Raw genomic sequence first — 71,457 nt, forward strand, 5'->3', positions numbered from 1 at the left:
GTCAAATTGAGACAATAGCTGATGACACTGGAGTTTGATTTCGGCGACTTGAAGCCACAAATCGTCTCACTCAGCCTGTTTTCTTCACGAGCTTTTAGTTTCTTGTCTTTTTTTTGTGAGAACAAAGAAACAATTAAGACTTCAGGCTTTGCACGAGGCAGCTGCAAACCCCATGTCAGTGTAATTAGATATCACAATTACAAGGCTTCATCTTCATCCAAGCCTAAGAGCTGCAACAGCTGGGGAGTCGGCTCCTTTAGACACACTGCTGATTTTTTTTTTTTTAAATCTGTCTCTTAAGTCCACAGGCTATCCACTTTAAAATGAATTAAAAACCCTGATTGATGAATGAGAGACAGTGACAATGGGAGGCTGATTTACTTTTATGACAGGATGCCATTTGAATAGTGAGGTCACACAGAAAATTTCTGTGGCTTTAGAGGACAGAAAAATCAGGACATTTTTTAAAGATGTAGCTCAAATATCAAATGAATCGTTCATTTGTGACCCCCGTGATTAGATTTTGTTTTGTTTATTCTGCTAAAAAGATTGGTTAAAATTCTGTGATTAATAGAAAGAATGACCTTTTTTTATGCTTGCATGTAGTCATTATACCTATAAAGCATCATGGAACTAAGGATAAGATCTTAACAGTTCTTACAGTTGAAATTATATAATAATAAAATGAATACAACAGTCTGTGTGTATGTAATTAAACATGTTAAACATATTATCTATGACTGGGCAAGTGTTCACACAATGCAGAAGTCTATATTTAGAGTGTGCAGTGCACACACGTGTGCATCTTTGTTGTTGTACCAATCACTATTTTTATATCATTGTTGGGTTAAGTGAGTTAGAGAGGGCCACTCACAAGTGCAGACTCACACATGTGAGCGCACAATTCAGCATCTTTCAGCTTTTAGTCTTGCTTTTACTGCCTACAGCTTTATGTTTGATACAACCCCATTTCTCTTTTGGGGACCCAGTCTGGGCTAATGTGGGCAAAGGTCAGTTTTTCTGTGCTGTTTCTCTCTGCTGGGCACTGTTTAGAAAAGAAAAATAAGTGGAAACATAATTTGACGAAAGTTCAAGGCTATCTGGACAAATGCCATGAGCTGTTCACCTGCATGCAAGCTAAGCCTGCTCAAATCTCCTAGGTCACAGGCCAGGTCGGCTAAAATCAAGAACCCAGAAAGTTATCAAAACGTTTCCCCTTGCCAGCAATTTTTACATAACAATATCACACATGTATGTTTATTTACATCTGGTCATGATTATGCAAACTGGAACAGTGCTGCTCAGTGCTCCTGTTTTCGCTTTATATTAGGCCTACACTGTAGATTGGATGCAAGTATTTTATGTTCATTTTTATTTTTTTAAATGAAGATTTTTAAGGCTAAGCCTATTTGATACACCCGGCATCAATCATATTGGTCACCTGTGAGTCTCATGGACACCCATTAGTCTATGTAACCCCACCCTTTTTGCCTAGTGGGTCTATTCACCGCCGACCTGGCGCAGCAGATGGCGGCCCCTCCCTCAGCCTGACTCTTCCCACTGTTGCCAAGTGCTTGTTCATAGGGGGGCGTCGGATTGTCTGGGTTTTCTCTATGTTAGTGTGGGGTCTTTACCTCACATTATAAAGCACCTTGAGGTAACTGTTGTTGCAAATTAAATGGAATTTCATCTCCTCACCATCAAACTGAGAACAACGAGAACCCTGTAAGTCAGGAAGAATCTGTGTAACCTTTAAATTATTTGATTACCATTCACTGTAGAGAAATATTTCACCTTTAAAGACGATGGAAATAATGAGATGGTGAATGCAATGGGGATGTAAACTGATGTTATCCTAATTTATTAATTTATTTTGATGTGTAGAAAAACAAATCATCCATCCATCCATCCATCCATTCAATCATTAACTGTCAGATTACCAAAGAAGATATTTTAAGGACATATCTGTGGAGTCTTTGAAAAGAGTCTTTTAAACATGCCATGTTTGTGACATGACAGTTACATTTTTCTGCATCTATCATGGCTATTTTAGATTCAGTAGTCTTAGATTAAAGTGGATTCTACTGAAGCAGCTTTGCATGATCAGCATAGTTCAAAATAAATGATTTTCAACATACAGTGGGGGTTGGGGCAGACACTCGGTCAACCCTCTCTCTCTTTCCGGCACCCTCACTTTAAGCCAACCCTTTTCTTATTGGCTGCCCCATGAAAAGAGAAGGTTTGAACTGCAAGTGAGTGTAGCTATGTAGAAAGTAGAAAAAAGTAGAGCCTCAGCTCTTTTTTTTGTCTCATGGGGATAACACATCTACACTGACCTAATTTTTGAAAACTTTGACCATGTTTAATAAGAACATCCAACACTGGAACTGTTTATATGTAACAGAAAATTAGAATATAAGACAAAATTTTCTAATAATAACAAAAGCATATTTTGGCCAGTAAGTAAGTGAAATATGATGTGTGGCATCTTTTGAAAATATTCAAACATTACAGGAGAAATGAAAAATGACAAAAAACCCGGTTAATTTGGTAAACACTTTGTGAAGGAATGGAGAAACTTTGAATGTAGCCATGGGCAAAATATATAAAACATTGGAAGACTTATCTACTGGAGTCATACAGCTTCTTCAAGATTTTTTTTTTTTTTTTTTTTTGGCTTCAGGGGCTCCACAAAAAATACCAGATATTACAACAACTTCTATTAGGCAAAACTTTAAGGGGAGAGTAGCCAGTATTTTTTTCTGCCATCCTTAGATAATCATTATAATTAACGCATTTTAATTCTCAGCAAATAAACCGCGCAAAGACGTGAAAGCAGGATTTTTACTTCCCCTTCTGTGCTTTTGCTATTGGAGCATAGCGGAGCGTTTGCGTCTATGGCTCCCCCTGGAATAGGTGGATTAATGGTACGGTCCAGAGCGGCTCCGCTCAGCTCTGCTCGGAGTCTGGAGGTGCTCCGGCAGTCTGTCTGGTTTTTAGGAGAAAGAGGAGGCAAAGTCGGCTCAGCCACAGCATCACCCGTTTTGTTTCTACGCTCGTCATGACCATGTACAAAGGCAGGCGTCGCAATCAGAGATGTGAGTATGAGGAGGTCATTACTGGCACTTTAAACATCTGGTGCAGAACGTATAGGAAGATTGTGGTTTTTGTTTTAGTCGTGTAAATGATTAAAAAGTTGTTCAACTGGAAGTGAGAAACTAAGTAACTGGAAATGTGTTTATTTGAGGCACTTTTCGGATTAAAGTTTGTAACCACTGCTTTTCCATCCTCAGTATTTTAATGAGTGGATGCACCTTTTCGAACAACTCGCTTGATCTCACAGCGTGGGCTGTCGCACTGTAACTAAATCGCGCAGAATCAACACCTCCGAGTCATTTAAGCACTTCATACAGCAAAAGATCCTCTTCCTGTTTCTTTGCTTTTCAGAGGGCTTGGAGATTTCTGAGGATGCGGGATCTGATTTAATTTTACTGTCGCTGGAGACAAATTAAGAGTGCGGTTGTACGAGTAAGACGTCTTCTCTGGAGCTGCTCAGTGGCTCGCAGCTCCAGGTGTGCGCGCACCTGTGCGCGTACGAGGCTGAGTGCTGCGGGTCCATCTTTGCAAATTTGTGGGTGCATGAATAATTTTTAATAAACCTCATGTACCAAGCTCTATATGTACTAACTGATAATCGTCATCAATTATTTATAAAAGGCTGCAGTTTGCGTTTCTAACTCTCCTATTAATATTTTATTGAAATTAATTAAACGTGGCCCGCAACTGAGCGTTATTTTTGTCAGCAGCAGGGATTTCTCAGCAGACATGCTCATTCACACACGCACAGCCCCGAGTTTGTAACGTCACGTAAGGCTCTGGTGCATCAGGACTCTGAAATTGAAGCGGCTAAATGGCACCGCATCATTAACTTTAGTATTATTATTGTGATGTTCCCTATTTTAAAGAAATCTAAGTCACTACTATTACATAAAATCAACCCATGCAGTAAATTTGAATGTGAATTTTTGTATTTCTATTTTGGCTTAAATGTGATTAAGCCAGTGGTTTTCAACCTTTTATTAGCTTGCGAAGGAGGAAAATGTCACAAAAATTGTTCTCCTTTCAAATACAAATAACCTCCACATCGCTTGTCTGATTAAACTTTGTCCTTTTATTGGAGGATGAGTACCAACATGTTGGGACCTACTGGTTTGAACAATGAATTATCAAAGTAGCTCATCACAGAGTTGGTGACAATTCATGTATGCTAAAGATGTCTCACGGGAGGTTTGTGTGCTTGTATTAGTTTAGGCAGGTGGTTTTGTCTACAGTCCACCTTTGAATGAAGTACACAAGTTTTGGAGCAGATGTTCAAGTAGTTTCAAGCACGTTGCAGCTGTCACTTTGTTTTCCAGCTGCTTGCACAGATTAACAAGCGTGTGCTTATGTGGAAGTGTTGGACCGGCTCCAGGGGTTAAAGTGCTTCAAAGTGTTGCACTTGAGAGCCACGTAGTTACATCATAGGAAAAAAAAAATGCCAAACTGGAAAAGGAGGAAAGTGCATTAGTGCAGGAGTGCAGCTCAGGAGAGATGGAAGACTCTTAAATTATCTTTACCTCAGGCTACAGCTGTATGCTCATTATGTTTTAATGCAAAAAAAATTAACACATACCAATGTTGGGAGATACAACAGTGGCATCAGAATGTTGCCTTTTGTGCTTACGAACATCCGCCTACTAATAGTTATATCGCCAATGTGATATTTAGAGTCCAGTGACTCCAGTCAACTTGGAAGTTCAGTGGCCTAACATCACATTCTTCTAAATGACTCATAGATCAGCAGGTCAAATAATTTCATTAGATGCTCAGGAGCTTGAAGACAGGCTGCCAAATTTATGCACTGCCAGCAAACCATTTTCCTGAAAAGGGCAAAAGAGTAAAGTACACGGATTTCATTAAGGAAGGACAAGCTGTTGAGCGATTAATCCCCGTATCCCCACAACAAAAACTGTCTAAGCCCCGAGGTCTTCATCCATATTGGAATAACTACATGGTTAGACGGAGCCATGCAGTTCAAAGAGAGCTGACAGATTAATTACAGTACACTTCTTGGGTGGGAGTCCTGCAAGCAGGTTAAGACTAAAGTATTTGATATTGACAGGATGATTCATATATGTCAGTAGCTCATTAAAGCAGTCCAATCTTAAATTCACTCTAACTGCGTTTGACTTCACATTGAAACATATATAACAAGCTATTTCAAATTCCTATTAGTAAGAATGAGCTAAATCAAAGCGACTTACAGGGAATTTTGAGATAAAAGATATCTTCCAGTAATTACCTGGTCACAGATCTAACAAAAAAGCGGAGCTACAGCTTCATTCATAGTACTGCATTGAATCCCTGTCACAGTGCGTGACGTTGTGAGCTGGTCCGTCTGCATTGCTCCGTCCTTACAAGTGAAACTCGGCTGATCATTTTCAACTCGGAGCTGGTAAATATTGAACAACTGTTACTTTTAATCAAGTGCAGGGAGAAGAGAACACTTTATACACATTTGATTCTATACACATAATGTCACACAGAGCTGTGACAACAAGAAAAACAGCCTGTGTCCACACTGGCAGAATACTAGCTGTTGCAGTAGAATAATGGGCACACTAAATACAATTACAGCCTATTACATTTTGTTTCACAGAGTCACGAGCCTTGTGCTAATCAATGTGTGCATATTACCACCAGTCAGACCTGTCACAGCTGCTGCATCGCTGCGACGTGTAGTAACATATTTTGGGGAGGCGCAGGTCAAGCTACAGCATAGGGTGTAGGCCTACGCTGTAGATTGGATGTGGGTACTATAAATCAAGCGTAACTATGTTAGTTAAGCTGCTATTGAGCTTGGAGTGAGGGGGGAGCTATTTTGGGCACTGCTGGTCCAGGAAGGATAATTTATGGATGTTTTTCTCATAGAATATAGAATAAGGACTCGGTGCTACACCTGGACGGCATGAAGCTCTAAATTATTAACAGCTAAATACAAACTATCAGGTTCTTTTAAATGATTTTTCAATGAAAAGTACAATAATAATAATAATGGATTGGTTTTATATAGTGCTTTTCAAGGCACCCAAAGCGCTTTACAATGCCACTATTCTTTCACTCTCACATTCACACACTGGTGGAGGCAAGTTACAGTTGTAGCCACAGCTGCCCTGGGGCAGACTGACAGACGCGAGGCTGCCATATTGCGCCATCGGCCCCTCTGGCCAACACCAGTAGGCGGTAGGGTAAAGTGTCTTGCCCAAGGACACAATGACCAGGACAGAGAGCCCGGGGATCGATAAGGCGACCTTCGGTTACAGATGAGCTTCCTCACCTGATGCTTTGGCATGCTATTGAGAGTGCATGGCATTGTTTTTTTGTGTGTGTTTATAGGAATGGCGATATTTTTCAGAACAAAAGTAGAAAGGTATACATGTCATCATCATCAACAACTTGTACCTCAAGATATTAACCGAGACGTCCTAGGTGTATTGATGAAAGGATTCACTGCTTTAGTGTTATGTCTGCATACATACTAAGAATATGTTAATGCAGTAGATGATTCAGTTTATATCTCTGATCAGTTTACCTTCAGATTCTTTGCCGGCTTTGATGGTTTTATCAACGCTGCTGGACTTTTACATATAAATGAACATCAGTCACACCTGAGCCCTTCAAAAATGAGTTCACACAGCACCGATTTCTGTGTTTTGCAGTACACACGTTTTCAGTATCTTGCCTGTCACAACACATCCACGCTGTCAAATCATGGAGATGTGCTTTTTTTTTTAAACTAGCATTGATTGAATTGCCAGAACTCAGGAAATGGTAGACACAAAAGGCAAATACTCCTGAAACCTGGTGTTCAGGTAAACGTTTACAGGCTGAAACAAAGTATTAACAGCAGAGCAAACATTTGGGTGTCATAAATATACAAAAGATAGGACGTAGCCTCCTGGTCTGAAAAGAGAGGCCAGTATTGACCAGCAGGGGGCGACTTCTGTGGTTGCAAAAAAGAGTCCAACTGTACAAAAGAAAGTTCCTACTTCTTGTTTGTGGGTGATTTCTCGTTACACACTGCCTGATGAGATTAGGCTTTCCAGGCAAAGGTTTAAGGTCATCTACTGTAATTTATGGTGTGGTAAATAAATGATAAAGCAGGGTACACTTTAAAGTATTGATACTTTGTTATTGACAAGTTACTACTGTAATATATGAGTGTGCAGGATTGTTGGTATCTTAGTATAATCCATGGGAGAATGCATGTGATGCCTGGGTAGAGTTTGTCTTTAAATGGCACTCTCACCACATCCATTTATTCTTTTTATCTCCAACTTTTCAAACTTAGCATCGTTAGTCCACCAAACAGAGATTCAGACAAACGCACACTCTCAGTCCTTGGACTGCAGAGTGGAAGGGGAATCACACAGACACAGTGAGAGGACAGCATCTGAAATCCACCCGGAAAGATCAGGTTGATATCCTTAACATGGCTGACCATTCAGCAGAAGCTTTGAGCCTTTCCAAATTAAAATGCCGCAACTTGTTAAGTCTGCTTCGCTTCGTACGGCTTAACATCATGAAATTTTTCTCGGTTAAAACACTCAAGAAGCTCCCACCAGAGATGATTCATTTATGAACATCTGACTATCCCTGTGATCCACAACTCAGGTCAGAGACTTTTCTTGTGAAATCAGCTCTAAATTGAATAAATGTGTGTTAAATCGAGAGAAGTAGTGTTTTATTGCATCGTGTGATGTAGTCTACAATATAGGTAGCCTAACATGAACATAGATGGTTTGTAATAACATTCAGTTCAGATCTAATCCCATTGTCATTCCTTGCGACTGTAAATCACGCTCCATTTTCATTGTGAGCAGTAGCAGTCTCGTTCTATTACAGTAATCAGGTCATCAACTTCCAGACTGAATATCCTTAAGAATTAATAGGTCTTTGTTTTTATATTGTTGCTGTTTGCAGAAATGCTAAAATTCCAAAATGTAAGCCACGCATAGTGTGCAAAAGGAATCTTAAACAATTTAATGAACAGGCTTTTCATCATGATTTGTCATTAGTTAATTGGGAAAAAATCGGACTATTACCAGATGTAGAGCTAGCTTGGACATATTTTAAGGAAAGTTTTATGGGAATTGTTAATAAACATGCCCCCTTACGGAAAGTTAGAATTAAAGGTCGAGAAAATCCTTGGTTTTCGCAGACACTCGCAGATAGCATACACAAGCGTAATAGAGCATGGGACAAGGCGAGACAAACAGATACTTCCACTGATTGGTCTGTTTTCAAACAGCTTAGAAATAAATGTACTTCTCTTATTAAAAAGGCCAAATCTGAATACTTTTTGTCTGTCACCACTGAGAACCTCAATGATCCACAGAAATTTTGGAAAGTAATCAAGTCTTTTTCCGCCAATAAAATGACTCAAACCTTTCCTAAATCTGTTGTAAAAGATTCAGTCTCAATTAATGATAAAACTGAAATTTTGAATTGTTTTAATGAACACTTTCTATCAGTGGGTTCCTTGTTTGCTTCTGCAGAAACTTTTTTAACAAATACTTGCCCAGAACTCTCTATGTTTTCTGGAGACCGTTTTAACTTTGTACCTTTTAGTGTTTATGAAGTGCATAAAGCTTTAAAGGCTTTGGATCACAGAAAACCTCCTGGTCCAGACTTGATGGAACCTTATTTTTTGAAGTTGGCAGCTGATTTTATTGCAGAACCACTCTCAATTCTATTTAATTTTTCAATTAAAACCAAAGAAATTCCAGCGGTTTGGAAATCAGCTTTCGTTTTGCCTTTATTGAAAGGAGGTGATCCATCGGTGTTGACTAATTATAGGCCAATATCAAATTTGTGTGTTTTATCCAAAATCCTGGAATCTCTAGTTTGTGACCAGTTGAAAGAGTTTTTGTACTCTAATGATATTGTCTCCAAATTTCAGTCAGGCTTCAGGAAAAAACACAGTACTAACACTGCCACTATGAAAGTGATAAATGATATTATTGTGGCACTTGATAAGAAATTGTACTGTGCGTCACTCTTTATTGACCTCTCAAAAGCTTTTGACACTGTTGATCATGCAGTCCTAAAAAACAGACTGCTCAGCCTTGGATTGTCAGAACATGCATTAGCGTGGTTCTCAAATTATCTGAAAAATAGAACCCAGTGCATTAAACTTGAAGGTCTTTGTTCTAAATTTGTTGCTGTCCACAAGGGGGTGCCACAGGGCTCAGTTTTGGGTCCCCTTCTGTTCCTTTTATATATCAATGACTTGGGTCAAAATGTCTCAGACACAAATTTGCATTTTTATGCTGACGACACAGTTATTTACTGTTATGGATCATCTCTTGCTCAGGCCATTGAAACTTTACAGAAAGCCTTTGTTGCTTTCCAGCATTCACTTATTCAGCTAAAATTAGTTCTCAATGCTGACAAGACTAAGCTAATGTTGTTTTCCAAGTCAAAGAAGGTCCCGGAGCCTATTCCAGTGGTGTCCACCCTTGAAGGAAATGTCATAGAGATAGTTCATGAATATAAATACCTTGGTGTCTGGATTGATGACTCCTTCACCTTTAAACCACATATAGAGAGACTAGTAAAGAAACTGAGACTTAAACTTCGTTTTTTCTTCCGTAATAAACAGTGCTTTTCTTTTGCAGTAAAAAAACGTCTTGTCACTGCAACCTTTTTATCTGTGTTAGATTATGGTGACATTCTGTATATGAACGCTTCTTCTTCATGTCTTCTAATGTTGGACACGATGTATCATGCTTCCTTGAGGTTTATTACCAATTGTAAATACCTGACCCATCACTGTGATTTGTACTTAAGAGTAAAATGGCCTTCTTTGGCCATTAGAAGACAGGGGCATTGGTACACTTTTATTTACAAAGCTATGCTTGGATTGCTGCCTCCTTATATTTGTACTTTGGTCACAAGGACAAATAGTGGTTCTTACTCCTTGCGCTCAAATGATCAGCTGCTGTTGTCTGTTCCCCTTGTCCGCACAGAGCTGGGTAAGAAAGCCTTTGTCCACTCTGCGCCTTTTTCATGGAACATGTTACAGAAAGACTGGAAACTAACTGAATTGTTGTCTTTAAATGTTTTTAAAACTAAACTCAAAGGCCTACAGACTGCCTCAATAATGTGTAATTGTTTTGTGTAATTTTAACTTTGTTTGTTCGTATGTATTTGTCTTGAAATGTGCTGCCTCTTGGCCAGGACTCCCTTGAAAAAGAGGTCTTTGATCTCAACGGGACATTCCTGGTTAAATAAAGGTTAAATAAAATAAAATAAAAATATTAATATTATTGGATAACTGGCTTAAAACGGTCTGAAAATTACATTAACATCATTTCTTGGTATTATTTCTAGGACAATATATAATCCTCTAAATATAATTATGTGAACCAGAGATGATGATGTCCGCATGTGTGAGCAGCCCAGCGGCACATTCGCCGTGTCTTCTCTTTCAACCTTTCAGTCACCCTGCTCCATTTGAGAAAATGCATTTTCAGGTGTCGCAAAAAGAAAAAGAGCTGCCTGTGCCGATGAGCTGTGATCGGAGATTATTCAAGTCTGCTCTGTCAGATTTACAGGGCGCGAGAACACAGCCTAGATTGAATCTGCGGCCGCTGTCTTGCAGGATGTCTCTTAGTGGTACATTTGTATTCATGCAGGTGCCTGGATGATCTCTTAATCAAATATCACTCACCTGCTCTCAGGATGCGTGTAGACTCCGCAGAGATGGGAGTTTGTTCTGTGCCAGAATTGATCGTTTGCCTGCCAAAAGATTATGTTTTGGCATTAGCTGAGGAAGGAAATGTTTTCTCCCATTTCTTTTCTCAGGTGATATTGTAGTACTACAGCACTCACCTCCTCTGTCATAATTGTTTTGTTTTTGCAGCGAGAACACTGAAGGACGGCAGTGTTAAATGTTCAGTTGCTTTGTACAGTCTCTTCAAATGTATTATCACATATCAAAGTAACCTCACTCAAGAGGAAAATTGCAAGTGCTCTGTGATTCAGCTTACGCTTGGCTAAATAGAGGCAGCGGAGGGGTTATGCATCCATTTCCTTTTTTTTTTAACTTTTAAAAGCAGGCTCGTCTGATTCAGATTTAGCCTGTGCTATGACTCCCTTTGTCTGTGCCCAGTCCAGTTATCATGTCTCCGGAGGGGAAAGTTACGAAGGGCACTGTGAGCTGAGGGATCAGTATCTAACTAAAACAGACACGCATGCAAGCAGTAACACGGCGAAGCACTCCTAGGTAATTCAGCACAGCCTCATTAATATGAATAAATCCAAAGTGAGTCAGAGGGCCCCTGAGGTGCAGATGATTGTATTCTTGAAGGAGCCACTGTGGATAGATAGAACTGTTACTGAGCTCAGTCGCAGCTTTTCTGTAGGAGACGCTGAGCTGAAATGAGGTCTTGTAAAGTCGGCTATTGGCCCTTTCATCTTCTACACAGACGAGGAAGAGGAAGACAGTGTGAAAACACCACTTCAGCTTTTGAGACTGTGACTTACAAACTGACTGTGTAAGACAGAAAAACATGGCTGGAATATTTCACATTGCACAGTAAATAATAGGACGTACCATTGTAGGTAGAAATGTTAATATGGAGTTGTAGAAGAGGGAGGTTAGTTGAGAAGTTTATGAGAGAAAATGCACCAAATTACACAAAAAAAGTAAATATGTTAGTACTGAAATTCCCAGATTTTTAAAGTCTTAAAAAGTGTAAACAGGGAATATCAGTTACACATTAGTGAGAAGCTGCTGTTGTGCAGTGCTCAGGTTTAGGAAATACTTGTGTAGCATCCACAGAGGTAGTTTTATTTGTAGTCGTATTACTTCCTGAAAGGATGCAGATGCTCTGTGGAGGTAATACTTTCAGTACCATTTGACTATCTGTTTGTGCGATTCTGCTAAAATACACAAAGACTATAAAGCTGATATTTTGTGAGACTTGTTGTACAGGCAGTGGAAAGGAAGAGGAAGAAGTCTGATGAATTTTTTCTGTGGATCTGAATGACTTTTTAACACATAGTGAGATAGTGTCATTGGCCCTGGCAGATGTCCTTGTCCTTCTGTTATTAACACTTGAACCAGTGTCTAAATGTGAGGTGAACATAAGAATTATCAGCCTGCTGATAATTATCACCCTCCCTATGAAGTGTATAAAAGTCTTTGGTTGTTTCAGCAGACAGCTGAAGTTACTAGCTGGTGAGCATACTGGAGCACTTAACGACAAAATATCCGTTGAGTGCTTTAGTTAGCTAAAAACAGCCAATGAAAACATTTATTTAACCAGATTAAAATTTTAAAAAACACTCTGTAACCAAACACAATGTAACTAAACTAGCTAACATAAAGAAAAGCTATAAAAAATGTTATTTAAAAAATATAAAATAAATATAGAATTTTATACATTTTTGTCTGTGTGACTGTTTCAAGTGTTTGTAAATGTGACTTTGTTATTTCCTGGTTCTTGTTTTATTACATTAGTTCCTTCTTGTGTATCTCCTGCTGTCTATATATTGTATGCATCTCCTCCTGTTCTTTGTTGCGTTCTCCCCTCTAGCTGTGTTTGCAGATTGTTCCAAGTCTCTTCCCAAGTGCCTAGTTATTTCCTAGTTTCTGCCTGATTTGAGATTTTTTTGTTTGTTTTTTGTTTGTTTCTGCTGAAGTAGAGCAATAAAGCTACAAGTTTAAGTCAGTCTCGTCTCCTGCACTGGGGTCCTTTTCCTGTCTGCCACACAGTGAACCATGACATGAACACTGAAACTAAATATTTCTGAACAATAAAACTGTAACCTTTTGCCTTCAAAGCTTTAATTCTTCATGACAGATGCAACAGGGTGCTGGAAACATTCCTCGGAATTTAAAAGGTGCTCTATTGGATTGAGATGTTGTGACTATAGCAGCCATTTGAGTACAATGGACGCATTGTTATGTTCAAGAAACCAGGTTGAGATAATCTGAGCTTTGTGAAAAGGCACATTGTCCTGTTTGAAGCAGCCGTCAGAAGACTGGTACACTCTTCATAAAGAAATAAGCATGGTTAGCAACAATGTTCAGGCAGGTTGTGGTTTTAAAACAATACTCAACGGATACTGAGAGGCCCAAAGTGTGCCAACAAAATATCCCTAACACCATTACTGGACTGTTGATACAAGGCAGAATGCTTTCACGTTGTTTACACCCAATTCTGAGCCTTTGTGAATTGTTGACACTGATGGCACTGTGTGGTCTTTTGCTGCTGTAGACCATCTGTTTGAAGGTTTTCTGGATACCTTTTGGTATTTTAGTTATTGTCGCCTTCCTGTGAGCTCAAAGCAGTTCTCTGGCATCAACCATTTCAGCTATGACACTTACCAACTTACTGAAATCACTGTCCATACTCATTCTAATGCTTGTGTTGGGCTTGAGTAGGTTGTTTTGACCATGTCTGCGTGCCTGAATGCCTTAAGTGTTTGCTACGTGACTAGCTGATTAGATATTTGCTTTAAAAAGCATTGAACAGGCATACTTGATAAAGTGAGTAGATGTGCGTTGTTCATCATATTCTGACAGCAGTGCATTCTGCATTGTAGCAGCGCCAATAGGAGTATGCTCTCAGGAGTTAAGAGGGCGGCCAGTGTTTTTACAGTGTCTGTGACAGACTTTCTTCTACTTTGAGTTCACCTCTGTGATCGGTTTTTGTGGCCAACCTGGAGATGATGGCTTCAGCAAAGTACATTTTTATATTCCCCTTCAATGCGATGCCGCATGCAGTTTATAGTATCAATCAAGTCCTAAGTGGCTATTGCTTAGCAACACAGGCTCTATCTCCTCTATCTCCCGCTTCAACTTTTTATGAATACACGCACAAACAAGTCTCGGCTGCAAGCACACATATACTTATTCATGCGACTTTTGTATATGATTAGTATAATGACTGTAATTAATCAGAGACTCTATGTGTGTCTGTTGCGATGTGGAGGGAAGGGGTGTTGTGAGGTGACAGTGTTCATTTTAGAGTGCTTTTTAGTGCTCCACTCTCTCTTTAATGACCCTAGCAGGGGCCCAAAGAAGAGCAGGCTTTACAGTGCGAACCATTCCTCACGTCTTCCTGTGTCCTAATGATAATGATACAGCTGTCCCTGTGCACCTGAGAGCTAGCGATACATCCCCCCACTCCATTAGTCCATTAGGGAGAACAAGGAAGGAAAGGAGGAAATCAAGAGAATGAGAAAGAGCGAGACAGTCTGGGCTCCAACCATTGCACCCATGGTGATTCTGTAGACAATGTGATGGAAGATCCAGACATATCTGCAGCTGCAGGACTCTGTGTGAAAATGTGAATCTGAGAGAAGTGCTTGGATTTATCTGAGATATTTTCCATTCTTTAATTCATAAGATTGGTGCATTAATATTGCAGCAGAGAGTTCATGCTTACCCCACCCCTGGAAGAAAAAGCCCAAAAAACTGCGACTGCAACCCTTTAGGCACAACAACTTGACTCCAGCTCCAGTCATGACACTTGCTGCTGCATGATCCCCAAAGCTGATGTTTTATCTCTGCAACTCAAGGGTGACTCATCCATCAGAAAGGGATCTCTGTTGCTGCTTTGTCGGTTCACCCCTGTGTTCGTTTGTGTGTATGCGTGGGAAGGTGGCGTTTTGATTTTTGTTAGTGTTTTTTGTGTATGACCTTGAGCAGCACTCGAGGCTGATTGAGCAGAAGCAACGTCGGAAAGCCGACAGACTAAACGCGGTATGATACCAGCCGGGTTTAATGCGCCGGTGTTCTTGGCAGGTAGAAGGGGCTGTCAATCATGGCAGTAGTCATGAGGTGCGTGCAGATGAGTCACAGCTGTCTGCTAATGCATTTGAAGGGGATTTCTTTCTTGAAGTCCCTTTTTTGCACAGTCAGTCTCGGTTGTTTCGAGGCTCTTACAAAATCTTGCAAACTATGCACCGTCTGTTTGAGCGTTACAATGAAGTGAAGTGAAATCATTAAATGAATCAATGTTTTGTACCCCAGTTCACCTGGTTAGTTTCATCACACAGAGCCCTATAGGCACCCAGACAGCTCAAACTAAGAAAAGCTCTTCACTACTTCCTCATCTCTGATGAGATTGCTGCTATTTCACACCTATTAAAACAGAAAATAGAGGAAGGCTTTTTCAAATGGGTTTTCACATGTTATACACTAGACAATCTATAGATAAGTCTTAAAAGATGAATTTTCATTGTTCAACTATTAACTAATTAAACTATAAGAACATTTGGGATAAGATTTGTGGCTCTTTTCCAAATATAGACTGTATATAAAGGGTGGACGTAGCTATTATGACATCATCAGCTGTTTTTGGAAAGCTTAAATTGAGGAATTTGAATCTGACCTACAAATTAAGAATGCCAAATGCTCATATGGCAGCAGCTCTCTAGTTATAATGCAGGCCTGGCATTGTTTATCGTCTATTTTACTTAAATGGGGCCATAATTTACATAATTTACAAAAATATACGTTCTGCTTTATTACAGAAGTCTTAAAGTTAAAGGTAGACACTAAACATTAATCAGGAAAACATTTAAGGAGATCATAAATAACATGACTTAGATGGTTGTTTTCTGATAGACTCTGATACAACTCGATTTGTTTTTCATTTCCCCTGGATCGCCACCTCCTGGCCACTAGAAAGAATGCAGGTTTACACTTTTATATCCTTGTTCTTCATATAAAATCGAATAACTGCGTTAATAAGGAAACAGGAACAGTAAAGTAGCAATGAATACTCCATAACATCCTGACTGTTATAAATGTTTTTAATGACAAACACAAACTGACCATCGCTCACTCGCTCTCTCGCTCTCGCTCTCTCTCTTTTCTTTATTTGATCCCATTGATATGGTCATGCACTCAGAAATGCTACGAGACGTAATTAGCTTTAGCTAGCAACCACCCTCTTACTTTTACTGCTGCTCTTTAATTTAAAACGATGTTGGCCCACTTTTCAGAGCATCTTTCATCTTCAAAACCCACTTTGACCATTCAGCTAAGAAATTTTAAATAAACTTCCTTTTAATGCATGAGATCTGAGGGTGAGGATCATACAATTTTAAAATTCACAGTTTCTGCTGAACGTCTAGTTCAGTGAGGATGAATGTACACTGCTACAGTACATGAGCCCTGGCCCATAATATGGCAATTCTGAATGAAAACACTGTCACACTGATAATCTCATAAAAATGCAGTTTGTAATTTGTTCAAACCTTTAAACAAAAATTCTTAGGAGCTTGAAAATGCCCAGGGAGCCTCTTTATAAAGACTGTGCTACATCGTATGATGTGGTATTCTGCAGGACAGGCTAAAAAATAGCTCCTGGAGTCAGGCAGGTATAGTGCTTTTATAAGAATATAACTATAAAATTATTACAGTATACATATGAAGATATGTTTACCCTTTATTTTCCATTATCCTATTGTCTCCTTGGCAACATAATTTTATTTGTGCCACTCTTTAAAAAGCTTTGGGTGTAGGTGCTTTGAAGTCTTTTGGTTTCATAAAAATAAAAGTTTATGGTCATCCAGGGGGAAAAAAAAGCTGGACTCATGAATGACCATCATAAATAAGCACTTAAAACATTGAAGATTTACTTCCATCTGTCATAAGATGTATATGAATATAGAGGATTAAAATGTGTTTATACAAATATTCAAATAAAAAATAATATTGTGATCTAAGCATCGGTGTCCTTCATTACAATATAAATATTTATTTTTTTCACACTGTAGAATATTTCCAGTCTAAGCAGAAAACTATTTTTTGTGTAACATTTAGGTAAAATTACAGTGCTTGGAAAATCAAGTTATGTTTTATCAGAGAAAATAGCTACAATATTTGCATTGATATTAACCAAACGATAACTTAAATGACAGAAAAAAATCATGTTGGTTGTTTTTAATTAAAACCCACTTGAACATTTTTTTTAAATTGCAGCTGTCTTCATACAGTCTCTCACTTCAGAGGCTTAAAAAACTGTTGGACAAGATAAAATAATTTTAGATATAAGTATTATATTTTTATACTTTCATAAAAAACACCAGCTGCTGTGTTTTCTCCCTTCAGATGCTCTGTTTGGCTTTTACTGCAGCCACCTTCAGTAGCTGCTCATTTGTGGGTCTCTGCCTTCAGTTTTGTCTTCAGTAGCTGAAAAGCATCCTCTGTTGGACTGGGATCAGCTGACTGACTTGGTCATTGAAGAATATCCCATTTCTGTCTCTTGAGAAACTCTCGGGTTTCTTGGGTGCAGCTTGCTTTGGGTCATTATCCAGTTGCACTATGAAGCACTGTCTGAGCAGTTTGGCTGCATTTGGCTGAATGTGAGCAGAGAGTACAGCCCCGTGCACATTTTGCTTCTTCTACCAGCAGTCACATCAACCAGCACTTTCGTTTGGTTTCCCTGGCAGCCATACATGCCCACACCATAACATTGCCTCCTTGTCTGACAGATAATATGCTTTCGATCATGAGCTGCTTCTCTCTGTCATACTTGTGTCGCCCCATCACTCAAGTTTAGAAATTATATTTTTCCAGAACTAAAGGCTTTTTCAGATGTTTTCTGGCAAATTCTAATCCGGCCTTTTTGCTGAGTTTAACCAGTAGTCTGCACCTTGTTCTGCATTAATCTCCTATTCATGAAGGCTTCTATTGATTGTAGACCTTGACAGTGATACTCCTACCTCCTCGGGAGTGTTCTTGATTTAAGTGTTCACCTGGACCTTTAAGTGTTACCTTTGAGCCTTTGAACATTTGCCTCTTGAACTATTAATGCAGTTCTTTTGTTAAAGCCCTTGAACTGAAGTTGAAAATGTATTGTCTCCGATGGTGTACAAAGGCAAAACGACACAAATTGGTGCAATTGTCCAAATATACATGGATTCAACTGTATGTTGTGGATGATCTTTATATTATAAACTGCTTCTCTATCACACCACGACTTCAACTCTCATTTTTTCCCCCAGATATCAACATGGCTGGAGAGCCCAAACCGTACAGGCCTAAGATGGGCTCCAAGAGGCCTCTCTCATCCCTCTACAGGTGAAACATGTTTTTCTTATTTTAGAGTGTCAGGTGGATGTTCCTTTCCTGACCTACTTTTTCTGTTGTACCCTCTCCCTCTGCTGTCTGTAAAATATGTGTTTATGATCCTCTCTGGCAGGCTGTGCTCTTAAGGACAAACAGCCAATTCCCTACTTGTGCTATTAGTGCCATTTTTTGTCTGTTGCTGTTACACACTTTGCTCTTTTGTCATCTCGTTGAAAGAAACAACAACAAAACAAACAAAAAAAAAGTCCACACAAAGTTGCTTGGCAGTATAATAAAAATACAAAATAACACCTTATTCAGGCTTTTAAAGGAATAGTTTTGGGAAATGTCTCTTCCTGCGGGGGCTTTGAATATGATTTACATAGTTTAAGACACAGACTGGAAACATGACCAAATTCTGTCTATATTATATTCTGTCCCAAAGTAACAGGATCAACCCAGCAGACCCTCTGTTAAAAGCTTACACAGTCGTGTGAAACAGACAGGTTTGGCAGGACTCTTTGGAAAAATGTAGTGCACACTTAATGCTTCAATCAGAATTAAAAGGGTAAGTAGCAGCCAGGTGCTGTTAATCAAATGCACTTGATTAACTGATAATCAGCACGTGTGAGCGCCCCCATAAGAGCAGAGGTTTTGACAGTTTGCTGGTCTGGAGCTTTCAAGATTGTCAAAAAAAATCCACAAGATACATCTCCGACTCAGTTAGCTTATTGAAATGTTAAAGTTCACCACAATACAAAATGGAACAAGTCAGAATCAGAATCAGAATCAGAAACTTTATTGTCATTGTCATGAGAACAACGAAATTAAGAATGGTCCCCGATCATTGCATCATCCCTAGCAATATCAAAATATAAATAAAACAATAAAATTCAATAAATAAAATAGATAGAATACTTAAAATACTAATAAGATATAACAGTAAAACATTCACATACATTCCCACACACATGCTTTGTGTGGTTTGTTTGGGAGGTTTGCACAACAAAGTGTCTTCTCTCTAAAAAGAAAACAGCAGCACAGCTTTGGTTTGCATGGTTCTGGAAATCTTGTGAACAAACCACTTCTAGGACAATGTCATTTAGACAGATGACACCAAACTGACAATGTTTGACTATAATGCAGTGTCATGTTTGGTAAAAACCAAACCCATCAGCACAAACACCTCATACCAACTGTCAAGCACCGTAGTGAAGGGGTGGTTAATTGGACTTGGTTTGAAAATGCAGTCCCTGAGTTTACCATAAACTCCTCTGTATACCAAAGTGTTTTAGTCAAATGTAAGGCCATCTGTCCTACGGCTAAAGCTTGGTTGAATCTGGGTAATGCACATATCAAGCCTAGCAGCAAATCTACAACAGTCTCTTATTATACAAGCTATAATAACTTGAAGCAAATGAATCATTGGGTGTTCCTTGGTTTTCTCACACTGCTTCAACATGTCGGCTTAGTTGTTGTTAAATAAGTGAGATGGTGTGTTTAAATAATTTTAGAACCTGGTATTGAGTCATGAGGCTATGAAAGGTTTATTAGTATTATTTTTTGCATGATTATGTGTTATTTAAAAGATAATAAGATAAGAACAAGAGTTTGGGAACTCCTTTACTAGAGGATTTGAAAATGAGAAGGAACACAACATACACATAACAAATTCTACCTATTTAAACTATCTCACTAAAATTTAATAAAATCTGACAAAACATGTGTTTTATGTTTGTATGTTAAGTAAAATGGTCATGTTGTGGTTTTGTAGCAGTTTTATGTGTCAGACTGCTTTTGAAGAGATTACATCAAACATGTTGCCTGGGTAAAACGTGCTGAAACATGTCAAAGATCCAATCTTCATAGTAGATCGTATCTGTAAAGGGAGCTACTTATTCATCATAGTTGACGATTCTAGTGCGCTGTCTTGCTTTTACTGCTAATTGGTTGCTAGCCCAATAGCTGTAAAAGTGTACTTCGAGCTTAACAACTATCCTGCAACACAAATCTGTTACATTAGGAAGGAAGCTGTCATGAACCACAGTATTTTCATCTGTATTCTTGCCATTGGCCAGTGGGGATGCTTATTAAAAGGCAGGAGGGGAGGTTTAGGAAGACGACAGCTAGCAGCTGGACAAATTTCCTTTGTTTCAGCCTTTTGTGAATTGATTAGAACCGTGCGCCTTTAGGTAGTCAGGCGCTCTAATCACACAACTTTAATGTGAAGGCTGTACCGAGGTGCTGGGGTAACAATAGATGAAATACTCTTCACATCACAGTGAGCAATGCAATGGGAACAGAGTGGCCTGCATCATTATAGAGCTCAGATTTTCTTCTTCTTTTTAAATTTGCAAAAGAATTCAAACATTTGTGCCTGATTTTTGCCTCCAAATCCAGAAAAGAGATCGCTCTCTTGGACCCGTGTGTCAGGGGCGGGAAGATGGCAGCACTATGCAACACACACACACACACACACACACACACACACACACACACACTGTGTGTATTTATATCCTTGTGGGGACATCTCATTGACATAATGCTTTCCCTAGCCGCTTACCCTAACCATCAAAAATGAATGCCTAACCCTGACTCTTACCCTAAAACTAATCAGAACCTAATTGTAACCCTGACACAAAAACCACATTTAGAGTCTCAAAAATGCCTTCAAATAGGCCACGAGGGCTGTTTGTCCCCACAAGTATAGTAAACTACCAATTTTTGGTCCACATGAAGATGTTAATACCCGTCCACACACACACACACACACACACACACACACACAGTTATTGAAAATACTCATGAAAATGAATTCGTTAGGCACAATATTGTAAATGACAGTGCTTTAATTTCTCTACATTTATCAAGTTTGTTCGAGTTTTACTGTCGCTGCTTCCTTTCTTTTTCCAAAATGGAAGAGTAAGCTGTGTAGCTGTGAGCAGTGTTGAGCTGCCCAGCTGTGAGCAGTGTTGAGCTGCCCACCGTCTCTCAAGCTCTTTTGATTCCTGCTTTCTTTTATCCTGAATTTTTGAAAAGTAATCAAAATGCAACCATCAGGAACTCGTGCATATCGTGGCAGAAGTCTTAAGGCCACTCCTGTTGTGCCAGATTTATCACAGTGTAATTTGTAGCCGGGAACGGAAGCTTCCTGTTGTCAGCAGGAAGTTTGATGGGAATCTGGTAAGTTTACCGCTATAGCAACCAAGAAAGAAATGCAACATAATGAGGCAAACTTGTTGTTGGTGCATTTCATTTTTTAAATGGATTAAAGGAAATTCGATTCCAGTGCTCAGCTCAGTTAAGAAACCACACATCAAATCTTAACAAGAAGGAATTTTCCAGTAATAGTCTTTTAGGACACTGAATAAAGAATTCAGTCTAAATGTATTTGCACCGTCATTTTCTTCCTTTATTGTTTTATGTTTTTGTGCACAAAAATCAAAGTAAAATAGAAATGTTCTCTTTTATTTCCACAGTGGCTATGAATTTGACTACGACTACTACAGAGATGACTTCTACAGTAGGTATGTTTAAAAAAAAAAACAACGTTGGCTCACTGGTAAATAACACGTCTTTGTCATTTGCAACTTTTCTTTTTTCAACCAGTCCCTTTCCTCCCGATATTTTGCCCTTAGTATACACATCCTTTCTCCCCATTTCCCATCTTGAATAAAGATGATTTTTGAGCAGAATGGCCCCATTTCCTTCTGAGGCAAAGTAACTACATTATCACAGGCATAATGAATGTCATATTGAGGAGGTTTTTATTCCTCTCCGTTGGGCTTACTAATGATGCTTTTATCCGCATAGCCGGGTACTGAATGTCAGATAGTCCCCCGGCTGGTCATTTGCGCTGGCAAGGCACAGAATGTATCTTCATTCTGACATTTTCATTGGTTTGTTTACTTCCTCTTCTTTGCAATATCCCCAAGAGCAGAATCCTTCAGCTTTGAGTCATTATTGCTATTTTGGCAATTTGATATGTCAAAGGCAACTGGGAACAGGCTTTGATTGAATTGCTGTGGCATTGTTCAATGTGTACCTCTATCATTCAGACATCTTTTGCAGCATGTCTATTAGGTGCTTTGTAAGTGTTCCTTGCTGCTTGAATAAAAACATCTGACCAAAAACAAGGGAAAAAAACTCCACAAAAACTCCCATAGTGATTACAGAGTTATATCCCCACTTTTTTTGTTTTGTTATTTCTCTGCATTGTAATACTCTTGGAATATTTCTGTTGCTACAACTTTATTCTTCATGTGTCTTCAGACTGTTTGAGTACCACGGCCGCGTTGTGCCTCCGACCCGAGCTGTGATCCCCATCAAACGCTCACGACTAGTTGTCCCAACCACACGCAGAGCCAAATCCTCTTTTCCAGTCAGGGCTTGCTCTTCCTCTTCCTCCTCCTCTTCCTCCTCCCGAGCACTCAATGTCGGCTCTTCCATCACTGGCCCTAAACGTATGTTTGGTGGTTTTTCTTTGTCCCTTTTTGTTCCTATAGTATCCTGCCATCTCTAAAGTGATTTCCAAATGTTTTCTAAATGTGATTTTTATGTGATTGTTTGTTTTGAACTTACCTCCATGTCCATTTTTGGGGTTTGAGTCAAGTTAATGGCAAAGAAAATAAATTCAGCCGCTACAAAGAACATTTCCTATTATCATAACTTTGAACACATGTTGGCGGGTATCATTTCTGCCCATTATGATGGAAATGTACTCAGCAAGTGTAAATGCTAAGCTCTCGAAACAAAAAAAAAAGGTTAATAATCGAAAAAGGTCAGGCCTGCAATTCCTGATTATTTTCATTAGTAGTCTTGATAGTCCCTCTTGAACTGATTAGAGTATACGCTCATTGGACACTTCATTAGGTACACCCGTTCAACTGCTCTTTAACTCAAATATTTAGCCAGCCAATCACATGGCAGCGACTCAAAGATTTTAGACATGACATGGTCAAAATTAATCTGTTATATTATGTCATCATAATAATAATAATGATGATAATAATGATGATAATAATAATGGATTGCATTTATATAGCGCTTTTCAAGGCACCCAAAGCGCTTTACAATGCCACTATTCATTCACTCTCACATTCACACACTGGTGGAGGCAGCTACAGTTGTAGCCACAGCTGCCCTGGGGCAGACTGACAGAAGCGAGGCTGCCATATTGCACCATCGACCCCTCTGGCCAACACCAGTAGGCGGTAGGGTAAAGTGGCTTGCCCAAGGACACAATGACCAGGACAGAGAGAGCAGGGGGATCGAAAAGGCAACCTTCCGGTTACAGATGAGCTTCCCAATCCCCTGAACCATGGTCGCCCCCAAGGCGTGGAGGAAACTTTCTTTGCTCAATTTGGGCCTCTTAATATCAACTGGGCATTGTTTAAATGCCACAGACTACTTGAGTATCGTTATTGACCATGCCCAGTGCCTTTTTGACCACAGTGTACCCATCGTCTAATGGCTGGTTGTAGCAGGATATAAAACCATGTCACAAACCTCAAATCTTCTCAAATGGGTGTCCTAAACAAGACAGTGAGTTCACTGTACTCAAATGTCCTGCACAGTCTCCAGATCGCAGTCAAATAGAGCACCTTTGGGATGTGATGCAGGGGGAGATTTGCATCATGAATGTGCACCCAACAAATCTGCAGTGTGCACTGTGTGATGCTATCATGTCAGCGTTGAACCAAAGGTTTTGAGGAATGTTTCCAGCATCTTAATGAGTCTTTGTTGAATAACATGAAGAATGAAGGCAGTTCTGAAGACACAAGGAGGTCCAACCTGGTCCTAGTAAGGTGTACCTAATTAAGTGTCTAGTGAGTGCATTTAAAAAAAAAATATTGTAATTTTTAAGATGCCAAAACTGACATTTACAGTACTTTGTTTGTTTGTTTTTTCACCAAACTGTCCAAAACCCCAAAATAATAAGAGATTTTCATACAAAACAAAGAAAAGTGGCTTATCCTCACGTTGGAGATAAAAAACTGTAGTGATTTCCAAATGCTGAATCATTTTCATGTCAAAACTGTCGTTGAATGCGATTTACTCTTGAATAAATGAGTAATTTTTTAAAAACACCACCTTTGATTTTAATAAGAGGTTAATGTACAAGCTATTTTGATTGTTGAGGCAAAAACTGTCAAATAATGCAATAAAACGGGGAGGAAAAAAATGACCATAATGACTTCCTAAGCTAACCGAACAGATTCACAAGAAATTGTCACATTTGAAAGCTGGTTTTAAATATTTTCTTCTTGAAAAATTACTTTATTATGGCATTTATTATCATTTGATTTTAACAATCATTGCTGATTAATCTTCAGTCAGGTGACAAAGCCAGCCATTGTCAAACTTAAGGATGTCTTGGCCAAATTTTAAACCTGTGCCGACTGAACCTTTAATCAAAACTCTGATTGAAACACAAGACTTGATGTGTTTTCTCTGATTCCTTTTGATCTTCTGGTGATTTTCTTGTTGAGGCTGAATCTTCATTAAACACTTTCCTTTCCCTTGCCATCTGAAAAGAAAAACAAATCATTTGAATCTCACATCTTTTCTTTAGTTCTGATGACCTTTTTGATGTAAATATTTAAGCTGTTCCATTGTAGCTTCAAGCTAATTACATGTTTGTACATGAGAAACTTTGACCTCCTGCAGACCACCGCCACACTCTTTAGGAATGACTGGGATAAACAGTAAACTTTTTTCTTTTCTTGAGATGCATTGAAACACATTTAAACCAGAGTTTTTATTCGTGTTAAAACAAAAGTAAGCACACCAGAAATGTTGGGAATAAACCAAAATTATACAGAATAAATCTTAGATCAGAGTCTCAGCTAGTTGTTTGGTTATTTTTTTATTTTCTGCTCTGTGTAGCATTTCTGCATCATATTGCTCATCACTTTCTATTGTTTTACAGCAAGCAGGCAGCTGTTTTCTCATCATCTAAGCTAGTAACAAGGTGGTAAATCTAATAGTAAGAGCCAGATCTTTCCTCTACAAAAATTGAGGTAAAACATGGCTAAGAAAGAAACATTTTCGCTGGTAGCAACAACAGTGAGATTATGGCTTTAGCAGCTGCTGTACTGTTCAAACTCTCGCATGCTTATTATTATTCTCCCCTCAATGCAACACAGTGAGATTTCCTGCTTTTCATCAGTTGTGCCACATTTTCAGTGAAGAACTTGACTGTTGAGAAGAGTCTGCTGCTGTCACAGTGTCTCTTGTAGAACATCCCATTAATTATGCTTTTTAACTTTATTAATGTATGCTTGCAGTGAAGACAGATCAGCTTCTAACAATCAAAAAGGAACTGTCGCAAATCAAAACCAAGATCGACTCACTGCTGGGAAGGCTTGAGAAGATAGAGAGGCAACATCGCTCTGACGCCGGTAAGATTTGACAGCCAGGAGGGGAGGACCTGTCTGATGAGCATGCATAGAAAAACGGGGAAGATGCTGAGAGAGGCCGCCATGTACTGAAATAAAAGCCACACAAACATCCTTTGAGGAGAGTTGACGGAATGATACTGAACATATTAAATGCTTGTTCGGAGGCTTGTCTGAAATACAGGTTCTTCTATTATCAAAACAAGATAGAAAGTCAATAAATCTACTATGCTCTGATGTTAACTGCCAGTCTTTGTCTCTTGATGTCTTTTGCCAGAGATGCAGAGGAAGCAGGAGGAGGTGTGCGAGTGTCTCCATGGTGATGCAGCAGACCACTCTGGGGGGGAGGAAGTGGAGGGGACGGCTGAGGTTGAGGCAGGGGAGATGACAGACGGTGGTGAAGACGACTTTGAAGATGAAGGCACAAGCGACATGGTGAGCAGGCCAAGTACCCATGTCCAGTATTAATAAGAAGTTATTTGGTTCCAATTTAGCTGCAAAGTGTTCGTGCGTGTTCGTGCGTGTTCGTTCGTGCTCGTTCGTGCGTGTTCGTGCGTGTGTGTGCGTGTGTGTGTGTGTGCGTGTCTGCAAAAGTCACAAGAAGTCCTAATTACCTACAGATTTTCTTGTAATTTTTTAAAGTGGACTTGATTCATATTTGTGCAGGCTTTCTGAAGGTCCTTCAAAGTTTCTCCCCCGCCCCCGCGTAGAGGCATAGTATTGGCAGTACTTCCCTAGCTTCCAAATTACACAAGAACAGGACAGAAAATCGTTGGCAACAAGGCCTGTAGACTGATGAATCCAAATCGTTGTCATCATTAGTGTAAGTCATTGCCAGTATGCACAGAGGTCAGGAGAGAGGTATAGTGGTGAGCATCTACATGGAACTATGAATGCAGAACAGAACCATCAAATTTCAATCCACCAATACCATCTGCAACACAGCTGATGTCATTTTCTTTTAACACGACAGTGATCCAAATACACTGTCAATGCCGTAAAAGCCGATAGTAGCTGACGAGAAACACAGTCATGAATCACACCCCTCCCAGAACCTGGACCTCAACATTTTGGAAGCAGTGTGGGATCATTTTGAGAGAGAACAGAATAAAAGGCACCCAACATTCAAAGAATACTTTGATTGTCCTTAAAGAAGCCTGGAGAACTATTCCTGAAGAATACTTCAGGAATAGCTTACATGAAAGCTGTCTGTGAGACTTCAGGCTGTGTTGAAGAATAAAGGTGCTCACACCAAATATCAACTTTCAAGCACAGCAGAATTATAAAAACTCTTTTTCTGTATATCCATGTATATTTCGACGTTTCCCATCCCATCTCCCAAGCAAGATATAAAGAAATGAGGGGTGTTTCAAGACTCTTGCATAGTAGTTTATCTATTTTATGATGCGGAAAATGTTTTCCACTGACATAATATGCCAATAATAACAGTAAGTATAATGTACATTCAACTCTGTTGTATAAATAACTTTGCCTTAGATGGAACCATTTGAGTCATACAGGATTCTTATAAAACTAAAAGGTGAAATGGTCATGAAAAAGTAATCAGGTTGTTCGTGGTGATGGATACAAAGTTATGCTGTCTTTTGTGACAATCAGCATGATTTGAAAAGTCTAAACTATATGAGTAAAAACACTCAGAAAATGATTCTTCACCCACAATAAACACAATACAATACTCTGAAATATATATAAAATTACATTTGAATTTATTTAATTAATTAATAATTAAAGATAATGTGCCTGGTACAAACTAAATGTGTATCAATCAATTAAGTTTAGTTTGACCAGATCCCATTAAATGTAACATTTTACATTGTACTTATGCAACAAAATTACATGGATAATTTACATATAATTAAATTAGTTGAAGTCAGAAGGGCAATTTTTTTATTTTATGTTATTTTTGAGTGAGGTGTATTTTGTCTCTGTCTGAACAACATACATGCTGCAAAGTGGGGACACGTTGTTGTGGCAACCAAGAAAAGTAGTAGCTGTTGTTTTAAAGCTTAATCTTAATGTGTTTTGAATTAATATTGTATTACAAAGTAATAACTATCATCAATGACAAAATAATTCGAGGTCGTCTCTATCACAAACCGCCATGAAACTGAACAAATCACATGAAAACACCAAAGTCAGCAGCACGTAACGGTGTCTGTGAATACTTTGGCTTTCCTTCCCTGTCTCAGACAAACCTGAATGGGAGGAGTTTGTCTTCGGAAATGTATTTTACATTTTTAAACTCTTAGTTTGGTCAGGTTCAGGCAACAGAACTTAGGTTTGGGAGAGACCCTTATAATTTTCCCTCAGATTGAATAAAATGTGTGGTACTGAGCCCATCTGCCAGAAGAACTCGAAGGCAAACTTCTTCTCTGTGTTATACGCAAAGCCTCAGGCATAGAAGTTTTATAAATCTTTGAAAGCATTGTTTATTTTAATAAAAGAGTAAATAATTTAATTATACAGTTAAGTGCCAGACTTTTTTAAGTCACTATCTATCGCTGAGTGAGGTAACGCACGATCACTGATGAAGAGAGCGTTTATACTTAGTTTCCACGGCAACATACTTGGAAAAACTGCTGTATTGAAACCTGCCATGGCAAACCAAACATTTTCTTCTGATGCCACCAAGCATTAAAAATAATTTAACTGACAAAACAAGACTTGACTTTCACAAGATATTTACAAGAAATGGGACACATCTGTCAGCTACCTCAGTAATTACTGCTGTCATTCATCTATGAAACAAGACAGCTGGAGTAACGGAACAAGACGGAGCAACAACACTAAGCTGTTAGATGAAGAGCTGCAGGTGACAAGCTATGCACCTCCAGCTCCTCGGTGAAGTTAGGCTGCTGTTTGCAGACGCTTCGCCGTGTGCAGAATGAAATCGGAGCAAAGTTTCTCACAGAGTGTTTGAAACTGATCTGCTACTAACTACATCACTCTCTGGATACACTTGTGAAACTTTTTGGGTGGTGTTAATTTACTGTAATGCAGTAAAAGAGTGTAATGCATGCAGCATATCACCAATTTTTACTTTAAAAATCATAAATCATCTAACTGAACATTTGCTTTCCAGTTTTATTACTGTGACAGTTTTATTTCTCAAAACTATTGCCTTACTTTGACACTAAAGAAAGGTTATATAATCATACCTGCTTCCTGTTTTATGAGATCTGGACCCACTGTTGGGTGGTTTATTGGCTTCATTCTGCAAGCAGACTAAACTATTGATTACTGGTAATCATTAAAGCTTATATGTGTTAATCCAATAGATACTGTGGCCAAAAGGCTTAGAATAAACAAAAACCCCAAATCCCTATATTGATTTAGTGAAAACACACTGTATAAAATGTGTCTCAGAGGACATGGATGAGATGTGAATTGATGCACATTTTCAAGGTTTGGACAAACAAAAAGAAAAAAAAAGATTTGCGAAACAAAAAAAAAAGTACAGCCATTTCTAAGGTTTTAAAAATCAGGACATGAAAGATCCTCAGGTATTGACCAGGTTCTGATGACTGTGGAGTCCATTTGAGTACAGTGAACTCACTGCCATGTTCAAGAAATCAGCTTAAGACATTTTGAGCTATGTGACATGGTGCGTCATCCTCCTGGGAACACTGTGGTCATGAAGCGATGCACATGGTCCGCAGCAATACTCTGAGTGTTATTTGTCATTGAAACAATGCTCAGGTGTTACTAAATGTGTCAAGAAGATATTCCCCACACCATTACACCACCAGCAGCTTGAACTGTTAATAAAATGCAGCATGGATCCATTTTTTCACGTTTATGGGTTTTGTTAAATGAATAACAGAACTTGTGCGAACCAGTTAATTTTTTAAATATGTACTGATGTGTATTTCAGACTTAGAACTGGAAGTGTTTCATTTTTTTAATGACTGTGGATTGAGCTAGAAAAGGGAAGGCTATGTTGCTGCCTAGTTATAAAAATTAATTCTTGACTGATTTAAAGCAATCTTATTTCTTTTACTGCAGATAGAGAACCACATATCGGACATTGACAACTGAGTAAGGTCAGTATTTAATCTTGGTTTAACAACACACATTTTGCACAAAGCTGAATTTATTTTTGGGAATAACGTATGAAAAGCAGAATCATAGAAACATTTTAGCATCCAGCAGTTGAAAGCAATTCGAAGGATCTTTCGCTTCCTGCTTTAAAAAGAGTAACAGAGTAAGAAACATTACTCATCCTTGGAGTTTAATCCTCCAAAATGTTCTTCTAAAGGTGGGGTCATTCTCTGCATCTAGGGGCAAAAGGAAAAGCAGCTTCTCTGCAGTGATCGCTGATGACTGAACAGCCGCAGAGATGAGACTCTTTCTCATGTGCATTTCCTGTCAAACGACATTTAAATCTCCCCTGATTTTCTTTGTAAGAACAAATAGCTATGAGATTTAATTTGCCTCTTGGCTGACATTTCCTCCCTGCTGTCCTTAAGTGTCTGCGAGTAGAAGTTTTTCCTTTTTTTTTTTCTTTTCCTTCCTCAGGCGGTCTGAACATGATAGATTGTTAAGATGATGGTTTAATGAACTGCTTGTCCTCTGGTGGATATCTGAGTGGTTGCAGGTAATAACAGCAGCGTTAGAAAATTTTAATGTTGGTCCTCTTGAGTTTCCAAGCTTCACAGGAAAATTTAAACCTGCAGCTACCTTTTTTCACATGAGGTCGCTGTGAGAGATGAAAAAATAATAACTTTCTTTTTTCTTTCAAGTTGGGGAATAATGAAGCTTGCATTACAGAAGATGGGAGGACAGATACCAGCAAAATCTTCTTGATCAAGGAGGTGCATTTGACATTAAAGGAAAGGAAGTGACAGACAGCAGTGGAAGAGTGTGTCAGACTTGTATTTTGCTTGTTTGCCTCATTAGAACATGCCACTGCTGATGCATACGTCATCAAAATCCTGGGTATAAATATTCTCCAGACGACTGCAAGATCTTCGCAACCAGCAGTCAGTCATTTCCCCTCGGACTGATTGCTGTTCTGAAAAATACAGACAATACAGTATATTGTGTGCTTATTATATTGTGGTCTGTATTGTGTATAAAAATACAGTTATGTGATCTACCAGAAGAAAATTTGTCTTTTGTTGTACCTCAGATGTTTGTTTCTGTTTCTGTGCATTGAAAACTGTGAAAAGCTGCATTGCTGGCAGAGAGCTAAATATGAATGTAACAGTAACATATTTTCTTTGACACTCATTAATTCTGCATTTTGTTTTCATTCATTTTGAGCAAATGTACAGTATGTCATTTATTCACAATCTCGCCACATGGTATTGAATACATTTCATGTTTTTAATTTGTTCTACATGACAACGTGTATTTGAAATTCTTTACTTTCTGTTTACAATTTTAAAAAATGAAAGACAACAATTTTTGCTGTCAGCATGTTAAAAATGTGGCTATCAAGGATCATTTCTTTGCCTCTGTTGTACAGCCATGGATAATAAACATTTTTGACATAAACTTGTGTCCTTCCTCCCCAAAACTGAGTGGTGTAGCTCGCATTTTTTGTAAATGTATTGTTTCTTTTTCTATTTAAATGGACCTAAAGCTAAGGAAAGATGAGATATACTTCTTGCATCTAGTTTGACTGCCGATTGCATTTAATTTTTTTCGCATTTGCTAACTGATGAAAAGTAGTGCTCATCCCCACCCAGAGACCGTGTTGCATGGACAGTCTCTGGGTGGGGATGAGCATTCAATGTGTCTGACAAGGCGATTGCACAGGTCACCTAGTGGGAGATGAAGTGTTTCCAAATGCTGTCAGACAGACTTCTGAATTACAAATATTTCCCATTAAATGTAGAAATGCAGGCAGATTGTTGACATGTTGCAATCAGTCTGAGTCGGTGTACGCCGATTATTGCAACTCATCTGTATCATGTTTCTTTGCAAAAAGAGGTTCATCTAAGTTAGTTTCCAAGTGTCTTTTTTCTGGTTATATTCCTATCAAAACAAGGTTGCTGTGCACTTATGTCATTATAAAGTTAAACTACTGTTCTGCAGCAACTACGCAACTATTTGTTTCAAAACTGAGTTCTAATTAGACTCTGAATGTAAGCAATTCATTTGAATTTCTGTGTGTTTTAAAGACAACAGATTTGCAATTTTCACAGGTTTATCTCAGTGAATCATCTTATCCCAAATTGAGGTCAAACTGACAATTACAATATCATCCCTAAAGACGGAATCAGCTTATTGGCATATTATTAAATTCTTGATACACCAACGTTTTTCAAGACAGAAACATGACTCCATTCTTCTCAGCAACCATTTCCAATAAGATCGCAAGTTCATTGCGCACGGTTGTGCCGTGGTCACCAGTCACTGTTTTCCCTTGTGTGACTGCAGCATAATGCAAACATTTGAAACTTTACCAGTGCGCTAACACGATCAAGATACTGTTAAATAAAACAGTTACTAAGTTTTCTTTAGGACGGATTTAAATATTGATAATTGAACCCTCAAAAATGCTGATTTTTTTTTTAATAAATCTAAATTTTTAATCGGCACCTTACAAACAAATTAAATAACGAATTCAAAGTCTGGATAATAACAGCTGGAAGACAAAAAAATCAGAGGGAACAACAGGCAAAAAGCAAGAAACAGGAAAGCTAACAAGCTAACAGCAAGGGACATAACAGTATGAGACAACAACACAACAGCATAGGCCTGATGCTCATACCTGCATTAGTTTACTCATAATGTTGAAATGAAATTGTGGGTTTAGTTTATTTTTCCCTTAAAACAACTATGCACATGATGATTTCTTTATTCATCATTTAACAGTTTTTAGCGCTTACAGTTATGCAGAGTCAGGCATGAAAAGGCTGCTGTTTGTGACAGGTGGGTACTGACAGACGTGTGCAGCTGCCAGCTGTCCTCTAGGCTTCACTTCTGCTAAACCTGTGTCTCTGAACTGGACCTCGTCGATGTTTGTGGCCTCATAAGCTCTCCTGTGATATTTAGTTTGTATACTTGGATTATTCCAATGAATGGTTAATATATGCAAAATCTGCACAGATTTTTCCATCTTGGATTTGAATGCAATTAAAGTCTCCCTCTACAGCCTGTTGATTCTTAGTTTCAGCAATGAAACTGAATTTAAAACAAACTATAGCTGACATTCTGTCCCCTAGGCAACCACCAATGTCCTACTGCCTACACATATTCAGTAACACTCAGAAAAATATGCTGGTAATTAGATAGTGTTAATAAATATCTTTCAGTAAGTATGAAAGTTTTCTACATGTCCTAGTTTACATTATGAAATAAGTTTTTATGAGCGAGAATATCTTGAATGTTTAACACTTTTCGACTAAACAGTTGTCTTCTACTTTGGTTAGTTTTTTTTTAAACAATCATTTATTAAAACCTTTCCTTTAAAACTTGTATTTTATTTAATGTTTTTGTGAAATTCAGGTAGAGTAGCTTTTATACTGTTAATTCAGCATATACTAAAAAAAAAATAAAAGCCTGTTCTTACAATATATTTGTGAGCTTTTTATTTTGCAAAGAAATTCACAATCAGACAGACAGACTCACCAGGCTGCATGTCCTCACCTCATGTGCTTGATAACCACTTTCTCTCTCTCTCTTTGTTTCTCTTCTGTTGTTGTGAGTGTGTGTGTGTCTATGTAAGTGTTTGTGTATTTAAAACAGCTGCCTGTCTTCACCTCTGCAGTGCTGCCGTCTCCTGAAACCTTGCATGTTTAGAAAGTATGTTTTCTCCATTTTTATGTTGTTCTTGTAGTTTTTGTCCTCAGATGAGGTTTGAAGTGTCTGTATCCAGACTGCAACCACCTGTAAAAGGTAGAGGCTCACCAGGACATACACACCTCAGAAGTTCCTGTTCTTGGCACAGCCCCCCGTCCCCTGGCGCCCCCTGCGATGCCCCCCTTCTTAGGGAAACCCTCTGCAGAGGAGCCGTGAGAGCCAGGAACTTATGACTTGTGTGTGCACTCAGGCATCACTCATACCTGCTCTGTAGACAGTTCCTGTCAGAAGGAGGGGGCACAGCAGTGATGCCGGGGGGCAGAAGGTGGTGCCTCAATGCCTCTCTCATTCTGAGAGTGTAAAACAAAAAAAACAATTGTCAGTGAACATTTGATCCCCACTTGGTCACAACATATGGCAACCCCTTCCTAAGCCTGGTTCTGTCGGAGGTTTCGCCCCATTGAAAAGGAGTTTTTCCTCCCCACTGTCGCCAAGTGCTTACTCATAGGGGATTTGGGGGCTTTTTAAAAACTAACCACTGAAAAGTTCAGCAGCATCAAATTTAGGACTCACCAAATATGTAACTGGATGATTCGTGATTAAATGAGAAATCATCCATTTAAAACATATTTGCAAGTCATATTTAGTTGTATATAAATTTGATTCCAGGGACATTAAGGCCGATCACAGACTAATTTGGACAACTGGTAAAAATAAATAAATAAATAAATAAATAAATAAAAGAAATTGGAAAAAATCAATGTGTCATTTTTTAATATAGATTTCAAATAACATACCATTTGATGTCAACATATTTTTGTTACATTTGCGGTGCTCGTCATGTTATATTCTTATGATTCTGTTCATTTTATGAGTTCATGCTTCTGCCTTGCTTAACTGGTACTTAGCTAGCTTTAGTCATGCTAGCATCAGCACAGGTAGAAACACATACACATCAGAGAATCGCACTATCTACAAATGGAAAACTACAAAAATAAAATTTAGAAAGCTTTCAGATTAGTAAACCTATCAAAAATCAAAGTTCCTATAGTGAAAACACATCATTTCATATTGTGTTCAAGTCAGTTGTTATCCAATTTTAAAACTATAAAATGTGATAAAGTGTATTTTTAGTTTACTTTGTTAATAAAGAATTTTTTTTTAGAAACACTAACGTTATATATAGCAAAATATGAAGCAATCTTCTACCTCCCGTTGACATGCAGACCTGTGGCCAACTCTACAAACCATTTAGAATTTTTTCCAGCTGAGGTGTTCAAAATAGATAACCAAACTGGTGATAGTTACAGTGTAATGTGGGCAACTGACTGCCTAATATAATGTAACATCATCACAATATTTTACAAAAAAGGAACAAATGTACCTTTGTTTCCTCAGCTAAGACAGCTGGGCTGCAGTAGCTTGTGTTTATGTCAAGAGTGCCATTTGATTTAAAAGCAAGGAGCAAAAGACTCTGAGCAGCATATCAGTCAGAAACAATGCCATATATTTAAGGAACAAAGGTCAAATTCTTCATGTGTGTACATGTACTGTTGTGCACATAAACTCACAGATGTATATGACAACTCAAGTTTGTGACCAAAAATTTGTATTCTAATTTTAAAAATGGAATACCATCCATCCATCCATCCATCCATCCATCCATCCATCCATCCATCCATCCAATGTTCCCTCTAATTTTTCATGTGTCATGTTTTTTTTTTTGTGCGCAACGCAGATTTTCTGTGCACAGAGACTGTGCCAGGAGTGCGCAATTGCGCACGCACACGGCTTAGAGGGAAAATTGCATCCATCTTCTTCTGCTTTATCCGGTGCCGGGTCGCGGGGGCAACAGCCTAAGCAGAGAAGCCCAGCCTCGCTCTCCCTCCCTATTCATTGTAATACATACAACAAATATGCATTACCAACTCTTAAGAAAAACAAACAAACACTGAAGTCTTAAATTGAATACCTTTTTCATGCTTTTCAACATCGTGAGAAGATGGAGATGATTTTCTTTCTACTTTCAGTTTATACAGACAGCTGCATGTTTAGCTGAGAAACATGCAGCTGTCTGCATGTTTCTCAACATGGAATAAAATGTTATTCCATGTTGGAATAACATTTTATTCCATGTTATTCCAACATGGAATAAAATGCTGCAAATATTTTTATAATAGCAAACTTTGGAGGCAGAGACATAAAGACTCGCACGTCACATGTTTTGAAGGTATCGTTGTTCAAAATGAAGAATAAAAAAGAAAAATACTAGAACTGATGAGTGTTGACAAAAAGGGTGCATTGTGTCTATCTTATTTTCTTATGTGGCACAAGCAACTATCCAATGTAGTTATTATGATCTATTCATTTTTTTTGATGCCGCATAAATTTTAAGACCACTTATTTGTCTTGCTGTTAGATAAACCACTGACTAAACTGACCCCTAAGCCTCGAGCTCATTTTGCCCCACAGCCAATATTAAATAAATAAATAAAATATTTAGTCTAGAAACTAATGATAAACTTTTTAATAATGCAGATACATGTTATGAAAATATAGAACTTTATAACCTGAGATTTAAAAAAAGCATTTGACAAACCTGATATAACTCATAACTCTACAAAAACCTTGGACACAATAACCTGTGAAAAACAAATGCTTCATTCATAAGGTTCTTCCTTTCAAAGAAAGATGAAAAGGAAGGTGCTAATTAAAGTTTAGGGTCAGTTAACAAAAGGTGTGTAGGGTTGCATAGGTACAGGTGTTAGATCAGCTAACCTTGCCCCACTCTCCCATCCAGAAACTTTCACTTAACTTCTTATGACACCAGTAGCGGATTTAGAAAGTTTCTATGAGACTCATCTAAAACTTCGTCCTCCACTCTCAAGCCATTTTCAAATCTGTCGGTCCAGATTTAATACCTCGACAGATATGTATGGTCCAATCCTAATAACGTTGGTAAGCCTGCTGACTTTTAATCTAGGATCCCCATGAGGTTGATATTCTGTAGTTTTACCTTTGGTAGAGACAGTCACCGAATTAGAGAACTTTAAAGCACATATTTTTGTATCTATATGCTTCATGAATTTATTACACACTTATCTCAGTACATTTCAGGAATCGCTCATGGACAGATTGATCAGTCTCAAGACCTTGTGCACTCTTATTCCAATGTTTAGCTGAGTGGTGCATGTCCAAGTAACAACCATATGATGCCATGACTCAAGGTTTCCCTAAAGAAGGTGTCATTGTGCTATACGTGTTTATGAATCCCTTCACCTGTCAGTGGTTTTAGTTATGTGGCTAATTAGTGTATTTACAACTGAAAAGATTTTTCCAGTAATTAACATTGTATAACTGGTATAATCTTTTCATTCTTCCAGTTTCTTAAACATGAGAATTGAGAGGTCTTTCCATATAATTATTTAATTGCTTCAATTATCAATGTGTAGTCAGGATTTTGTTAACTGAGAAGGATATTTTCCAATAATTTCTGAAGATTGAAGCAAAACAAAAAAAACCAGCACCTGTTGTGAGAACAATATTTAGCTCTAGCCATGTGATTAAAAATATATCCTAATGTCCTGCTAAACTCACTTTGTGCATGGAAATAAAATGACAGTGTTCAGCTCAAAGCATCAGGGAGGCACTCTTATTAACCTTTTCCAAGCTTGTACCAAAGCCTGAAGCTTTACTTCTCTGTAACCTTTCACGCCAGCCTCAAACAATTTTCAAAACAAATGGGAGTAATAAGATGAAAACAAAGGTGCAGAATGATGCTAAAATTCTCCAGTTGGCTTTAATTACAGCACCCTTGTGCATTAGTACTGATTCCTAATTGGCTTTGAGATTATTCCTCCCCTCTGTCTTTTGAAATTTTTTATTACAGTGACCTTGAAAACTGCAGCCAATGAGAGATAAGGTGCCGAAGCATCAACAGATGGGATTTCTAATTCACTCACTTCATTTGCACCAGATCATCATTTTCACAGGTTAAGGAGGGCCATTGGCTGGGTTGCAGGTATAATTGGTTCTATCGTTGCTGGCGAGCAGCCAGTGAGTACAGTGATCAGTCATGCAGCGTCTCTAATATGGACAATGCTCACTGTGAGATGAACTGAATCAATCACCGGCCTGCAGAGCTGCTGGATAAATTATGACTATAATAGGGGTCAGGATCTTTATAATACATCTGTGATTAGCCATAGTTGAGCGAAGATACTCAACTTAGAGAAAGCATTGTTTCACAGGGCTATAAGTCAAGGACGGTGCTAATGTAGGAAGTTTTATTAATTATAACTTTGGGGATGCAAGCATGAAAGGAGAAATCTGTATTTAAATTATTGCTCCATGAATAATTCCAGAACTGCAAAAACTGTCAACTGTCATCAGCTTTATGTTCTTCTATTTGTTTTACATGGTCAGAGTTGGTGTATTTCACTCTGGCTGTCATTTATCACTTTCACATAATTAAGCGTATGAAATTTCTCACACGTGTATTAATTTTATTCATTTACACTTTTAACTGAGTGTATTACAAATATCACAGTGTACACTGTGATATTATGAACCATTCCTGATTAATTCCCTGACATGCCAAACACCAGTGCTTCAGATTTAGTTTAGTTTAGCTTTGCTTTCCTTCTTTGATAAAACTTCAGAAATATTTAAAGATGTGACTCTAATGCATACTGGGTGATGAAATCAGGAAGTGCAGTAAAGCATTCAAAGGCAAAGGTAGAATAAGTCAGCAAAGGAAAAGTGGGATTGTCAAGTAGGTAAAGAACGAGGAGGTGAAGGCAAAGGAAAAGGCATATAGCGAGTTGTATTTGAGACAGGACACTAAGGAATGACAAAAGGACTTGTATTGATTGGGTAGGAAGAGGGATCAAGCTGAAAGGATGTGCAGCAGGTTAAGATGATTAAAAATTGAAATTGAAATGTACTAATGAGTGAAGAGAACATGTTACGTTTCTAGAGGTGGGCGGAGCAAAGAATCTGTCCCGGATGTGCCCGTTAGCGACGTCTAGTAAACAGGAAGTATGATACGAGAAGCGGTTAGTTCAACTGAACTCCAACGAACAATAAATTTACAACACTTTGTTAGAAAATGAAGTACGAAAGGCTTTTGGGCTCTCCCAGAAGTTGCAGTTGTTCTCTGTTGATGGCCTATAATAAGTTTGGCTCCTTTGAGGCCGCTCGGTAGTCGCTAAACTTTGGCTAGCCTGCTGGGTAACTTAGCAGGATTGTTCAGAGGATGTGTTCGTCGACTTTTTTTTAGCGAGTTTTCTACGTGTTTAGCCTGATGTCGGTAGCGGTTCCTTGGTTTATTTTGTTAGTTAGCAGACTTTACGCGTAGCGGTGGGACAGCTACATGTCGTCGTTATGGCAGGCAAGGAGCTGAGTCTTATTGACAAGAACATAACAAGGTAAAGTTACCTATTCACAACTAACGTATCAAAATTTACATTACATCAGCTAATAAGGGACTACTATGTACCACTGACGAACCGATTAAGTCTGGCATGAATATTTACTTACTTCATGACGAGCTTTACGTTACAATTTTAATCTGATGATAAACGTGATATTTATAAGGAACAATAAGACCCCATACAATGTGAACTATAACTCATTGCTGTATGAGAATGACACGTGTGAATAACATATGAATAACATTTTGTTGACATCAGTACCATTCTTCAATTGTATAGATCTGATTCTAGATAAGATAAAATAAGATGATACATTCCTGCGAGTGCAGACAAAGAATGCTGTAAATAATGTTGAATTGCGAAATGAAGTAACACAAATATTTTATTTCTTTAAAGTAAAGCCTAGATAAGTTAAGCACTGTGGGGAAAAGGCCTATATAGGTTATTAGCGTCATCTACTTCATTATCTAGTGAATACAGATTTTAAAAAGACTGTATGTTAGGTGGACAAAAGCTTTACTACCAAGAATTCAATATTACTGTCTTGCAATATGCAGACAAACAAGTGCAAATAAAAAAGGGCTATGTGGTTGTCAGTTTTAAATTAGTTCTAAATTCCCATGTTCTGTATATAATTTGAACTTTCTAGTCACTGTAATAGGCACACCTTTTCATTGCAGGGTAAGATGCATTTTCTCCTAATTCATTGTGGCAATTCATTGTTAATATTTTGGTCCATATTGAAATGTTGCAGATGTACAGATCCACATCATTTCTCCAATATTCTGTTGTTCAGGTCTGGTGACGCTGTATGAACTCTATCCTCAATTTCCTCGAGCCCTGCTGGAATGTGATTGGCTGAGTAAATATTTGTGTTTAATAGCAGTAGGACAGGTGTAACTAATACAGTGACTGATGGGTGTATGACAGACTGAAAATCCAAACCCAAAAATATTTTAATAACAGAAACCTATTCTCTTAGCTGAAAAGCTGTAACCAGAGGGCTTGACTTTTCTTAATTTATTCGCCGTCAGGACTTGCCAGTTATTCTGTTTGATTTCATGTTTGATTGCTTTTTCAGTTCTCACAGTTTGTGTAAAGACTATAACTCGCGAATATGGAGAGAATAGAAGTACAAGTAGAATCATCAGTCAACTGAGAGACACTTAGGCAACAGAAACTGTATTTGCATAAATGCCATGTTTTTAGTAGTCCACAAGAGGTTGCTTATCTGGAATATTTTCTTTGTAGTAAAATATGAGAATTGTCTTTAATGTCATTGAAAACTGAATACCCTCTAAGTTTTAAACACTTGGATTGAGTTTTTAGAATTTTCAGAGGAGATTTTACATCATTTAAAGTAAACTGTTAAGCAATTGATTAAATAAATTAACAATTTATTGTTATTGTTATAATAGTCATTAGTTGGTACACATTTACCTTCAGAACATGTACTTATTTGCACAAAGTTTTACCTTCCGCTGTGAATCTGACCTTGTTGCCCTCTTTCTAGCTTGCTAGATATTCCCCTGATACCCACTGTAGCGTCACTTAATCTGCACTGCAATCACATCCCGAGGATCGAGGGCCTGACCTCAGCTTGGCACCTGCGACACTTAGACCTTTCCTCCAATTGCATTTCTAAGATTGTGGGTCTGAGTTCCCTCACTTCCCTGAGGACTTTAAATTTATCCTGCAACTTAATCACCAAGGTTGAAGGTGAGTCTTTAGTCACCATTTAACAGAGATAATAAATGCCTCTGCTCTCTGTGAGTTCTCCAAGTAATAATTCTTTATTAGTGGATCTTGTGTTTACCCTGACATTGCTGTCACTGCTCTATGAGCTGTAAAATCACTCAGTTGTTAATGTCCTCTCCCTTCACTCCAGCACTGAATGGGCTTGTGAATTTAACGAGATTAAACTTGTCCTACAATCAGATAAATGATCTCAGCGGTGAGTTGAATTTTGCCTGAACAGTGTTTTCTTTTTCTGCATCCAAATGAGAATGCTAACAAGTGAATGATGCTTCAATGCTGTCAATTCTTCATGCCTTCATTAGGCTTGTTGTATCTCCATGGCACGGAGTACAAGCTGAAACACCTCAGTCTCCATAGCAACTACCTGGACAGCATTGATCACCTCCTGCAGTGCCTTCTGGGAATACAAGGGTTAAGAGAGGTGATTTTAAGTCAGGATGGCAGAGACAACCCTGTCTGTAGGTCACCAGGTAGGAAACCTTAACACTCATAGACAGGAGCCCTGTTCACATCTATAACAAAAAACTGGTACTTAACGATATTCAGAGGGTGAACAGTGATTGTAGAAATACAGATTTAAAATGCAGAGAGAACGGAAGCAACAAACGAGCCAGAAGCTTTGTGATATGTATTCAATATCTTATCTGAACCACAAGGCCAGCAGACACATCAGCTGATAGAGCCTGTGACCACTTCTGTATTGGAGTGCAGTTGTATCAAGCAGCTGATTGATGTGATAGCTGTACATGTTGACCTATCAGATGTGTAAATGCACTGGCCTGATGTAGGAGAACTAAACAAGAAGGCTTATGTTTGTTGGGATGGAATTTTCATTAAAACACAATGCATTGAAAACATGGTTTATCTAAAAGGGCATTAACTCAGCATTGAAAGTCATTGTACTTGTATATTTGAGCTGTTTCCCTCTGAATTAATTTGTTTCTGTTCCTTTCATTTTTAGTACGAACCTGTAGCTATACTGAATGTGTAATAACATACGCCCAGCAAGTGCAGCAATACGTTTTCACTGACATCAATGTAAATGGCTATATTAGAGCAGCGCTCTAATGGTGCGTGTGAGACTTGCTCCTCAAGCGGAAAAATATACCAGTCTTCCATATATTTATTTTTTACGCAATTTGTTCAGTCTTTTTTGCATTTAAAAAAAATGTTTGCGTGTGTGTATGTGTTTTTTAATGGAACCAGCAGTATACAGGAAATGACTTTGGGACTTATTTTGCCAATAGGAGCTCACTGTTGCAAAGTAAATTTGTCCCTTAAGTAGTGATAAAACTGTAGTCTGTAATTCAGACTAAATTAGCTTACTCATATTGCATACATTCAGTGTCAAATTTAAAGTTTTAAATATCTACAAATGCTGTGTTGTCATTGTTGTCCAAGTGTATGTTAGTTAGCTAGATGAAACATATCTTGTGGAAGCTTTTTTAGGTGCTTTTTCAGGTGTTACAACAGTGGGGTGAGCTAGTTGAGGTTGGTCTGATCCCAGCTTGTGTCCCACAAGGAATTGTCCATAAATCCACCCTCGTAATTGAAAGCCACATAGTTGCTCTCTCTGTGGTTTTGGCAGCTGATTTAATGGTCCTCCTTTTGTCAGCGGGATCACCTGCCTTTTCTTCAGCACGCATTAACTTGACATGCTTTCAATTTCCTCATCCATATGATGTTCCCAGAGTACTATTATTTCCAGCATAATCACTTCCTTGGTGAATGTGGACACAGTGGTCACGTCTGGCTGCAGTTTTGATATTATAATCTGGACTGAGAACTTCGGCTGCTTAACCAAGGCGGTAGTTTCAGCTTAGGGGCGAGATTTCTCTCCAATTCTTATAAAGGTGATAGTCATTGCCAGATGGTTGCATCTGGTGTTTCTAAAAGCATTTACCTTGAAGACCTGGTCATGGCACCAGCAATAGTGCTTGCCTCTAAAGGCTTTTGGACAGCTATTGAAAAGATGCTCGTTGGAACACCTTCCAGAGCAAAGAGGGCAGGGAGGTGTCTCTCTGTGACGAGGTTTTCTAGAGTGGATAGGACATCAAATACACCTTGGACAAAGAAGTCCAGTCTCTCCTAACGCCTTAGGTCATTGTTTTGAGTAAGAAAAGCATCTGGCAAGCTTCTTGGTAGCTGTTCATTCTTTGTTTAAGAACATCCCAAATTCACCTTTTGTCAGGCATTTTGCATGTATCACATAATGATGTAGATGAAAGACTGGACTGTCAACAAGGTGTTTGCTAAGTAGCAAAGAATGGATATAAATTCAGAAGAATAGGGGAAGAAAAACTCCCTTTGACACTTTGCAGACATTTAACATGTACCAACAAAGTCCTATAACACACTGAAGGAATGGAAAAATCCCAGGAAACATAATGGAGGGCACTTAAATGGAATGTCAACCATCTAATCTCAGAAGTCAGTGAGAAATCATCACATCAGCTACTATGAAAGATTATTATTGTTATTATTATTATTGTAAGATGTTCATTTTGTAATAATACTCTGTTAGTTGTGCTTTATGGTTGTGTCTCTGTTGTGTGCTCCTGGGCAGAGTTAGGCTAACTTGAGAATTGTGCGTAGTTTTGTAAGAAGGAAGACTAGAGTGCAGATGGGACTCCAGGGGGTATGATATTTTGGCTTTATTGATGGAGATAAGCACTAATGAGGTTTCCTGTTGTGGTGAACCAAAGACTATGATGTGATGTTTACTGCAGACTGGCTGTGGTAACAAGGCCAGGGTCTCTGATGGCAGGGGTGAGAGGAGATGAAAAGATGAAAAGTTGGAATTGTAACTTTGTTCCAGGTCTTCCAGGATCGCTTCTTTGGATTACACTTTATTTTGAGCATTTCCGCATCAAATGCGAGTATGTCAGTTCGCTGAATTTGCAAAAAGCAAAAGTTTGTTGTACGTTATCCAGTTACAGAAAAAAATAGGTTGATACATAAATTATATATATATAAAAAAGATAAACAATTTAATTCATATTTTCCAACTGCAGTTGGATCAAACTTTAATAATAGCACCCAGCATATCAGCTATGAACAGCAGTTTTAGAGGATATTTTTTCCAATTTTGCAGAATAACTGATTTAAAACTCCCCCTGTAATGAAAGTCCAGTGAATATCAGTCAAACTGACAGCCGCTATTAGTAATGACTGTGATCTTTTAATCTCTTTGTTTATCTTATATTTGGCTTCTTCATTAATTGGATTGGCTGCAGTTAAATTAATGTAAAAAGCTTTTCAGTGATCCTTTGCACCCATTATCCATATCTTCCAGTTAATGATTAATTCACAGCACTAGTTGTTGAAGGCGTCTCTTTTCATGTTGTTAAATACGAGAAGGCACTCTTGCAACTCTTGCTGTCTGTATGTGTAGATATACTTGCATAAGTTGTGCTCACTACCTATTAAATAGGGTACATCAGTAGTGCATATGAAGGTGACACACAGAGGTTATTCATTCAGAATGAATTATTTGATCTTTCATGAAGGTCATATGCACCACTGATGTGACATTACTGAATAAGAGACTCATGGCAATCAGGCCTCGACAGGTTTCTCTGATACACCTGCGTTCCTATCTTACTGCAGGTTACAGGGAGATTGTTTTGCGGTCACTGCCGCAGGTCTCTGTTCTGGATGGCCTAAACCGACTGGGAAACCGATCACCTCAAAGTCTCAGTAGTCTCTGTGATATCCCCGGTCTAGAAGATTACGTGGACCTTCTACTCTCATCTGACACAAGTCACAATGAACCGGTAATTTTTTATGCTAAGCTACTATCAATTCCAGTGTAGTTCTTTTATTTGTTTAGATATACTCACCATGCTTTAGGGACTTTTGTTATTAAATCCTGTTTTATTTGACCGGAAAGTCTCTCGCCATGTGTTTGCTTTTTTGCAACTGACACAAACATAAAGTTATTTCCCAACAATTAATTTACAGCTTTCATAACCAGAATCAGAAACTTTATTGTCATTGTCATGAGAACAACGAAATTAAGAATGGTCCCCGATCATTGCATCATCCCTAGCAATATCAAAATATAAATAAAACAATAAAATTCAATAAATAAAATAGATAGAATACTTAAAATACTAATAAGATATAACAGTAAAACATTCACATACATTCCCACACACATGCTTCAGACCGTGCATAGATTAACACAAGAGTGGCGTGATGGACATTTTTTTGTAGTATTCAGATGTGTTATTGCAGTTGGATAACAGCTGTGTTTGAGTCTATTAGTCCTTGCTCTGATTGCCCTGTACCGTCTGCCTGAGGGCAACAGTTCGAACAGGGAGTGGCCAGGATGTGAGGTGTCTTTTATGATGTTTTGGGCCTTTTTAAAACAGTGGGCGTTGTGTAGAACTTCCAGTGTGGGGAGAGGGCAGCCAGTGATCTTTTGGGCGGTGTTAATGATCCCTTGGAGTGCTTTCCTCTGAGCCCCTGTGCAGCTAGTGTACCAGATGCATATGCAGTAAGTTAGAACACTCTCAATGGTGGCTCTGTAGAATGTGAGACGCATGAGAACAAGAAAGTTGTAGAACAGTTTCCACTTATTGTATGAGTGATGCTCAACTGCCTGATAGGCAGCATATCAAAATCCTGCGCTCCTGATACAAAAGAAAGAAGAACCGAGAATTTTATTGTCATACACACCACAAATAACTGTGGGTATGTTGAGCAATGAGGTTCTTACTTTTCGGGTTCACTACACACAAATAAATAAATAAAATATAATAATAGATTAATAAGCACCGAAAAAATTTAATAAATAAAGCACGTACTATTTACAGAAGAGTAGAGGGTGGTTAGTTATGCAAAAACACAAATTCCATCTATCCCATCAGCTGTCGTAGGGCAGGATGCAGTGTACAGGTCGCCAGTCCATCAGAGAACAGACAGACAACCATTCACATCTTTACCTTTGTCCAATTTAAAGTCAACAATTAATGCACCTCTTTGTACCGTCGGAGGAAATCGGTTCACCCGGAGAAACCTCACACAAACACTTTGTATTAACCTAAGACAAAATATCATAATTACACAGCTTTGCTTATAGAAGACCTAATTATGTAGGTCTGCTTCGCTGCAACGAGGAATATCATCGAGCCAAATAGATTTCCCGGTTGTCACTGAATTATTGGAACATAATGAATTTATGTATACTGGGATGATGAAAGTTTGGTTGCTTTACAATATACTACTTTGCATATTCATTGCACCAGATGGCAGTTTCTGTCTGTTTTTCTACAGGAAAACAAACTGCAGTAGAAGCCATTTTTCTTGCCGTTATTAACTCTTTTCTGTCTCTGCAATGAAGTCCTGTAAATACATTATAATTCGAAACCACACTTTTGCATTTGGAAACTCTGAAATAAAAGTGAAAGTTTCCGTTGCAGGTCAGAGGCGATGCTCCTCTCACCACACCCCGCATTGACCAGCTGCTGACCCAGTTTCGTCAGAGAGGTGCTACCTCAGAAGTAATCACAGACCCAGTCACACAACCAGAACCTCCGCGCACACAGCCGGTTCGCTCCACTGTGACTGATAAAGGAGACCCTGTTAATGAAGAGCGCATCAGGAAACTGGAGCACCAGATGTCCCAGCTCATCCAGCAGGTGTACACCTTTTTGAAGATCAATTTTTTACGCATATGTGCCTTGTTGTTTTTTTTTTCTTTTGTTTTTTGGCTTTTTTTAAAATAATGATAGTAGGAAAAGGTGGGAAAGAAAAAGTTGTACTAAATGTTAATGTAATTGATGTTCTCTTAATCTACTGCACTTTGAAGTTATTTGTTCAATATAAATTATTCATGGCGATATTTTGAAGTCATCTTTACATAAATTAATTTTTGCACATTTGGCAAATGGTGATTAAATGGTGATTTATCCCCAAATAAAGTAGTGTGCAAAACTCCTAAATCACCCCTCTGCTCTTTATATTTTGCTTATAATGAGCCAGGCTTTCTTGTCATTTTTACCCCTCCCAGCTGTAAGTAGCCTATCTGTTGAACACAGTGGAGGCTCTATCATGGTTTCGGGCAGGATTTCAGCCACTGATGTTGGGGATCTTGTCCCCAAAAAAGTATATTCATATTTGACCCACCATCTGAAAAGAGTCTGATCACAGCTTCAAACTGTAAAAACTCTGTTTTTGCCTTATGTGCCATTTGTGTTAACTGATGTTGGTGTACCTATTTCCCAGTTTTTTATATTTCCTAGAAAAATATAAGGAACCGGGGGGTGACAAAAAAACCCTTTAAGTATTTCTTTGTTATTTACCCAGAACCCTGCAGATAATAAATCCAGAAGATCTGCCCATTCTGTGGTGATGGTACGGAAAGCCAAGCGGGACACAGACCGCACTTCAGAAAGTGAATGTGACAGCGGGAAGGAAAACAGGAGGCAAACGAGAATTCCCAAATACCATGACAGCGTAACATCGTCGACAACCACCAAAGAGACCAAGAGATCAGAGAGGTGATTCTGCACCAAAAGAGATTTCTGGTGTCATGTTAGCTGCTTTGAAATGCCATCATGTTTATATTTGGACTCCCTGATTTTGTTATAGCAGCTGAGATCCAACTTAGCAAAGCCTAAAACTTGATGAACCTAAACTATGTGAAGACATTTTCAGCACTGGTGGGCACTACATCAAAATCAGAGAGTGTACCTCTAAGCAATGATAATCACATTCATACATTCACCAAACAATATGCAGCAATGGGTTTTTCCATATTGTTCATCATGCATCAACTTAATATTATCAGGTATCTTGATTAGAGAAATTCCTTTTACCTCCCACTTGAGAGGGGGTGATAAATTTTCCTCAGAGAGATGATATGTTATAGATGTTTCTCCTCTCTGTTAGAAATTACCGCCGGCAGCTCACTCGCATGATTAATGGCCACGCTTCTCTGGTCAACCCCCTCATCTTACTTCATCATCCACTAATGACATGTGCTTAAGATTCAGAAATTTAACTTAAGTAATCTCACAATAGCCCTCATCAAAAAAAGGTTACTTTGAAATATTACTTCAAAATTCAAAGTTGTTCAGACTTTGCTTCCCTATAAAACTCAGTAAATCTTCTGCTTTGACCTTTGTTTAGCCAGACATTAGCTGGAGGGTTGTTTAGAATCTATTTTACAGCCAGTTTAATACTTGTGATTTGTTTTATGTGCAGCGATCAGGAGAATCATAAACGGAGGGCTTCAAAGTCTGCCGTTGGATCCAGGACGAAGGCTGGTAGCACAGGGAGTGCAGAGGCAGTGAGGCCAACAAGGAAAGGACCTTTAAGAGCAGCTAAGGCCTCAGGCGATATGAAAACCAGATCCACTGAAGAGGAGGAAACCTACAGGGTACACGATGGACGGGTCACCTAGCTGCTTCTGTTTTTATTGAGTGACTGTAAAATAGAAACGGTTCTGTCCCCATTCAAAAAGAGAGTAAATTGGTGTTTGCAGAAACATTTGTGTAAACAAAAAAAAAAAATGCAGGAATAGAATAAATGGATAATGCTTTTAGAAGGTGACAGCAGAAATAGGACCACAGTAAACAGAAGGTTTTTCATGTTTTGCTCTTTGTTTCTGAGAGCTTTGTTTCAGTAACATTGACTTTATCTTTGTGATGTCAATAACTTCTTTGTGGTAACTTTGTTAAATTATGCGCAAAATAGAGTTCAAGCCAGTAGTCCATCATCTGTTTGGTTATTTAATTTCAGTACATTTAATGAAACTCTTGGTTTTTTGTTGTGATAAGAAAACATTCGATTCCTTTCCACAAAGAAAGTTTCTATTTTTTCAATCATTTATTCAACAAAAATATCAACAGATCCAACATTCTTCTGTCAAAGTAACAGAACAAACTTCTTGTAGGCATTTCATGCAGTTCTCTACAAGTCTCTTACATTAGTTTGCTGATATTATTTGACAACCTCCATGTAAAATTCATTCTATTGCAAGAGATTAATGATTTTTCATACTTATACTGTGTGCTTCAAATGCCCCCAACATCTGAAATGATTTAAATCTTTGCTTCTTGTTCTTTGTCTGCCATTCTTTATCCTGCTGACGGGTCCACTTTTACTTCAACGTTTGGACAAACGCTCGTCTGTTATCTTCAAGCAGAATTCACAGTTCAATCAATTCCTGCAAACTCCCCAATCCTGAGGCAACAAAGCAACACCAGTCATAATATTTCTACAGTCATAATTCACAGACTCTTTCAGGGTCTCTTCCTGAAAAACTGTGATTCATATGCATCGATAATATCTGCTGCCACTGTGGCCAAACAACTCTTTTATTTGATCTGCCCGTTCAGAGCATATTATTTTAAAAAAAAGCAAAAAAAAAAAAAAAGCAGTGTCATGTCCTCCATGTTTATTGGCAGATGGTAGTTGTTCTTTAATGTTTTTTTGGACAGCACAGGCTTTTGTTTCTGGCACGTATCCCATGCAGTAATTTCTAATATTGGATTTATCCTCAAAGCAGATGTAACACGAGAGAAAAATGGTGGAAATATCTTTTATTCCTAACAATATTTTTTGAGGGGTACTCACTTGTTTATACAGGGGGGTAAAAATCCTCAATGTTGCTTTCATTGTTCCTACAAAAACAACGAGATGCTTTAAATAAAACTGTAAAAAACACTTGAGCTGTAAGAATAAATTGGTATTTCAACTTAAAGAAAAAATGACTTTTTTTTTTTTTTTTTTAAGCGTTCAGCGTGTGTTTACTCTGGGAATTCATGCTTTGTGTATGTGTTCTGCTCAGACGATTGTGGAGGAGCGTGACCAGGAACGGGAAAGACGCTGGAAAGCAGAACAAGCTGTGAGAAAGCTAACAGAGGAGCTCAAGTGCCTGCAGACCAAGGTCAGCGAGGAAAAGGACCTTCAGAGCATGGCCCTGCACACTACAGACAGGTAAGAGGGAGGCACATTTACCGTGGACGCCTCTCATCACAAACCTCCACTTGAATCTGTTAGGCAGCTCTAAAGCAGATATCATGCTGGAAAAAAAAGCGATAATTGAACTCTTCTCTGTGGATTTTAGTTGTCAGCTTCATAATGGATCCTCATCTGTTTCTACTCTCTTCATCTTTTGTATTGGCTCTCTTGAGACCAAGGCCTGCTGCGTGTCTCATTGTTCAACAATGAGTATCTATCCCACCATTAAAATGTCTCACTATCACGGTGCCATAGTCTCTTTAGAAATCATGCTCACATTTTGGCTCCATTACACCAAAAACCTTTCAAGTATGCCTGCAGTTGTCTGCGATAATAAAGCTATTTAGTATAAAGATCATTAAGCGACGCAGCCATCCTGATTATATACCTAACGTTTAAATTTCCAGAGGCTTTGATTAAATATTCCTATCTCTGCTGCCACAAGGCCATTTTACTTCTGCTCTGTACGGTCTTCGCTGGCACCACATCCTGCTTAGATAAATCTGCATTATGGTTGTAATTAGAGGCCCGATGACGCGCATATGTCAGCAGTATTACACAAATCAATCTTAACTGTCACTTTCTAATGACACTGAACACGGCTGTTACTGTTGCCGTCCATGCTCAGCGAGAGACAGATTACAGTGACTCATCAAAGCACATTTTAATAGTGGACTACTGTGTGTGAGCTGCTTCTACTGTTTTATAGTTTCTTAGTTGTCCCCTGTGTGCCTCATTTCCATTTCTACTTCCATTGTCTCTCCCATGAGATAAGATTTTGACTATACTATAGCGTTAGAGTTCTTCAATTTCAAAAGCTATCACATATTTGACACTATGGAAGGACAGCCAAGGGCATCACAGAATTGGGGAGTGCTTTCTGGTACCAATTTCTATATAAAGTGAAAAGAGAAATTCAGAGTAGTACCGCGGCTTCCCTTGGACACCCTTATCGTATTTTTCTCCCCGTCCAGACTGAAAGAATTGCTGCTGAAAGAGCGATCGGGGCACTCTGAGCTGCAGGCTCGTGTTGAGGAGCTGGAGGGGAGGTGTCGATCCCTAACCCAGCAGCTGGAGCAGGCCCGCAGCTGTGAGGAGCAGCACAAAACTGCACTGCATAGACTGGAGGAAAGCGTTTCCCACGGAGAGGCGCTTAGGGCTCACCAGCAGGCTGAAGAGGTACAGATGTTCGCTTATTTCCCCTAGAACAAATCATGTTGATAAAGATAAGGTATATTCAGTCAGGCGGTGCTAATCGATGCTCGACATACAGTTTTTCTCCCATCAAAGCAAGTTTATCACACTGCTTCTGCTACATTCGATTACCTGCCGCTGAGCTCCCCTTATCGCTCTAATTTTTGATTGTAACGACGCATTAGTTCACTGATCCAGCCTGGAGTGAATACATTCAGATAGATAAAAGGATTCAGTACAGAGAGGTCATTCAGCTCTGACAGGCTGGTATAAAACATGTGCTGACCTTCCTCAGATAAAAAGGCAACAGGAACTGCAGAACAAGGCAGCAGCTCTGAAGAGAGAGTTGGACATCCAGAGAGCGTCAGTACGACAGCACAAAGACAAACTGCAGCAGCTGCATGAACTGCTGGCAACCAGGGAACAAGAGCACAGGTACATCTAAGAAGAAGAACCCCTGCTAAATATAAAGTTCATCTTTAGATGCCATGGAAACCATTTCTGTAAAAGAGTTGCTTCTCATGAGCAGTGTGATCCTAGATAAATGCAACATTTTCTCATAAATTTTGAAATATTATAAAATGCTTAGAAATCTGGAAAAGTTTTATTATTGCTTATTTGTCATGAATCCCCCAAGGTACCCGATTGAATGCCAAGTTTCAAGGGGTTCTAATATCTAATGTTGTTTAATTTAGAAATTTGCATCTAAATTAAATATTGGATGCAAATGCAAAAAAAGATACAAATGCAAAAACAGATTACAATAAGCAGTTACATGCCTTTAGAGTTTCTGTTGACAACACAGTCTCCATTTAAAGAGGCGTTTATCCTCGTTTGCGTCATTCTTCCTACAGAAAACAACTAGAGTTGCGGTTACAACCCGGTGGGGCAGATTTTCATGATGCTGTGGCGAAGGAAGTGGCATCAGTGGAAGAAAGGCACAGCCACAGGGAGGCGGAGCTGCAGGAGAAGCTGGCAGAGGGCAGGAAACAGTACACTGCTCTGGAGGACGAGTTCCGCATGGCGCTAACCATTGAGGCTGCTCGCTTCTCTGAGGTCTGCTAAAAGATGGACCCCTGCCATCCAGATGGCCTATAATCACTGTAATGTTGCCCTGAATTTTACACTACAATCTCTGAGCAGTCCAGCTGATAAATGATTACTTTGAACACTAAAAAGTGAAATGATTGAACTTGATTTCACCCAGTTGGGAGAGACTTGGCTGATGGGTTTTTTTTTCAGCACGATGGGGAAAACTGGTATTGAATTAGGATCTTTTGCCTCTGGACAAGTAGTCTTTGATTGTCACATGGACAGAAGCTTACAAAAGGATTGGGCTCGAATCAATTCAGAATGTTCAAAAATGTAATCTCATTTTTGATTGCTACTGCTTGCACAAATTTCTGCTCTTAGTCACCCAAACTTGTGACCTTTGAGAAAAGTGTGAAAAAGCTATTGTGGGGCACGTGTTTCTGTAAAGCCATGGCTCTGAAACTGTTCTGACCGATTAAAGTGTCAGGTAATGCTCGGACCTACGCTTTGGTTAACTCCCAAGATTTCTTATTAACATTCAGTTCCACACTCTCACTTTTTTCTGTAGGTAAAGGAGGCGTGTGATCAGATGACTGCAGAGCTGATGGAATTCAAGGCAACCCTGGCCCAGTCCCAAGAGAGGGAGAGGAAATCAGGCTCTCTAGTGCAGGAGCTCACTGCTATGGTCAAAGAACAGAAGAGCCGCATCTCTGAGCTCATCAAAGCCAAGAGAGATGCTGTCACTGATCTAAAGGTGTGCAGCATTGCAGTAAGAGAGGGAGATGTGGGTGATTTTTATTCCAGCATTTCAACTGGATTTGAGCCCAGATTGCAGGATTTAAAATATTGAAATATGACTTCATGTGAGATAGCATGGGCACAGATTCATCAGTCACTGCCTTTTCAAAAACATGTTAACCCTGGTCCTGTAGGAGACTGACTACTTTGAGACATCATGAATACTGAATGGTCCAGCTGCCTTCCCATCTGCCATCCATGACAGATGGCCATTGATCATTAATACTGTCTGTCTCTCTCTGCCAGAGCCGTCTGCATTCCTTGGAAGCAGAGGTAGGACAGGACCGGCATCTTGGCCTGCAGCTAGAGTTGCTTAAGAAAGATAAGGCTAGAGTGTTGTCTCAGCTCATGGCTCAGGAGTCGGTGATAGACGGCCTCAAGGTAGAGAGGAAGATTTGGGGCCAGGAGCTCGCTCAGCAAGGTGGGAAAAATTCAGGAGAGTACTTGTTTTGCACCTTGAGTCTGCCCTGCAGTGCACAGAAAAAGCTGATAATGCAGTTTTAGCTGTTTATTGGCAATCAGTGGTGCGGGTCCTCCCTGGAGCCAATCTAATGCACTGACTTGTGCTTAACTCGTAAAATTTTGGAGATTTCCACCTTAGAGGTAATTTAAAAAGAGGCTCAATGCAGTACGTGCTGATTTACATTTTTATCAGGTAAAAGTCTGCCATCTAGTGGTTATAGCCCAGATGCACAATTAGAAAACACCGGGCCAGCTTTCTTTTTTATATCCCTCTTAACGTTTGTCTTCCACATGTGTTTACATAGAGAGTTAAAGCGACATTTTGATGGGTTATTCTTTTCCAGGAGCGTCTTTGGCTCAGGACCGTGGTCGTTTAGAGGCCAGGATAGAGGTGCTGAGTGCTGAGTTGGAGGCTCAAAGGAAACAGAATGAGAAGGACAATGATACTCTTAGAATCAAAGCCAAAATCATGGACGACCAGACAGAAACCATTCGCAGACTCAAAGAGGTAGGTTGAGAACTTGTTTTACTCAAGCCAGAGGGCTCAAACTCCAAGCTAAACAACAACAAAACAAAACTTTTGTGTTTTAACCGTCATTGTTGTGCTTTGTAATCATTTATGCATTTATTCATATTATCATGCAGTTTCTCATTATCAGTCACTGCTTTGTAGTCCTTGCAGGAGCGTGATGATCAGATCCGAAGGCTGAAGGAGGAGGCAGCAAAGGCTCAGAAGAGGCTTCAAGAGCAGCTGGAGGAGGAAACAACCCAGCAGGCTGAACTGAAAGAGCAAGTGGAACATCTGAGCCTGCGCAAGGAGGAACTGAAGCAGCAGCTGGAAGACAAGGAGGCAGAGCTCGAGCAGGTCAAAAGAGTTTACAGGCAAGTACCCCAGCATAACCACAAAAAGGAAAAGGGCCTGCTTTAGGCAGAGTACTTTCTGACATTTTAGGGTAACAATTGTGTTTAAATCAAACAAGTTCCAATGTTAGTGGTGCTACTGACCCGAAGATGATCAGACATTAAAGCTTTAAGCTGTTTCTAAACCAGTATGTTTTATGCTTTGTGTCTTTCATCTTTTTAGTGAATCCACTAAGAAGTGGCAGGAGAAGGCAGACTTGCTCACTCGGCTGGAGAGCCAGGTGAAGCGTATGAAGGAGAACTTTGATTCCAGGGAGTGCTTGCTGCTGGAAGAAAGAGAAAAGGCAACAGAAGCACACAGGTATGTTAAATATCAAGTTATTCTCTCCCGGTTGTTCAGAGACTGCCCTTATCAGGGACTTTCAGTGATACTTTTGCACTGCTGCTGGTTCACTCTCTTGGGTCAGGCATGTTGAAATGCATTTTATTTGCCTTTCTTTGTGTCTAGAGTGCTGTTGTTTGGTTTCTATCATTGATTGTTGTGTGTTTGATGTTTGCCTGCCTGCTGGGAAGAACTCAGAAGAAAGATGATATATAGCTTTGTAGATTTTGCACCAGTAAGAAGTAGTTTTTAACAAAGCCCTTATGAAACTGTAATGTTATGGTACTTAAAAAGTCTCAGATGTCATATCAGGATTAGGAAAGTGTTTGAGTCTTTTCCCCATAAAGCAAGGCAAGGTGAATGCTTTTGTTGTAAATAAATGATCACATAAGGCTGCACTTCCTGTGTTAGTACTTTATACCTGTGGCCTTTCACCATCAAAAACGCAGACATGTATTTTTCCCAAGGCAGCATTTGGAGAGCATCCAAAGTACCACTCCTTACGCAACCTGTCACGTTTGTGTTGGTCTGTTCCGCAGAGCTGCACTAGAGAAATTACACTGCGTGGACGATGCTTTCCGTCGACAGCTGGAGTCCGTCCAGGCTGCCCATCAAGCTGAGCTTCTGGGACTTGCTAATGAAAAACACCAAAAGATAGAAGAGGCCAATCAGAAGGTAAAATGTGGGCAGCTTTCCCACAAATGTTTTTTTCTCCAAAGTGGAAGAAAGAAACTGGTATGTCTGGGTATGAGAAAGGGGAACGCAAGCGTTGGTTTGCCTCCTCTGTGACAGTTCAAAAATAAGGTGTAAGAGAGGCTGCAACGGAAGCATTTCGTAACAGACTTTAGTCGCTTGCTTCACTGTTGGATTCATAATTCATTATAAATTATGGGGAGGATTCAGTCACTGAAAAACTGAAATTCTTCTCATACTGTAACGGTTTGTTGTTATGCAACAGTTGATGACATTCATCACTTTTTCTGGTCAAAATAAAAGTCACTGTGACAACGTTAGATTTAAAAAATAATGATGAGGAAAATGTTTTAAAGTAAAGCATGTTTTCTTTTGTCATACCTCCAGTCAAGGGGTGGGTTTTCTTCAGAGGGCTATGTTGTCTAACATAAAGTAAGTAAAGTGCTGCACTTTGATGTAAACGTGGTACACACAGCATTGAATGATAGTCCACAGATTTTTGTACACATTACAAATAAGAATGGGACCTCAGTCCAAAAACCAAGAAGTGAGCTTGTGCAACATAGTTTTGTTCTGCATTACATCTTTGAAGTAGTGCTGAATGACAATAAAGTAAATCTTGACACCCCCCCAGAAAAATATGAGTAAAAAGTGCTGTAGTGCACAGAAAAGCTTTGTTTGTGTGGCACACATTCATTTGGAGTCTTACTGAATGGTATTATTGGGGGCAATTGTGGCTCAAGAGTTGGCAGTTCATCTTGTAATCAGAAGGTTGCCGTTTCGAGCCCCGGACAGTCTCGGTCGTTGTGTCCTTGGGATGTGGCTGCAATGTAGCTTGCCATCACCAGTGTGTGAATGTGTGTGTGAATGGGTCGATCACTGAATATAGTGTAAAGCGCTTTGGGGTCCATAGGGACTAAGTAAAGCACTATACAAATACAGGCCATTTACCATTTACAGATGTATTAGACTTAATCATCTCAACATAAAATATACATAATAGATAAAATTGATACATAAAATATGCCATTTCCTTTTTTTGTTGGATTGTTTATTTGTCCTTTTAAGACACCCAGGGCTGGGTTGAGATGGTTCAGCGACCGGTTCTGGCCCTCTGGTCATATGTTGCCAATGTGTGCTCTGGTCATTGCCTGGTTTTAATTGCATTTTACCCATCAAGACATGGTTAATAAAATGCTAGTTAACATACAAATGTTTTGAAAAGCAGTTTGTGTTTCTGCTGCTGATGTTGTCTGTCTGTGCTTCTTCCTCAGGTATTTGAAGTGGAGGAGGAGATGCGGCAGCTCCTGGAGGAGACAGAAACTAACAAGAGAATCATGGAAGAGAAAATGAAACGTCTCAGCAGTGTACTAAAAGACTTTTAACAAATAACGGGGTTGTTTTTGTATTTTTGTTTTAGAATAAGTTCTATTTTAGTACTGTATTATTTATTCAATAAATTCTTCTTTGATCTTATTTTTGTTTTCTGTTTCTAACCAGAGACCACAAAAGGCTAATGAGACATAATGATTTAACAGTTTGTGGTTAGTTCAGATAGAAAGAAGCTAAATTGTGTTCTTAAATACAGAGTTACATTAAGAACAATCATAACTACTCCAGTTCCGAGTAAACACAGGAAAGCACAAAACTGACTGCTTTAATGTTATGTCACTACGTTATGCAAACCTGCAGTTTTATTTAAGGCTGAAATGGTTATTAAATTACAGCTTTGTGGTCTAACTGCTCCAAGATAGGCAGGTAAACAGAAATTAATTCAGAAGGTTTTCCTTTCATTTAAAATGAAGAAATACAACCTTAATTCCAAAAAGTTTGGGTGCTGTGATGAATGTAAACAAAAACAGAATGCAATTTTTTGCACATCTCATAAAGCCATATTGTAGTCATAATAGAAAAAATAAAATACATTAATTGTTTTAAGTGAATAGATATAATATTTTAAGAAATAAAAAAATAGGATAATTTTCAATTTGATGATTGTCACACATCTCAAAAAAGATGGGCTAGGGCCATGTTTACCACTGTGTGGCATCCGTTCTACTTTAAGCAACAGTCTGTAAATATCTGGGAACTGAGGAGATCAGTTCTTGGACTTTTGGGAGAATGGTGTTCCATTCTTGTCTGATTCTAACTGCAATGAAAGGTCTGGACTGTTGGAGGCCGGTTTGGCACATGGACACCTCTACTGTGAAGTCCTGCTGTTGTAATAGCTACAGTATTTGGTTTAGCATTGTCTTGCTGAAACATGCAAGGCCTTCCCAGAAAAAGATGTTGATGGGAGCATATACCGTAGTTTTCGGGTCATAAGCCGCTACTTTTTTCCCACACTGTGAACACTGCGACTTATACTGACGTGCGGCTAATGCATTTCTTTTTTCATGCGGCCAAAAACATTTTGCCTGGTAACAGTAGACCAATCAAAATGACAAGTAGTGTATATATACACGGTATATATTTTTATCAGTTGTTAAGAGACGTTGTAATGTTGTTTGTGCACTGTTCCGTAAAAAAACCATAAGCAACGTAATTTGTGTGTTACGATACGTACGTAGACTTAAAGGTAGCCGTGTTACAGGCGCTGTTCGAGGAAAAAAAGCATTTGCAGTATGTATTTTTGTATGTTACCATAACGTTTATGTTACCATGTTTATGTTACCTTATATTAAACGTTAAAAATCCTCACGTGTAATATTTCTGTGTAAATATCTCATATTACAGGTGAAACGCATACGGCTTAAAATCCGGTGCGGCCTGTACAAGTACAAAATTGATTTTCTTTCTACAATTAGAGCATGCGGCTTTTAATCAGGTGCGCTCTGTAGTTCGGGAATTACGGTATATTGCCCTACAACCTGTAGACCCTGCAACATAAATAGTGCATTTCCAGAGGTGCAGGCTGCCAATTTGCCATTGATGCTAATGGACCCCTATATCATCAGAGATGACAGGCATATAATATTTAATTTTGGCCTTGTCCCAGAATCTTTTGATGCTATCACATACTGTAGATGATGAGATATTCAAAGTATTCACAATTTCACGCTGATGAACAGTTTTCTGAAATTGTCATTTATAATGCAATTTGTAGTGCAGGTCTTTTTTTTCATATTTGTGAACCTGTTCTTCCTCTGCTTATCTTTACTTCTGAGAAAATCTGCCTCTATGATACACCTCTCTTTTTATAACCAGTCACATTACTGACCTGTTGCTAGTTAATTAGTAAAATAGTCCTTTGGCCTCTCTCTCTCTCTCTCTCTCTCTCTCTCTCTCTCTCTCTCTCTCTCTTTTAAATCATTTTTTTTCAGGCTTTCATTGTCCCAGTGCTGTCCTTTTTGGGATATGTTGCTGCCATCCATCAAACTCAAAATAAGCTAGAACTTGTCATTATAAAACAAAATGTCTCAGTTGTGAATAACAAAACACCCCATGGGATCATGAGATTTAAAAGTCACTTCACTGTGATTTTACAGATGTCCAAACATTTTTGTAATTTGTGTTAAATAGGTGCTATATATAATCCTGTATATAGGATTAGTTGTTAGGATTAGTTGATTTTTCCCCATTTTAAAAAATAAAAATGACAAGAATGTTAAGTTACTATGACTTATCAAGTAAAGATAAAAAAAAAAGTTAATTTGAATATAGTGTTTGGGAATTTTACCAAAATATGATAAGATATACTTAGATGGTATGAAATCCTTGTTAGGAAAGCTAAATTTAAACACGACCTATAACAAAATAATTTAAATAAGTAGAATAGCTCAATAAAATGTTATATGTTTTTTTTAATTAGTTAAAAAAATGCTAACCTATATTTTTGGCTGCTATGGGCTTCCATACTAATACTAATCGTACCGATTGGTCAGTGATGTTTGATGTGCGGGGAGGCGGGACTTAGTTGGCACGAGCTCGGCGGTGGGGGTCGACCGTGGCACGAGCCGCAAATGGGTTGCCATAGCAACAGGACCCTAACGTAACGTCCGTTCATTTAAAAACCCTTCAGGTGCTGCTATCGTCCCGTTAAGGGATCCGGCGTTATTTGCTATTTAAAGAAATTATCGTTATTCTCATTAAAACGTAGGTGGCTGAGTAAAAACAAGTAAGGGTTTCTTTTATAAAAAGAAGATGGAGTTTGAGACGACTGAGACGGCACCCTCGACATCGAGTCGCCATGAGAAAAGTTTGGGGCTCCTCACTATTAAGTTTGTCAGCCTGCTCCAAGAAGCCAAGGACGGCGTCCTTGATTTGAAAGTGGTCAGTAAAACGGAGACGACGGGTTTTGTGGGTTGTTTTGGGGGGAGCATTAAGTGGTGTTTTCCACTGACAACATTAATACAACAGATGCGAACAAAGGGCTGTCGGTCATTACGGGTCCAGTCAGGTATACTGATTTTTTTAACAGGTGGACTAGCAAGCCGCCATTACCCGGACTCCTCCTTTATACTTCCACTGATACTCAAAAGGGTTTTTTTTTCTTCATTAAAGAAATTTTTTTAGAGTATTTGTTGACAGAAAATTAGCTAATCATTGTATTTCATATGCTTTATCAATTTATCGTGTGTTTAATGCTAAATCAGGCCTAATTGAATTGCACTAAAATACACTTAGCAGTCTCCCTTGAAACCTACTTTTAATGAGCGACCGGGGAGATGCCAGAGTGGCACCCTGATCCCCAGTCTTTTTGCATTATGATTAAACATGGCATTATCCTGTGACCCAGTGTCACCAGGTTCATATGTCCATGGGCTATAAGATGAAATAGGAATCATCTCCTTTTAAAAGAGAAGGCTAAGACTTAACTCCTGAAATTAAGGTTTCTGCCTACCTGTCTTTATGCTCCTGAGACCTAGCAGATATCAATTGACTCCCTGTGGGATCCTGCAGTAACATATAACAATGCGGTACCCAAATCAAATTTTTTCCAGTCAGTTTTATATATGTAATTGATTTCATCTATTCAATTTCCCCACTAGCAATGTCCTTAAGTATTGGGCATCTAGTAAAATTTGTAAATGACTTTTACACTCCAGTGCTCTCCTTGGAGACTTCTGTTTCATGTTAACTGCCTGTGTCAATCTCTGATCTACTTGAAGCTTTAATTACTGCAACTGTTTATTTATTTATTTATTTTTTATCATTGGTAGCATTTTCCCTCTCTTCTTGCCCGCCAAACTTGGGCAATGTTTACACAGCAGGTTACTCAGCCCTTTCCCTCCTCCCTTTGCCTCTGGTATTGTATAACTGGCTTCTTCTGCCAAGGAGTTTGATTTGTTATTTTGTGCAGCTTAATTTGCCAAATTCCCTATTTCTTGGATTCACCGATGAAGCATTTCCTGCAGAAACTTCCTGGTATCTATGATGGACCTGCAAGTGTATATCTCAAGATGCTATAAACGAACAGCTGATATGGAAATATGGATGTGATGTTGATATGTCTGTCTGAATTAACAGGCTGCAGACAGCTTGGCAGTGAAGCAGAAGAGGAGGATATATGATATCACCAATGTACTGGAAGGGGTGGGGCTAATTGAGAAGAAAAACAAGAATGTAATCCAGTGGAGGTGTGAGACAAAATGTTTACTATTTCAAAAAGTTGTTATTATTTTAATGTTCCTGTAGATTTAAAAATGCATGCAGAGTTGGTGCTTACATTAATTTAAAGATAAACACACTTTAATTGAAGATGAAGCAGATGGAGCAAATGCTGAGAAAACATCCTTATCCTGTACGTTATGTTAAGGGGTGAGAACATAGCCAGCCAAACTGAGGAGGCTTTGGAGCAGGTAAATGTCTTAAAGGCCCAAATTGCTGAGCTGGAAGCCCAAGAGAAAGAGCTGGACAACCAGAAGGCCTGGCTGGAGGAGAACATCAAACACTTGAACCACGATCCCATTGTCAACACATATCCTTTTTATGACTACATTTTTGAAATAAATGTTTTTATTTAGTTCACTTGGAGACACTGCTTTTGTGCATCTCATGTCATCGCTCTGCCTTTTCTATCATATGTTGGCAGAAGAGAAGTTCTGATTTTCTTTTTCATCTTAAGACTTTGTAAAATAACCAAATCTTAACTCATTTTTTTCATATTAAATGAGTAAAATATCTGTTAGTAGGGCTTGCTTTGTTTTGCAGTGAAATATCACCAGGTGTTTTTTTTGTACTGTTGTCTGCATGGTTTGTAATTCTAGTTCCCTCGAGGCCCCATTTACTCAGTTCAGAGACAACAAATCCTTCTCTGATCCTTTTAACATTGTTTGCCTATTGATCAAAGAAAACACTATAAAGCAGGGATTATAAATATAATTGCCATTGTCAAGTAGTGAAATGACATCCAGGCTAATCCCGATTTGCACAATGCTCACAGTTCTTGTTTTTCAAGTTTATTGTCTCCATTTCCTTCAAACAGTAATCCGGCTTCTTTAACACTTCTACACATATAAATTTGTGACGCATGAAGACATCTGCAGCGCTTTTAGTGAAGAAACACTTCTAGCTGTTGTGGCTCCTGCTGGGACTCAGCTGGAGGTGCCACTGCCAGAAATGGTAGTATTGCTTTGGTTGTATAGAAATGTACTGTTTTATTTGACTCTGCTTTAATGAGAACAGACGCCAGACACAGCACAGGCTTTATCTAGCAGATTTTATTACAGGTGGATAAAAGCTTGTGAGTGAGCTGCAAGATTCTCGTTACATTTGGCTTTTTATTTTGTACATAAGTGTACATATGTGTGCTCTAACATCAATCAGCTAGCCTGTAACTTTATGAGCGTCTAGATATTGCTGTGATGGTAAACAGTAAAACTGTAAAGTTGCACAGAAACTAAACAGTGCAAACCTAAAAACACTGCACATTTATCTGACAGTTTTCTGTGTTTATCACTGCAAGCATCTTATTTCATGCCCTTGTGATCATGTGATCAGTTTTAAATATTCTTAAAAAAAAGATCAACTATATAACTGCTTTATTAAATGACATACTTAATGACATGCTGCTGTTTTTAAGGGTCAGAGTGGTCAAAAGAAGTACCAGGTGAACCTGCGCAGCCACTCTGCTCCCATTCAGGTCATGCTTATCAACAGAGATTCAGATTCCAGAGTGCCTGTGGTCTTCTCTGTACCCCCCACTGATGACATCTGTCAGATGCCAACTCCACCCAGCACCCCCGCGAGCCTGCAGAGATTCCCTCTTTCAGTTTCCACTTCCAACACCAACACCACCTCTTGCTGCAGCCAGGAGTCTTTCTGCTCAGACCACCAGATGGTGCTGCCAGAACATGATGATGTGCTGACTCCGTCGGCCACCCCTCCTGACGTGCAGATGGGTAAGGATGGGCTTTAGGGCATGTGAATTTTAATGCTGTTGAAGTTCTTCAACAAAACCACCACACAGTTTTACTGCCTGCTAAAGAGGCTGCGGTGAACACATGTGTAATAAAAATTTTGCATTTGTAGTCAAGAAAAACTTCTACAACCTGAGTCATTTGTGAAATTTAAAGTGGCCTCAGAAGAAACTTCTGACATAGTGACCAATTCAGAAGAACTAGGTTTACTTTCTGATGTTCAGTTTTCGTTGGAATAGTTTTTACTAATTATATAGTCAACCAATTTGTGGTGCTACATAAGGTTTCAGGTTTTCGGTGTCAGAGTCACACACAGGAGCAAATGTGAAAACCACTGCACTAGGGTAATAAATATTACTTGTTGTAACTTTATTGCAGTTTATTGTTTGATAACAGCATTTTGGTTATTTTGTAAATGATTTAATTGCTAGCCATATGTTTAGTGAGAGCTGTTAATTATAGATTAAATTTTCTGCTAAAAAAGAGCATTTAATACATATTTTCATTAGAAGACTTCCTATCCTTTGTTGTAGACTTGGAAGTTACTCATGTTTAGCTAGGAAAAGAAAGTTTTCAGGAAGCCATTATATGTTGTTCTGATGTCGGTCAGTTTATGTTTTGTACACCCCTTTTTTGAGGTCCTATATAAAGACTGTCGTTTCTATAAAAAAATAAAAATAAATAAATGTATCAAACATCATATATTCTTAAAAGAATGAATGTGTCCTAACACACATGATAGTGTGTTTTCTTTTAAGAAAGACACACTGTCGATGTTAAACAATGAGTGATCTACTATGAGTGATGGGTGCTTTTGCTGTTACATTTGATTTGTAAGCACTGCCCTTCATTTAACTGCTTTTAACAATGGAGTTTGCGTTCCTCTTCTTTCTGTAGTGCCAGATTGTTATGGATGTTAACTATAAATCTATAGTTATAAATCCCATGCATGTTGGCTTAAAGAAAGAAACTGATAAAATATTTTAGATATAATGTGAAGGTGGTATAAACTGGCCTCAAGTAACAGTTGCGCATGTTGTTTCTGAACTTCAGTGCCTATTTTAACAGAATAAACTGCATGTGTGGTCCTGATTTTTAACACTTTAATGTATTTAAGCCTCAGGGGGCCCCAGGCCTGTGTACTGGGAGTGCCAGTCACAAGTCTGGATAAATGGGAGGAGGATTGTGTTAGTAAGGGCATCCGGCGTGAAATCTGTGTCAGAATAAAACGTGCAGATGTGTCCTCTGTGGTGACCCCTCAGGAGCAGTCAAAAGTGCTTCCTTCTTCATTTAAGGATTTCACTTCTGGTATTTTTGATGTTCACATAGTCATGTCTGGTCATGGCCGGATGCATTGCAACACTTCTTGGCATATTACTGCAACCGGTACTGTGCAGCCTTTGCTGGCATTTATTCAAAAATAGTTCCTTAACAATACCAGAAATTACCAAATCCACACCATAACTTTCAAGGTGAAGAAAAACTTGCATTATCATTATTTTTAATGGTAAATAGAGGTAAATGTAATTCTTGTAATTCACCGTGTAAAATTCTCAATTTGCTATTTACTTTTTAGTATCTGGTTATAAAGGTGTTTGTCAGCAGCACTGGAATGCAAAATGATTGGCCTGTCAGTCTTATAAAAATATCAGAGGATCTCCTGGTTGTTTAACTGTATTGCAGGATGGCTTCAGGGAAATGTTTTGCCTACAGACACAGTCCAGACAGACTCAGCTTCCAGTAAACCACGTACGCAACATCAACATGGAAGTCATAGATGTTTTATTGTGAGGTAACGTGGAAACAAGCCTCACTTGACAGGAAGCTGCTTGTCAGTCAGTTGTCTAGTGAGTTCTGAGTCACTGAATGTGGAGCTTGTGTATTAAAATAGCTGCAATTCCAAAACGGTTGCTGCAGTACTTTTCTTAAAACCCTTTAAAGAAACCGGAAAGTCTGCACTTTAATCAGACACTGTCCACGGACAACACTTAAATTGATTATGTAAATGTGATTGATTTATTGTTTTAAAAGTATTGCTGTTTATCAGCTGACTTGGAAGTATTAGCTGTTGTAGAGTCTTGACATGCAAGAACAGCAGAACTTATTAGTTGCTACTTTCTTCTGTAATACTATACAGTGCTAATATCTTGAAACAAAAAATAAAACTGCTGTCTGTCACTATGTTCCCTCTCTTAGCAAGCTGACTTTCAGAGTTACATGAACCAGATCTAGGCCGTAAGAAAAGAATCTAAAGTCTTAGGAAAACTGTAGCGTCAGTATGCACAGTTTGACCCATTTCTTTGCAGATTTACTTCAATCTCTTGTAGCTTGTGAAAAAATGATAAACAAGGAGAGTATGAACAAAATTTTGCACAGAAAACTTGATCTTCAATAACCTCAAAGTGCTGTTACTATGGGACAGTTTCATTTTTATTTATCAGATTCTCTGGAATAACATTCTCCACCTAAATGAGTCACAAGATATCAAATTTCTCCCAATCGCAGCTACTTGACAACTTGTTTACACTGCTTAAAGGTTGCCTCACCACCTGCCTAATACTGTGGAAAAATACACTTGTGCAAAACAGCTCTGGCCCCTCTGAGTATGGTCACAGGACCGCTGAAGTTAACCTGTGGTGTCCGTCACCAGGATGCCTGCAGTGGGTCTTGTTGGCGCTCCCTTAATTTGACTTGTTTTTGTACATTTCTGTAATGCTGAGACTGGATTCCATGCAACCTGTGGGCAGCCTGTTAAGGGTTATAACAGTATTTAGGTGGGTGGTGCTTGTAACATCCACGTTGATGCCAGTTTCCCTCCATCAGAATATTGCATTGCGGTGCCATATACTTCACTGGTTTTAATGTGGCTAATCATTGCATATGTTCATGTGGCTTTATTAAAAAAAGACTTCCAGTATATCTGACAGATCGACAGCTGACAGCTCTAAGTTTTATAGAGGATGAGTCAGAGTTGCACTAAAAGTAGCAGAGTGTCAAAGCGAAACCCAGTCTGACCATCCTTCCAGAAAATAAAAAAATGAGGAATTGCCCCAACAAAATCACAAGACCTTTCACTGAATGATTTTTACTTACTCAACATTTGGAAACACTTGGATTCTGTAAAATGAAAGCTTATGGTATGTTTTGCACAGTGGTGTGTAGATGAGAAGCCAGTGCATAGGGTTGGGTGTGTTTATTTTTTTTGTACATTAAGAATGAGTTAGGTAAAAATAATTCAGATTTAAAGTGGGCCATGTATAGGATTCTTTTCAGGCATGACCTCGTGGACATTAATAAATTAACAGCCTTTTGGCATTAACTTCTTATTTACTGGACAAATGAGATTGGTGGTAATCATGTTTTTCGAACTCTTACATTAACCCTGGAGAACCCATGGGGTCAGAGCCGACCCCATTGGTTTTTGAAGGAAACCATGGGGTCAAATTTGACCCCATGGGTTCTCCAGGGTTATAGTAAACAAGTGCACATTCCAACATTTGTTGTTTTCTGCCTCCAGATAACTTAATCCTTCATTATGAGGTTAAGTGACCTTGTTTCGACTCCTCATTCTGTCTGCAGTCTATCACGGTCGACCAGTGATGGGGTTGGAGCAGCAGGAGATGGACTTGGTGGACCAGGAGTTCCAGTCTGTTCTGGATGTGAGCAGCCTACTGAAGCTCAGTGCCACTGGAGACCACATGAAGGATAACCGAGAGGGTGAGGCCCAGGGATATGAATAGAATCATAAGTCTTTTTCCTTTTTTTAATGTTTACTTCACATTTGTTTCAGTTCTGATTCAGTTGACGTTCTTAGGTCTAAGCATGCTTTTATTTAATGTTTTTTCTTTCAGTGGGAGGAAAGGAATGAATTGTTTACAGATATGCTACAAATGGTCCAGAACAGTGAACGTTTAACACCACAGTGGAATAGAAACATGTTTTTAATTTTCTTTGTAGGAGCTGTTGACCTGATTGAGGAACTCATGTCCACTGATGGTAAGCATCACAGCACCTGTTTTAACTACATTCAGTATCTACGCTTAAATATATATTGCTGCTCACCCCTCCACAGCAGTGCATTGCTTGGCTTCCATTCATCGCCCCAATTTTCTGTAATGCTGTCTAATTGGGGGCACACTTACCCCTAACTACTGGAGGTAGTCTACCTACATATAGACCTCCATAAAGTCCTATTTCAGATAAACTGAGACCCCTAACTCTGTTATAAAGCTCTCTGGTTTTACCTTTCAGACCTTAGGCATCACTATAATGTGTCCATTTTAACGACTGGAGGTCAAAGAGAAGACATTCAAATGATTAACAGATGCTCCTGAGTTAATGCTAACATCCTGATGCTTAGCAGGTTTATTATTTGACATATTTAACATCTTAATTTGGCATATTAACATTTCCCAAAAAGTTGCTTCTGTTCACCTGGGAGTAGTGTTTTCAGTGGGAGAAACATTTCATCAGTCACCCAAGTCATCCACTTCTACAGTCTAAAGAAGAAATGCTGCTCTGACAGCACAACTCTTTGGGCTTAAACTCAAAAATAAAAGTGTAAAATTACCGAAAAAGTTCTGGTAGCTCATTGTTCAAAACATTTTTGTTAATTAAGAAAAGGGAAATTTCTATAGTAGACTACGAAAAAAACAGGAATGTTAAACATGAATATAAAATGTTATTTAATTGTTTATCTATTAAAGGAGCTGTAAAACTTATGAAAATACAGATGAAAGTGTAAATGTTTGCCCTCCTTCACATTTTCCAAAGCAGTGCAGCGGGCTGGATTAATGTCTTTGTCGGGCCAATTCTGAACTCTGGGCCTTGCCTTTCACATTCTGATCTAGGTCCTAAATCATCAACAGCTGGAATGTGTGTTCAGTGTGGGTGCCATCTTTTCATTTTTGCACTGATTCCTTTCTCCAAATTCAGGTATAGACTACAGCTTCAACCTGGATGACAACGAGGGAGTGTGTGACCTGTTTGATGTGCAGATCCTGAATTACTGATGTCTGACAGTGACTCTGATGCACACTCTTACAATCTTGAGAAGCACTTTCTGCCTCTTAAAAACTGTAAAGATTTGTCCTATTTGTTAAAATTTCAGAGATGATACTTTGATATACCACTGTCATCTTACAAAAACAAAAAACAAAGACTTCACTGATGTGCACCTCACAGCTAAACATATCCAGACTCTGTCCAGCAAAAAGTGCCTGATTTAATGAACCATAAGGTATTTATAAAGCCATGAGCCACGAGGTCTCAAGTAAACAGAGAAATCCTTCACATTCCTGCTGCACTTTTGTGTCTCTGTATTTTTCCACATCCAGCGGAAAGCTTGAGTTGTTGATAACTGTTTTCCTTTGCACAGCTTATCCACTTTTGGGACTGTAACATTGTTGTAGATAAGTTGAACTTTGCAATAACATTTCAGTATTTGCTTCTTTGATGATCCAGTTCAGGAGATGTAAGCTTTGTCTTCATGCAGTACGTCTTCATCTGTTCAGTTTCCCAGTTAAATTTCAACCACCGTTTTGTATTTATTGAATTAATGGTTTGGCTACATTTTGTTTACCTTGTTTTTGTGAAAATGTCAGAAAGTTTTCTTTTCTAAATTATTGTGATACTGCCATTTTAGGCCTCAGTTTATCCTATCATTAGTTAAATAATTGAATATTTTTACTTATTTAATTTAAAAAAAAAGTAGTTCAGGTTTGAAACTGAAGTTAGTTGACTGCCTTAATCATAATTTAATTTAATTTGTTGCACTTTTGTTCTAAATATAGTACAAATGCAGAGTTGGTTTTTTTTTTTGTATACTTCATTTTTTATTGTAAGATATATTGTTTATGTTCTCAATAAATCAGTTTAATGAGCACAGTTGTATTTGCAAAGGAAATTCATGTAAGGAAAATGAACAAAAATCACTCGAATGCAAATTTTGAGTCTGAAACAAGTAATTGTTTTCAAAATTGTCTTGAATCACACAGAAGGTATGCAACAATTCAAATTGGATCAACCCCCTCCCCCCCCCCCCCCCCTTTTTTTTTTTTTCTTTTTTGGCTCAAAGTGTTTTGCTCTTTTAACAGATGGATAACATTTCTCAGATGCTTTCCACATTGTGTGACCTGCAGTATACACCAATACTTGAGTTCCACCAGCTGGGATGCAGGGAAAAAAAAATACCAAAGAATAATAAATAAACCTCACATCTAATGAATAGAAAATGAATGACACAAGTAAACATTCGATTGTATACATTTTGTCAAATTGGAGCATTTAAAAAAAAAAAAAAGGAAAAAAGAAAAAACAAGTTGCAACAGACATCAAAAACATTTGAACTATGCAGTATCCTGTTTACATCTGTCAGGGTTAATGATGCCGATGCTGGACGGTAAGGGTAACAATATCTGAATGTGTCCAGCCCTCCCTCTGTCTGCAGCTACACATTTTCTAAGGAATTTCAGCTCAGTGGTAAACCCATATGTAGTGATAAAGTACGATTACAAACTTGTCGTCATTGACTCATAAAAAAGTGTTTTTTACCCCGCTGTGCAGCCTCGGCTCTCAGTGCAGAGGAGCGAATCTGTGTGTGGAAAAATGTGTGTTTCAGATGTTCCTAGGAATTCAGGAAACAACAAATGCGGCGTTCCCACATCAAACCAAAGTCCCAGTGGATGTAGATATATCACACGATTCTGAAACACCAGCAGCGCACTACAGCAATTCTGTTGATGGTTAATGTTTGTTGGTTTTTTTTGTTTTTGTTTTTTTAAGAGTTTTCAGGATACATCCTGAGCTGAGAAAAACAGATATTTGGCAAACATACAGAGGTTTAAAGTCTTTGCTCACCCTTTCATAGGTGCACGATATAATATCTGGTTTACAGGCTGTGCAGATTATTACATGAAATGGGTCTGGAGTTTTTATTCATGGTTGATTGTAATTAGACAAAGCACTTTTTCAACAAAGCTGAAGTTCTAGCAGGTCTGGTTTTTCTTTCCTTTGTGGGTGTTTTTAGTGTGTAATGCAGAGAGAGTTTAGTAATAAATCTTAACTGTGTGGGCAGAGTGCAAGTTTCTGGTGAAATTTCAGAGAAGCACAAGTCTACTGAACTCCTTATATTACGTCCTGCAAGATATTAAAAAAGGGTGAGGTAGGACATTAGGTTGAAAAAACAAACAAACAAACAAACCTGTCAAAGAGAGCATAAATCTCTAACTCTGCAATCTAGTATGTTCTTTAAAAGAAGGCCAGCTCAAAAACAAGACCTGAAAGACCACAGAAAGCAACTAAAGTGGAATATTGCAGAATTCTTTCCTTGGTTTAAAAAAACAACCAAGAACACTGGGGAGGAGGTAGACATATTATTGGCAAAGTCTACTCTCCAGATACACCCTCATGATAAATGATCAGCACAGTGTGTTTCACAAGGTGCAAACCGCTGGTTACATTCAGCAACATGAAAGACAGATTAGACTTTCCCTTTTTTTTTTTTACAAATGAAACCAAGATGAACTTTTATCAGACTGATACGACAAGAAACATATGGAGGAAGAGAGAAATGACTCGTGATATGAATCAAACCACATCATCTGTCAAACATAGTGGAGGCAGTGTTATGGCATTGGCATGGCTGCCAGTGCAACCGGGTCACTAGTGTTTGATGTGCCTGCTTATAGAAGTAGCTGGATGAATTATGAAGTGTACAGGCCTGTAGTCTCTGCTCAGATAGCATTTTACAGTGCACACGGAAAAAACCCAAAACATCCTGGAAAATCAACCCAAGAGTTTCTCGGGGCAGAGAGCTGGGATATTCTTAACTTGCCACTTGGTCACCTGACTTCAACTTAGAAAAGCATGCTTTTTGAATCCAAAAAAACAAGCAGCAACTGAAGTAGCTGTAGTAAGAGCCAAGTGGAGTATCTCAAGAAATGAAATGCAGCAGTTGGTGATGTCCGTGGACTTGGATTTTCATCCAGCTATTAAAAAGAATCCTTATATCTAAAATTTATTTTAAATATAAAATCAAAAAATTTCCAGATTTTGAAAACGGAGCACTGTGTATAAGAATGTCCGTAATTCTTGAAAAGTTAATGCAATACTTGAATTAGTTCTCAGTGAACCCACTGTGGTGGATGTCATTGTCACTAATGGATACTACTGTAAATAAATACATCTACTCCTGCAAAGAGTAACTACAAACTGTCTCAGCAGGTCTTTTCATAAAATATATGTGGCTGAAATGATTTTTTTTTCTCTTCAACAGAGGGCAAAAGTAATATATATTGGAGCTCTTTGAAACCAGCACATAAACTGTTCGCTTTGGCAGAAAAAGACTGTTTTTAGGAACAGACTGTTAAAACTAGTGGAATTTTTGAACAGTTTAATGATTTGCAAGCATTTTGCTACTGCTGCTACACCCTACATCAACAAAAGCTTTATATGCTCTCCTGCTGGACCTTGTGTGCATATATAGACACATAGACCTCGCTGACATTTTAGTCATGTCTCATATTGAGAATGAGTTTGTCTCTTGGGATGCAGTGTGGGAGTTGAATGACATTTCCATCCCCTCCTCCACATTAGTTTCTGTTGTTTTGCTTCCCCTCTTCCTTCGCTTCGCTTCAAACTTCTTGGCCACTCTCATCATGTGCATCTTAAAGGAAGACCCCACAAAGGCATAGAGGATCGGGTTCAGACAGCAGTGAGTGAGAGCCAGGCTTTCTGTCACCTGAGCCGCCTGATCAAGCACCTTACTCGCCCCGCAGTGGGTCACTAAACTGTAGACTGTATCCATTGCCCGATACACCTTAACCACGTTGTAAGGCAGCTGAGTCATCACAAACACCCCTACGACAATGAGAAGGACACGCAGAGCTTTCCACTTCTTCCCTCTGCTCTCATCAGGGAGGCCCCGGAGTGCACAGCCCACCCGCCAGTAGCAGGTCACCATGACCAGCAGAGGAAGTAGGAATCCCAACAACACCTCGACCACCTCTAGGACAGCTTTACCTCCTCGAGCCATAGATGAAGGATAGATGGTTAGACAGATATTTCTATCAGATGCCTGCCTCACTTCTGAGCGTATTAAATCAGGAAGGCCAAGGAGGAAAGCTGTCACCCAAACAGCTAAACACACCTTCCAACAGCATTTCCTGGTGAACGCCCTCTGTAGCCATCGTCTTTGGTC

At 38.8% G+C, this 71,457-nt stretch overlaps 4 protein-coding genes across 7 annotated transcripts in view; 3 read left to right on the forward strand and 1 right to left on the reverse strand.

The window, feature by feature from the left end:
- Positions 1-2,914: 2,914 nt before the first annotated feature.
- Positions 2,915-31,056, forward strand: LOC309693539 (RNA-binding Raly-like protein). 2 transcript variants are annotated; one of them, XM_082512861.1, is made up of 8 exons: positions 2,915-3,098; positions 18,073-18,148; positions 21,616-21,663; positions 22,409-22,599; positions 25,426-25,539; positions 25,814-25,971; positions 29,563-29,600; positions 30,076-30,292. In XM_082512861.1, exons 1-7 carry the CDS (start codon positions 3,062-3,064, stop codon positions 29,593-29,595), a joined length of 657 nt encoding a protein of 218 aa, XP_082368987.1. In that variant the 5' UTR covers positions 2,915-3,061; the 3' UTR covers positions 29,596-29,600; positions 30,076-30,292. The 2 variants fall into 2 exon arrangements, with proteins under 2 accessions (XP_082368987.1, XP_082368986.1); XM_082512860.1 differs by lacking the exon at positions 30,076-30,292 and adding an exon at positions 30,300-31,056 and having other exon boundaries at positions 2,919-3,098.
- A 7,200-nt stretch (positions 31,057-38,256) lies between these two features.
- lrrcc1 (leucine rich repeat and coiled-coil centrosomal protein 1) lies at positions 38,257-56,373 on the forward strand. The gene is made up of 19 exons (XM_082513423.1): positions 38,257-38,738; positions 40,258-40,463; positions 40,633-40,698; positions 40,805-40,972; positions 44,112-44,278; positions 45,929-46,147; positions 46,815-47,008; positions 47,715-47,889; positions 49,303-49,451; positions 50,450-50,654; positions 50,965-51,104; positions 51,524-51,725; positions 52,270-52,455; positions 52,746-52,920; positions 53,306-53,469; positions 53,635-53,843; positions 54,046-54,183; positions 54,744-54,879; positions 56,172-56,373. The coding sequence occupies exons 1-19, from the start codon at positions 38,695-38,697 to the stop codon at positions 56,280-56,282; spliced, it is 3,054 nt and encodes a 1,017-aa protein (XP_082369549.1). The 5' UTR covers positions 38,257-38,694; the 3' UTR covers positions 56,283-56,373.
- A 2,427-nt stretch (positions 56,374-58,800) lies between these two features.
- On the forward strand, positions 58,801-68,060 carry e2f5 (E2F transcription factor 5). Of its 2 annotated transcripts, none has more exons than XM_082512728.1 (8): positions 58,801-59,169; positions 60,367-60,476; positions 60,656-60,813; positions 61,349-61,461; positions 61,928-62,240; positions 65,838-65,975; positions 66,216-66,254; positions 67,194-68,060. In XM_082512728.1, exons 1-8 carry the CDS (start codon positions 59,041-59,043, stop codon positions 67,268-67,270), a joined length of 1,077 nt encoding a protein of 358 aa, XP_082368854.1. In that variant the 5' UTR covers positions 58,801-59,040; the 3' UTR covers positions 67,271-68,060. The 2 variants fall into 2 exon arrangements, with proteins under 2 accessions (XP_082368854.1, XP_082368853.1); XM_082512727.1 differs by having other exon boundaries at positions 61,922-62,240; positions 67,194-68,021.
- A 255-nt stretch (positions 68,061-68,315) lies between these two features.
- Positions 68,316-71,457, reverse strand: part of ackr4a (atypical chemokine receptor 4a) — a 10,471-nt gene continuing 7,329 nt past the window's right edge. For both annotated transcript variants that reach the window (XM_082512726.1, XM_082512725.1), the window contains one exon: positions 68,316-71,457. This exon is cut by the window's right edge and continues 441 nt beyond it. In XM_082512726.1, coding sequence (XP_082368852.1) covers positions 70,777-71,457 — 681 coding nt within the window. In that variant the 3' untranslated portion in view covers positions 68,316-70,776.

This window comes from Aulonocara stuartgranti (assembly GCF_965226115.1).
Source record: "Aulonocara stuartgranti genome assembly, chromosome: 18".
Lineage (NCBI taxonomy): Eukaryota > Metazoa > Chordata > Actinopteri > Cichliformes > Cichlidae > Aulonocara > Aulonocara stuartgranti.

Excerpts from the sequence above, each read along its gene's own strand:
- LOC309693539 (XM_082512861.1), top strand. The coding sequence starts at position 3,062 with ATGACCATGTACAAAGGCAGGCGTCGCAATCAGAGAT. Across the intron at positions 18,149-21,615 it reads CCTCTCTCATCCCTCTACAG|TGGCTATGAATTTGACTACG; the intron begins GTGAAACATGTT and ends TTATTTCCACAG. Across the intron at positions 22,600-25,425 it reads TTCCATCACTGGCCCTAAAC|TGAAGACAGATCAGCTTCTA; the intron begins GTATGTTTGGTG and ends GTATGCTTGCAG.
- lrrcc1 (XM_082513423.1), top strand. The coding sequence starts at position 38,695 with ATGGCAGGCAAGGAGCTGAGTCTTATTGACAAGAACATAACAAG. Across the intron at positions 47,009-47,714 it reads GAGACCAAGAGATCAGAGAG|CGATCAGGAGAATCATAAAC; the intron begins GTGATTCTGCAC and ends TTTTATGTGCAG. Across the intron at positions 50,655-50,964 it reads CTCACCAGCAGGCTGAAGAG|ATAAAAAGGCAACAGGAACT; the intron begins GTACAGATGTTC and ends GACCTTCCTCAG.
- e2f5 (XM_082512727.1), top strand. The coding sequence starts at position 59,041 with ATGGAGTTTGAGACGACTGAGACGGCACCCTCGACATCGAGTCGCCAT. Across the intron at positions 62,241-65,837 it reads CCCTCCTGACGTGCAGATGG|TCTATCACGGTCGACCAGTG; the intron begins GTAAGGATGGGC and ends TTCTGTCTGCAG. Across the intron at positions 65,976-66,215 it reads CATGAAGGATAACCGAGAGG|GAGCTGTTGACCTGATTGAG; the intron begins GTGAGGCCCAGG and ends TTTTCTTTGTAG.